Raw genomic sequence first — 72,089 nt, 5'->3', positions numbered from 1 at the left:
TTATATATATAAAAAATATATATGTATAAATATATTAATACACACTATATATATATATATATATATATATATATATATATATATATATATATATATATATATATATATATATATATATATATATATATATATATGTATGTGTGTGTGTGTGTGTATATGTATTAGTCCCCGCACATACACACATTATGTAATAATAAATATAAATATATATATATATTATATATTATATGTGTGTGTGTGTGTATATATATATATATATATATATCATTTTTTTTCTTAACCCCTACACTGTCACCTAGTGGTTAACTCCTTCACTGCCAGTGTCATTTACACAGGAATCGGCGCATTTGTATAGCACGGATTGCTGTATAAATGATAATGGTCACAAAAATGTGTCAAAAATGTCCGATGTGTCTGCTATAATGTCGCAGTAATGATAAAAAACACTGATCGCCACCATTTAAAAAAATTTATAAAAATGCCATAAAACTATCCCCTATTTTGTAACTAATTTTTAGCAAACTGACTATTACTGTCGGATTTGGCTCCCCCTCCCAATAAAGCTTCCACTGCATTTCTAGGGTTAAAAACACTTGTATATGGCCTCTCTGACTGCTCTACTCTTTGTATAAAGCATCCTCACTCTTCTTTCTTAATCCAGGCCCTTTCTGTCCAGGGGAAGCGGAATTTGATAGCAAACCGACTATTGCTATCGAATCTGGTTTCCCCTCTGCTCCACTCTTCGCATAAATCATTGTTCAACTACCATCACTCCAAGTCAGCGCATACAGCCATTTAACATAACATGTGCATGTATGTGTGATGCTATAATGCAGCCGTCATTAAGTGGCGGCCCGCGGTCCGAGTCTGGACCGAACGGAGCTTCTGCCCGGACCGCCGTGCCGCCAGCATACTACTAAATTGAAGCAATCACTGGTTTGCTGGGACCGCAGGTTTCCCCAGCAACCAGTGACGCTGCGCGCATGCGCCCGCCCCCTGCTCCTGGCCGCGTCTCTCGAAGCTGAAGAGAGACACGCACACGGGCAGTTGGGGTGTGACGTCACGTGTGCCCCGCCCCCCTGCTGCCTGCGGTTCCCTATTCCCGGGTCCTGGCTCTCCTTGCCAGGCAGTTTCAGTTGTGCCCTCGCTCCTGCAGTAAAGGTATGTGGGCACATTATGGATAATTCATTCGTTTTTATTGTGCACACTGTTGGGCATATTTTAAGGGGCACACTGATATTGATATATTATTAATATGCACAATGCTGTTTTTTTTTTTTTTGTAAGGAGCACATGGGTATATTTTTTATGTGCACACTGATGGGCATGTTTTGTTAAGGTGCCCCTGAACAAAATATGCCCATCGGTGTGCACAATAAAAATATACCTATCAGCGTAACCCTTAACATAAAATAAGGGTCACGCTGATGGGCACCTTTTATGTTAAAGGGTACTCCGATGGACAAATTTTATTTTGCGGGGCACGCTCATGGGTATATTTTTAATGTGCACATCAGTGCCACGTGTCATTGTCCTGGTGCTCCAGGGCCTTCAAAAGTTTAATAGTCAATAAGTTTGATGTGTAATTTATGCTCCTAGAACACATGATGGCACTCCCTGCATGTTGGGTTTCTCTATGTGGCCAGGCTGTGAAAAAGTCCCACACATGTGGTATTGTAATACTCAGGAGGAGTAGCCAAATTTTTTTGGGGGTGTCATTTGTGGTATACACATGCCACGTGAGAAGAATAACCTATTACAATGACAATTTTGTGGAAAAAAATAAAAAAAATAAAAAATCTTAATTTTGCAAAGAATTGTGGGAAAAAAATAACATCAAAAACCTCACCATGCCTCTTACTAAATATCTTAGAATGTCTACTTTCCAAAAAGGGGTCATTTGGGGGGTATTTGTACTTTCCTGACTTGTTCGGGTCGCAAGAAATGAGATAGTCCACCAGTACATCAGATGTGATCAATTTTGTGTGATTCGCACCACAGCTTTTAGACTCTCTAACTTTCACAAAGACCAAATAATATCCACTAATTTGGGTTATTTTTTACCAAAGATATGTAGCAGTATAAATTGTGGCCAAAATTTATGAAGAAAAAATAATAATTTGCATAATTTTGTCACAGAAATATGTGTTTTTTTTTCAAAATTTTCGGTCTTTTTTCATTTATAGCGCAAAAAATAAAAACCCAGAGGTGATCAAATGCCACCAAAGGAAAGCTCTATTTGTTGGAAAAAGAGGACAAAAAATTAATTTGGGTACAGTGTTGCATGACTGAGTAATTGTCATTCAAAGTGTGAGAGCACCGAAAGCTGAAAATTGGTCTGGGCAGGAAGGGTGTTTAAGTGCCCAGTAAGCAAGTGGTTAAACAGTGCAATCCATTACCTCATCACTTAGCCACTCCATACCACGCAGCCTATGGAAAAAGGACACATACAGCCTGTATGGTCCCACAACTGCTTGCACCGAGTCATCTTCAGCAGCCCATAACATTTTAACTGTTTAAAAAAAAAAAAAAAAACGGTTGATACAAGTTTAAGCAGGCCATACACGGTGCAATTTTGAACGATTTTCTTTTCAAAATCAGAAAGTTTGCTTTTTTGTGATCCGATGATGCCACGATTGATTTTTGATATTCGGCCGACCAAGCCTTCATGTTGCTACAGAAAATAATTTTCGTGGCCTGGAGTTTTATTTTCTCTCCGGGAATTTTATTTTCTTGCACATGCGGATTTTTTTTCTAATTACATTTCTCACACGATTCCCCCATCATTGATTAGAAAATCTTTTTTTTTTTTTTTTTTAAATTCCAACATGTCATATTCCTCAAATTTCAAATCACGAAAATAGTCTGTTGCAGCCCACTAACAGTGCGAAATTCATACGAAAAGTCTTAGATACGATTTTCAAAAAGAAAATTATTTTGAAATTCTAACTGTGTATGGCCAGGATTGACTGAAGAAATGTTATTGTTTTTGCCTGCCACACTCACATACCTGCCAAATGGCATCAAATAGTAGCTCTTCCCTCTGCATACAACCCCCTCCCTCCACTGCCCTCATTTTCTCCCCCCTCCTTAAAAGCTCCACCATCTGTCATACATTTGTTGCAATATTAAGCTTAAACACCTTTCCGGCTGTAATACCTCCCAGCATACTATACTATACTACAGTGACTTGCAAGGGAGATTATGCATTAGGAGCATCAACAACATGTCACCAGGGAAAAAATGGATACCACAGAGGGTGCAACCTACCACACACCCTCTCCTGCCCATGACTGCACTAAACCCTGGACACCTGTTCTGTACCTCCCTTGTCCCTGTCTGGCACTCAGTGGGATCTGCATAGGAGATCTGTCCTGTGGGAGCTACTGGGAAATAACCTATCACTTGTAAATGCAGAAGCTGGACTTCAGTGTTACCAAGTGATAGTGGTGAGCACGGAGCAGAAGACCTGAGCCAGAGGTGGTGGAACTGAGTTCCCCCTAGTTCCTGCTGAAAAAAAGCCCTGGTTTGCATACTTTGGAACTAAAACAAATACAGGTTGAGTATGCCTTATCTCCAAATTTATAGTAATTCTAAATTTTTAATCACAATATGCCCTAATAGATGCCCACATGAGAGTTAGACTTAAGTTGGCATGTTTTAAATTAGGTATACCATGACCTTTTAATTTAGATTTTTTTTAATTTCAGACTTGTGTGTTACATATACATACCTAGACACACACTCTCAATATGTCTATATCGGAATCATACCTATTGCTGGTAAGGCCTCAATCTGTAGAGTTTAGTCATTATAATATTGAAAACAAGAGCTGGCAAGTGCAGCCACCATATTAAAATGGCCATACCAACAGGGCATGGCCAAATAAGAAAACTGGGTAACAAAGAAAAAAAAAGGAAGCCATACCAACAGGGCATGGCCAAACACTTTAAGCAAGGCCAAACTGACCAACAGGGTCATCATAGCCAAATAAGAACCCAGTGACTGCTACAGTACCTCTGCCATCTATGGTTTGCAGGACATTTAGGCATGGTTCTGGTGAAAGATTCCAAATGAAAGTTATTTACGGTTATTCCATTTGTAAAGAATATAAGTCATTTAGTACATGAAGGAAGAACAGACTCGGGGGGGAAAAAAAACAGAACAAGGCAAATCATATGCAAAGCAGCTGTATGGCAGATTTTAGAATAGTCAATTTGCTTGTACCTCAATAGGGATATCCTTGGACAAGACACTGCAGAAGTTCTCTTCGGGAGACATGCCAACAGCTCTTCGATATGGCTTTAAATGGTTTAGATTAGTCATCTTATTTAAAGCTACCCCCTGTAAATTTGATAATCCAACCACCTTGCCACACATCTCCCGAATAATGAAAGAGCCTGAAAAGTCAAATTCCATTCTTCCTCCTTTTCTTCCACGTTTCCTCGCATTATACAACAGGACCTCATCGCCAAGTGTATAAGATAACCCCTTGTTTTTCTTCAAAACTTTCTTTTCATAAGCCAACTTCTGCTTATCCTGCATCTTTTCAATATTTTTATTTTATGTTAAAATAAATTACATGTACAAAATATAAGACAAATTATTTGATACCAGAAATAAAAAGACATATTGAAGAACGGATGATATAAAACAAAGAAGAATTTCAGGATATTCTCGTGGGAATGACAATAAATGGCCTTATATATTTTAGAATTTGAAAACATTCTTATAGCTGAGTTTTAAACATTTTAATCCCAAGAAAATATAAATATGTCTAAAAGAAAATATATGATTTTAAAGTTTTGACCATAACTTCTAAAGTATGTTTATAGTAGGTATTATATAGTAAGGGAGGAACATAAAAGGTGTATATAGGTGGGGAAAGGGAGGGAATAATTCTCTGGAGGAGGTTTTATATATCAGCTAATGTTGTAATTCTATAAAAAAAATCTTAATCACCATAACAATAAAACTCGGTTATCAATATCTGACGTATAATATTTAATCCAGGGTTTCCATATATCAAACTTTGTCATCTGGTTTTTATCTATAGCGTCCATTTTAGCATGGATGAAAGATTGATTCATTCTACGTTTTGGTTTCTGCAATATTCACCACGTCTGTTTTCCACGCATTGGCTATCGTCTGCTTTGCGGCTATCAGGAGTGTAAGAACTAATTTGAATTGTTTCTGATTCAGAAAAGCTGGTTTTAAATTAAGGAGAGCTATAATTGGGTCTGGAAAAATTGGATGATCAAAACATTTTGCAATTATCAGAAAGATCTTTTTCCAAAATGATTGTACAATTGGGCAATGACACCAGGTATGTATATAGGTAACTTTTTCTGGACAGCCACGAAAGCAGAGGCCAGTGTTGTCTGTTGAGAATTTGGCGATTCTCGCAGGAACCAAATACCAGCGTGTGAGAACTTTATATGATGATTTAGACGCCAATATATTTATAGAGGAATATTTTGTGAAAGACCATATGTTGGACCAAGACCTAGAATCAATCGTACAATCCAAATCTTTTTCCCACTTGGCCACATATTTAGGTAGAACAGTATTAGAATTAGATATCAGTAGTGTATACAATGATGTAATACAACCTTTAGCATGTGGTTCCTTGAGACAAAATCTTTCAAATTGAGAAATATTATTTAAGTTTACATTTAAATTGAGAAGAGGAGTATAAAAAATTTTGATTTGGAGATATCTGAATATTTCTGATTGCTGAAGCTTATATAATTCACATAGATCTGTAAAAGATTTTATTGATGTAGTTGAAGTTAAATTATATAGACAAGCGATACCAGCCTTAGACCAAGCTTTAAAGGTTTTGGGATATTTCCAGGCTGGGTAAAAAGTCGGATTCTTGTGGAAAGATAATAGCGGATTTTGTGGAGATTGCAGACCATGTGAATTTCTATACCTATCCCATATAGATAGAGTGCTTAGAAATGGGGTTATTTATAGACTTACGATCCGCTGGTTGTAACCATAATATATTGTTTATAGGAAGAGGATCACAGTCTACAGCTTCAATGAGGACCCATAAAGGAATCTCTGTAGAAGAGTGATATTTTGTTAATTGAGATAAACGAGCTGCCTTATAATACAGTGGTGTGAAAAAGTGTTTGCCCCCTTCCTCATTTCCTGTTCCTTTGCATGTTTGTCACACTTAAGTGTTTCGGAACATCAAACCAATTTAAACAATAGTCAAGGACAACACAAGTAAACACAAAATGCAATTTGTAAATGAAGGTGTTTATTATTAAAGGTGAAAAAAAATCCAAACCATCATGGCCCTGTGTGAAAAAGTGATTGCCCCCTAAACCTAATAACTGGTTGGGCCACCCTTAGCAGCAACAACTGCAACCAAGCGTTTGCGATAATGTGCAATGAGGCTTTTACAGCGTCCTGGAGGAATTTTGGCCCACTTATCTTTGCAGAATTGTCCTAATTCAGTTACATTAGAGGGTTTTCGAGCATGAAAGGCCTTTTTAAGGTCATACCACAACATCTCAATAGGATTCAGGTCAGGACTTTGGCTAGACCACTCCAAAGTCTTCATTTTGTTTTTCTTCAGCCATTCGGTGGTGGACTTGCTGGTGTGTTTAGGATCATTGTCCTGCTGCAGAACCCAAGTTCGTTTCAGCTTGAGTACACAAACAGATGGTCGGACATTCTCCTTCAGGATCTCTTGGTAGACAGCAGAATTCATAGTTCCTTTTATCACGGCAATTCTTCCAGGTCCTGAAGCAGCAAAACAGCCCCAGACCATCACACTACCACCACCATATTTTACTGTTGGTATAATGTTCTTTTTATGAAATGCAGTGTTCCTTCTACGCCAGATATACTTGGACACACACCTTCCAAAGAGTTCCACTTTTGTCTCATCGCTCCACAGAATGTTGTCCCAAAAGTCTTGGGGATCATCAAGATGTGTTGTGGAGAAATTGAGACGAGCCTTGATGTTCTTTTTGCTCAGCAGTGGTTTTCTCCTTGGAACTCTGCCATGCAGGCCATTTTTGCCCAGTCTTTTCCTGATGGTGGAGGCATGAACGCTGACCTTAACTGAGGCAAGTGAGGCCTGCAGTTCCTTGGACGTTGTTGTGGGGTCTTTTGTGACCTCTTGGATGAGTCGTCGCTGCGCTCTTGGGGTAATTTTGGGCGGCCGGCCACTCCTGGGAAGGTTCACCACTGTTCCATGTCTTCGCCATTTGTGGATAATGGCTCTCACTGTGGTTCGCTGGATTCCCAAAGCTTTGGAAATGGCTTTATAACCCTTTCCAGACTGATAGATCTCAATTACTTTCTTTCTCAATTGTTCCTGAATTTCTTTGGGTCTCGGCATGATGTGTAGCTTTTAAGGATCTTCTGGTGGACCTTACTGTGTCAAGCAGCTCCTATTTAAGTGATGCCTTGATTGTGAACAGGTGTGGCAATAATCAGGCCTGGGTGTGGCTAGAGAAATTGAACTCAGGTGTGGACAACCACAGTTATAGTATGTTTTAACAAGGGGGGGCAATCACTTTTTCACACAGGGCCATGATGGTTTGGATTTTTTTCACCTTTAATAATAAACACCTTCATTTACAAATTGCATTTTGTGTTTACTTGTGTGGTCCTTGACTATTGTTTAAATTGGTTTGATGTTCCGAAACACTTAAGTGTGACAAACATGCAAAGGAACAGGAAATGAGGAAGGGGGCAAACACTTTTTCACACCACTGTATATGTTAAAGTCTGGAAATCCCAAACCACCCAAAGCTTTGGGGAGAACAAGTGTTTTTTTGTGAAGTCTGGGTTTTATTTTCCCCCAAGTAAATTTCGTTACTTTTTGTTGAATCAGCCTAAGAAAATATGCAGGAATATGAATCGGGAGAGTTCTGAATAAATATAAAAATTTTGGAAGAACAGACATTTTTATGATATTAATTTTCCCAAACCATGATATCGGCATTGATGACCAATTTGATAACGACCTTGTAATATTTTTTAATAGAGCTGGGTAATTAGCTGCAAATAAATCGGAGGGGTTAGGAGTAAACTGCACACCCAGATATGGGAGGCTATGATCTACCCACTTAAAGGGTAGTGAATTTAGTAAAGATTGTTTATATTTCTCGACAAGTGAAATGTTTAATGCTGAAGATTTTTGAATATTGACATTTAAGGCCCGAAATAAATGAGAATTCTTGTAGTACAACCATAAGATTTGGGGCCGAAACGTGGAGAAGTTAGAAAAAGGAGAATATCGTCTGCGAATGAACAGCTTATGATGAAAGACACCAATTTCAATACCTGTTATAGTGGGTTCCATCCTAATTCTTTGTGCTAAAGGTTCAATGAGTAAAGCAAATAATAATGGCGAAAGTGGACATCCTTGATGAGTCCCCCTCAGTATATTAAACTCGTCCGATTTGTACCCTGCATATCTGATATAAGCTTTGGGATCTTGATACAAATTAGAGATCCATCGTAAAAAATTAGGGCCGAATCCCCATTTGGAAAGGGTATAGTTCATATATGACCATGATACTGTGTCAAAAGCTTTCATAATGTCTAAAAAAAGAAAACAAGTGGGAATATGTCTTTTTTTTTTTTTTTTTTTTTTTTTTTTTAGCGGCATGCGACAGGAGTGTTGCACGTCTAATATTATGTCCTGCTTGAAGTAATGGAATGAAGCCCACTTGATCACGATGTATAAGATTGCCTATAGTATTTAATCTGTTAGCTAGAATTTTGGCTAAAATGTTTATGTCCAAATTTAGTAACGAAATAGGGCGATAATTAGACCATATTGAATCGTCTGTGTGAGGTTTAGGGAGCATACAGATAATTGCAGTCAGGGTTTCTCTTCTAAAAGAATGACCTTCCAAAAGGTAATTAAAAGTGTTTGTCAAGATTGAAGATAAGGTGTCTACAAACATTTTGTAATACAGCGCAGAAAAACCATCAGGACCTGGCCTTTTATTTAGTTTCAGATTTTTGATAACTTCAGATACCTCTATAATTGACCCTGGTTCCTCCACCATTTCCATTTGTGTTTTAGATAGTGTCGGTAGAGATATATGAGAAAAAAATCATTCGCTCTAGAAGGGTCCAACTCATTATTAGAAGAGTATACATTTTTTAATTGTGTTTTGAATTTTTGTAATATTTTTCAAAGATTATTTGTGTATACCCTGCCTAGAGATTTTCAGACGTATCGGTTTAGTTGGGTTCTGGCAGGATTTTAATGCCCAGGCTAATAGTGTGTGAGGTTTATTCGCATTGATATAGAAATTGTGTTGTGATCTCTTGATGGTTTTATCTGCTGCTTCAGTAAGGAATAGATCACATTTCAAATTCGCTTTGTCACGATTTATTTTAGATAAAGAAGGGTTATTTTGGAATGCTGTGTGACATTTATTGAAATTTGTTTCTAAAGTCTGACAAAGGATTTTCCGCACTCTGTTGAATATGTTTGCTTGCTGTAGACATATGCCACGGAGAACAGATTTGTGTGCTTCCCATAATGTAGTCGGAGAGATGTCAGGTGTGGTTATATTTTATATAATCTTTGAGCGCAATTTCAATATTATTTTTATGAGCTGGATTTTTAAGTAGGAAATCTCTTAATATCCATGTTGGATCTTCTTCTTTTTTTTTTTTTTTTGAATTATAGAGGCAACAGTAATGTATGAGTGCACTATGGTCAGACCATGGGATGGGAATAATTTTTGTAGATATTTCTGGAATTAGCCCTATGGACATAAATATATGGTCTATCCTAGAGAATGAGCGATGAGGGAACGAGTAATGTGTGTATTGTCTCTTGGTTGGTTTCAATTCTCTCCAAGTATCTACTAGGTTATGTTTTGTAATTAGTTTTGATAAGAGTTGTTTGTCTGCTGTATGTGACTGTGGGATTGGTGATTTATCCAAAAATGGAAATATGGTCTGATTAGAATCTCCACATAGAATTGTAGTACCTATTTTGTGGCGTTCTATAGTTTGAAATAAATGAGAAAAGAAATAGGATTTTTGTTAGGAGCGTAGTATGATGTAATGGTGATAGCGGTATCAAGTAGGTGTCCTTTAAGAATCAAGTAACGACCTTCTGGATCCTTGATCTCCTTCATTAGTGAAAATGGTGTATTGCGATGGAAAGCTATAAGCACGCCTCGTTTTTTAGAGGAGGCCGAAGCTGTGTATACTTGGGGGTAGTCTTTACTGAAAAATTTGGGAGTGGATTGTGACGCAAAATGAGTCTCTTGGAGGCAAACTATATGTGCTTTTTTGGATGAAAATGTGTGGAAGGCTTTATTTAGTACGTTTGTGTGGAACGTTTAGTCCCTGAGTATTTAATGATATGATGTTTAATGGGGCCATGGAGTTGGGAAAAGTAAATATATGTTGGTGTTTATGTTAGAGTGTGTGTCATATAAGAAATTATTTGTCTCCAGAGTATAGGGGTGGAGGGAGGAAGGGGAAAGGAGATAATGACTGAAAAAGAAAATACAATTAATATACAATATTGAAATATATCTTAACATACCAATGTTCTTAATGTGTCTTTTGGGAGGAGAAAAACTCTCCCTCCAAGGGTACATGAGCCACTGTCAACTGCCCGGTGTGCACCGAGCTGCTGAGGGTAGCAAGAAGAGGGTGCAAGGAACTTCCCTGCAGAACACCAAGAGCCAATCATATAATTACATTTTTCAAGCTAAAAATAAAAATGTAAGATTAAGGCAACCTCAGAGACAAAGAAGAGAAGAGAGAGAAAAAAAACTGTTAGAATAAGGTGCCTAAATTATTAGGAACTTTACTTATAAGATTATGGTAAAAATATTGATTGGAGAAAAAACTCGGCAGTAGCCATTCTGTTGAAAAGGCAAGATAGTAGCCTCAGTACAGGTGTTTATCAGTCCATAGTGTCAGCCAGATCTGGATCCGGAGGTGGAGATTGTATGCGACTTCTTTTCTGTGGATTGTAGTCTTCTTCTCTTCTGGAAGCAGAGGAGGGAGTATCGGCATAGGAGGATGATTTTTGGCGAGTGTCCGCAGCATCTCTTGATGTGTTTAACATCCTAAGTTTCTGTAAAGTAGTTTGCAGGTCCTTAGCTGTTCGGCACATATATTTGCGACTTTGGAAAGTAAAACGCACTGAGAAAGGAAAGCCCCATTGGTAGATTGTCATTTCGCTGTAATATTTGCAGTAGTGGTTTCAGGGTTCTTTTGTTGATTGTGATTTGTGAGAGGTCTGTGAATAATTGATATTTATGACCCTGGAAAATTAGGGTCTCTTTATTTCTAGCTGTATTTAGCAGTAGTTCCTTTAGTGCGGTAGAAATGCAATTTTGCGATAATGTCACGGGGAGGACCATCTGTTTTCTTTGGTGCTAGGGCCCTATGAACCCGGTCCATTTCAAGACGCTCTAGTGGGATAGCTGGTTGTAATTCTTGAAAAAGTGCAGTAATAGCACCGTTTAAATCAGTCACAGATTCGGGTATTCCTCTAATACGTATATTGGAGCGTCTTGCACGATTTTCAAAATCCTCCAATTTGGATTGTAATATGTCATTTTCCTCTTTAAGAAAATCAATTTCTGAGGTAATGTTAGATGTATAATTTTCCAGATAGTCTGCTCTTATTTCCAGTGCTGATGTACGCTGACCAAGTATTCTAATTTCTTTAGTGAGATTTGTGGTGATGGTATCTGCAGTGGATTTTAGTGATTTTTGAAGCAGATTTTCTATTTGTTTCAGCGTTACAGGAGGGGATAAGTCTTTTTGTGTGGAAAGTTCTAAATTCTCCAGAACTGACATATTTTTCTCAGGTATTTGGTTAGAGAGACTATGTGCCTTTAATGAGAGAACATATTTATGTAAAGCAGCAGAAGGGGCTGACAGTCTGTTCTCCTCACTGTGTCTCCCTTCAGAGGGGGGGGGGGGGGGGGGCTTCAGTGCCATACTGCTGTATGTGTGAGACGGCGCTTTCTTGTTTAATTTTCTGCCTCATGAGTCTCCTCTGACCCGCCCGAATGTTACTTATGTAAGGTAGGGATATTTATCTACCGTTTGGTATGATATATGTGCGGAGGGACAAGTTACCTCCGCCGTTATATGGCTCCGTTGTCCTGCTGAGAATAGAGCTCTAAGCCAGCATTACCTCTTGGCTCGGCTCCGCCTCCTCCTCTTTTTTTCGATATTTTTCATTACAACATCTTTCACCTTGTCAGATGCTGTCTTTTCTACAACAAATGCGTCATAGCTCCCTTCCTCAGGCATAATAATATTTGAAAGCTGAAAGGACAGACAAGTTATAATTAGACGTGTGCATTCGTTTTTGTCCGAATGCATTTTCGTCCGAATTTCAGGTATTTTCGTTTTGACAAACGATAAAGAGAGTGCAGAATCCGAAAAACGAAAGAACCAACATAAATGCTTTTTTTCCGTTTTCGTTGTTACAACAGTTCGATATAGAATAGGAGATTCAACGTGACCATTCGCTATATATAGGAGATTCGAAGTGACTCTGACAAAATCAATCTGTCTATTGAACCTGTGGTCGAATGTGCCTAAGTTTCGTTTACCTCTTAGTCCAAGATTATATAGAAAAGCTTTGACAGAGTAAATATTCGACAGAGAGAAACAATTCTGGAATTGGGTGGGGGAAGTAAAAAAAAAAAAAAAAGATGATGATGAATGTTATTGGCTTACGATTTGTTAGCAGAGAGACACACTGAAATATTTAAGAGGAAAGTCAATCTTAGCTAGTCCGTTTGTGTTCCTGAATCATTTAGCAATCAAGCATAAGCACAGCAGCAGAACAATAGTGAAGCAAGCTACAACTTAGCTTTTTCCTAAAAATCTGATGCTATAGTGTTAGAACCTTAGTGATTCTAGTGTTGCTGCTAGTATTGCTGTGATAGCCTCAGAGGCTGCCTGTGTTGTGTGGGGATTTATTAGACTTGTTACCTGTCTGATCAGTGATCGCTATCACCAGTCCACCAGTTTCTGTTTGAACAAGTATATAATATATATACAGAAACAGCAATGTACCGTTCCACTGGAAACGGGAAGGCAGGTAGAGGTAGTGGTCGTAGTCGCAGTGGACGCCTTGCTAAAAAAAGTGGCAAGGTCTCTGCCAACTAGTGTCTCTGACACTTCTGCCACCACAAACATGCTGTCCACAACAGTGGGTGCCACCACCACTGCCACCAGCAAAGCTAGTTCCACCACCAATTCTACTAGGAGTTTTCCTGCCAGACCACCATCTGCTGCCGCTTCTACAGGTGTCACGGCTTCTTATTTAAATGGGATAGGCAAGAAACCTAGTATAAAACAAGTGGAGTGGCCTGCACACGCACAACCACCAATCACACAGCCAGTGCCACTGCCCAGCTCCCCAAAGAAGCAATTGAGGGAGACAGCAGCAGAGACGGAGTGTGAGACTTTTTTGTCATTGGCCCAAGAGAATGATTCTGAATGTGATGCTCCTCTTTCCCCAACCACTGCAGAAGTTTTATACACTCTTACCCCACAAGAGTTGCAGCATGACGTAGAGAACGTGAAAGATCCTGTGATGATAACACTGACCTGCAATTAGCACTAGTTCACCAAGTGTAACTGTAGTGGCAACAGCTTCCACCACTGGTGTGCTACCTGCTGCAGCTATATCAGCCCATACTACTACTACTACTACTACTACTACTACTACTACTAGCATCCCGCCGCACCAATGTGTGAAAATACTTCCAAACAGTGGAAGGCGGGTTCTTTGCAAAGTGCAAGTTGCGTGGGAAGCAAGTCAGCAGGGGTAAAAAGTTGGGACATTTAACCAACGCTGGCATGAACCTTCATCTCAGAAATCACCACAATTCTAGTGTACTGTGGGCATATTCAGAAAAAGATGGTAGCGCAGGAAGCAGCATAACAGAGTCTGACTGTACTGGTGGTACCTCCTCAACCACACCACAGACTCAGAGCACAGCCCATAGAGAGGGTTCAATTAGGACAAACCGTCCACGTGCAGTAGTTCCACTGCAGGCCCAATTAGGCTCCTCATCCTCCAAAGGACATTATCAGCCTACCCTAGACAGTTTTGTTGGCTTAAGTTCCATGGGCATGTCAAAACATGCCAACAAGATCACGCGCCTCATTGGCCAATTCATTGCTGTTGGAGGAGCCTCTTTTCGCATGATTGAAGGGGAGCCATTTAAACAGCTGATGCATGCCCTTGCTCCATGATACGTTGTTCCTGTACCAACAACTTTCAGCAGAAAGATTGTTCCAGCACTATACCATTCATGTGTTGCAATATTAAAGGAAAAAATGGCCAAAGCTGAGGGTCAGACAATTCATTTGACCACTGATTTGTGGACAGCTCCCAGCGGTCAACATGCTTTCCTGTCTTTGACTGCACACTGGTGGCAGGCCACTGTGCCTGTTGGTGGTGGCACTACTGCAAGAGCTCAAACTTCATCAGGAAGCAGGTCTGCAGCTCAAGACCAGCAGGGTTATCAAGCTTTCCTGCTCCACACAGAAGTACGTGATGATAGACACAGCTCTGCCAACATATTGCGGGCAATTAGAGCGATGTTGGCCAATTGGTTTGGAGAGCAGGCAGTCACCAATGTTTCTGTTGGGTTCATAGTAACAGACGGAGGTTCAAACATGGTCAAAGTGCTCCAAGATGGATCTTTTGTCGGTGTGCGATGTTCTGCACACATACTGCATTTAGTGGTCAAGGCTGCAATCCCAGTGGAGAAAAACAACAAGATTGCTCAAATCTTGGACCTTTGCAGGAAAATTGCAGGGCATTTCCACCGCAGTGTAGTTGCTAGTCAACTGTTGAGGGAGGCGCAAGAACAATCAGGGCTCCCCATACATCGCCTGAAACAAGATGTCAGCACCCGGTGGAACTATACCCTGGAAATGCTGGAACGCATTTTGGAGCAAGAGACAGCCATCCACAATCTATCATCTCACCACAGCATTGGGATTGATTCCACACTGGGACATGATGACTGGTGTATAATTGGGCAGCTTGTTTCTGTCTTAAAACCCTTTCGTAATGTGACGGAAAACTTGAGTCAGAGCAATGCCAGCCTAGGACAGGTCATACCCTTGTTTACCTCTCTCATAGATAAACTGGGATCATTCCTAGAAAACAGTGAGCCTGTTTGTGGCAGCCCACTTCATGCCGATGTATTGTCTTTCATCAGAAAGCTACAAGACAATTTAAAAGATCGGCTAAATGACCATGTCCACAAAAGCCCTGAGCTCATGCTGGCTACCCTGTGTAATCCCAGGATCAAAGGTAAACTGGCACTCAGAGACAACAGCCTTTCCTACTGGAAAGAAAAACTCATTGAAAGAGTCCATAATTTGCAGCAACAATAGGGTATGCTGAATGAGGCCGATTAGGAACATTCACCTGCAATGTCTGCTATTCCAAGGCCTGGCACCATCACTCAAAAAAAACTGAGTGGAGCATGTGCATGTTGGGTAGAGGCACTTGACAATCTGGTGGATGCAGGTCAAGCAGCAGGTAATCGAGAGGAGAGCAGTGCCTCTGAATTGGTCAGGGCCTACCTATATTAAGCCCCTTTGCTTCCTACAGAGGACCCTTTGACCTATTGGGATGGTAAGAAAAGTGTGTGGCCTGGTCTTTGCCTGGTTGCCCAGAAACTACTATCCTGTCCTCCAACCAGTGTGCAAAGTGAGAGAGTTTTCTCTATTTCTTGGAACATCCTTAATCCACACCGTGCACAACTAACACCCCATTTGATGGAACAAATAACTTTCCTCAAATTTAACCTCCCCAAGCTGGGTTACCCTACCCTTAACTTGTGAGACCCAAATCATTGCCACCATGTGAAGAAGATACATGGGACCCAGAGGAACCATCCAAATGTTGAGGAAAATCATTTTTTTTTCTTACCACTTGAAGTTGACATTGACAATAGCAGTTCTCTTCGGTGTGACCCCAAGTTTTAAATAGAATTAGATTTTTTCAAACAATCCTAATTACTCCCTTTATTCTTTCCATCACCCTTTTTTGTAATTAATGTGTATGTGTAGAGTGACTAGAGTGTGTGTGATTGCATGAATGAATGTTGTGTGAATGGACAGTAGCAATGGTTGAAGCCTTGACGTGGCGCTACTGCTCACATGTTGCTGTCTTTGTACATACAAATAGCAACGTGTGCTAATTTAACCATTTTTTGTTTGATGGTCTGGAAATAAGAGACAATGATTATTATTGATGGAGTGACTGTCAACTCAAGGATCAGAATATGTTATCAACACAACATAGAACAAAGAAACATACAGCTGGAAACGTGATTCTATGCAAGATAGATTAGTTGGTCACTGCTGAGCTGCACCCAGATGCCCATGACCCCTCCTATTTGCCTTCTCTGACCCTGGGGACACCAGGGCCCTCTCTGATCCTCCGCCTGTCAGGTCACCTGAGACCAGGTGACAGATGCACTCCGTAGAAGTCAGAAGTGCACCGCTAGGTACAGGTAGCGGACCTTAGGACTGACTGCTGCGGATTGTACCCAGGACACAGGTCTACAGGATCACTAACAGATCCAAATGGGAGCTGGAGCATAGATTCCCCCTGGGTGCGGAGTCTAAGAGCCAGCAGGTGTTCACCAGAGCCTCCAGTGGTGAGGATGGACTTCGCTGTAGTCTGGCTCCAGGTCGCGGCCCCTAGGGTCTCACAGTTCACGCTCTCTAAAGACTACAGGAGAAGGAAGCAGCAGGCTGGGATGACAATGATAGTAAGGGGATAAGGCAGAGTTCAGGGCAACTAGCAGACAGGAACAACAGAGTACACACTAAAGTTTCTGGGTCACAGGCAGACAGGGATGGTTGTGGACATGCCAAAAAGTCAAGGTCACAAGCAGACAGGAATCGCTGAGAACACACCAATGTCAGTAACAGAGACAAACGTAGAGCACACAGCAAACAGGAACCAGGAAGCCAAACACACCTTGGATAGTGGTTGATAATCACCGCTAGCTTGCAGTGCACAGGTTAATATAAGGTTCCCTGATAGGGCCTAGGGTGGAGCCATGCTTAAAGGAGAGGTTATAAAAACCACCAGGTGGAAGTGGCTGGCCTCAGTCTGAACACATGAGGAGAGGTAAGCAGACAGAGGAAGATTACTGCATAACAATGACACCGCCTGTTTCATGACCGTCTGCAATTGTCTGAAGTCACCGGTGTGAGTAATCTACCCTGCTGCCATGTTACTCAAGCCCTGTATATGATGCCTGCCCTTTGAGCTGTTGTGCCTTGTGATTATGCTAGCCTCAGCCTGTGAACTGCTGTCCAGTTAACTGTTGCCCTCATGATTGCAAGCCTTCAACCTATGCCCTGTAAACTGTTGAGGACTGTATGGTTAACTCCTGCTGTAACTATCTGCTGTGTATTCTGGTGGGGGGAAAGCTGAAAGGCATGACTGGACACCAGAGGTGTAACTAGAAGCCTCAGGGCCCCGGTGCAAGAAATCAGGAAGGGCCCCCCCAAAAAGCATTATTTTGATACTATGTTTAAGAAATCAGGAAGGGCCCCCCCAAAAAGCATTATTTTGATACTGTTTTTTTTACAATGTATAACAAAGTAAAACATTTCTGTTTCTGATTTAAACTTACCATAACTGTCAAGAGGAAGCTTCTATGAACAACAACTTTATCCATGCCCAAAAAATGCAGCCTGCCCGTGTCCACCATTGCAGCCTGTGTCCCCAGTGCAGCCTGTGTCCCCAGTGCAGCCTGTGTCCCCAGTGCAGCCTGTGTCCCCAGTGCAGCCTGACACCAGTGCAGCCTGTGTCCACCAGTGCAGCCTGTGTCCCCAATGCTGCGTTTGACACCAGTGCAGCCTGTGTCCCCAATGCTGCATGACACCAGTGCAGGCTGTGTCCCCCAGTGCAGCCTGTGTCCCCAATGCAGTGGTGGTACTGGAGGGGGACCTCTTACTGATCCCATCGCCCCACCAGAGATCTCATCCTTAAACACTGCGCAGTCGCAGAGGGGAGAGCTCACTGAATTGGTCTGCCCAGTTTTTTACATGTCTGCTCCACCTCCCTTTCAGTCTCTCTGCCTGTGAATAGGCGGGGGCGGAGCGCTTCTCTCACGGTCTCTCCCCTCGCAGTGGGGGAAAGCCCCCCTCCCAGCGGCATGAACCCGACAGACACAAACCCCGGACAGGCAGGTGTGCCCTTCACGCGTCGGGCGGGCGGCCAGTGGGCCCCCTGAAGTGGTGGAGAACTACAGGGCCCAGTCACGCTTGCGACTGTTGCGACCCTGATAATTCCCCCACTGCTGGACACATACATGGGATTACCTTCTGCACAGTGAAATAGTGTACAGAGAAATCTCTTACATTTTCTAAGTTCAGCCTGATGGTTAAATGTAGGAAAACCACAATTATAAGGCCTCTACTAATTGCAGCCTGTGCCCCCAGTGCAGCCTGTGTCCCCAATGCTGCGTGTGACACCAGTGCAGCCTGTGTCCCCAATGCTGCGTGTGACACCAGTGCAGCCTATGTCCCCAATGCTGTACATGGGGCCCCCTGAAGTGGTGGAGAACTACAGGGCCCAGTCACGCTTGCGACCCTGATAATTCCCCCACTGCTGGACACATTATACATGGGATTACCTTCTGCACAGTGAAATAGTGTACAGAGAAATCTCTTACATTTTCTAAGTTCAGCCTGATGGTTAAATGTAGGAAAACCACAATTATAAGGCCTCTACTAATTGCAGCCTGTGTCCACCAGTGCAGCCTGTGTCCACCAGTGCAGCCTGTGTCCACCAGTGCAGCCTGTGTCCACCAGTGCAGCCTGTGTCCACCAGTGCAGCCTGTGTCACCAATGCAGCCTGTGTCACCAATGCAGCCTGTGTCACCAATGCTGTGTGTGACACTAGTGTAGCGTGTGACCACCAGTGCTGCGTGTGTCCACCAGTGCTGCGTGTGTCCACCAGTGCTGCGTGTGTCCACCAGTGCTGCGTGTGTCCCCAGTGCTGCGTGTGTCCCAATGCTGCGTGTGACACCAGTGCAGCCTGTGTCCACCAGTGCAGCGTGTGTCCCCAGTGCAGCCTGTGTCCACCAGTGCAGCGCGACATGTGCAGCCTGTGTCCCCAGTGCTGCGTGTGTCCCCAGTGCTGCGTGTGTCCCCAGTGCAGCGCGACATGTGCAGCCTGTGTCCCCAGTGCTGCGTGTGTCCCCAGTGCTGCGTGTGTCCCCAGTGCAGCCTGTGTCCACCAGTGCAGCCTGTGTCCCCAATGCTGCGCGACACCAGTGCAGCGTGTGTCCCCAGTGCAGCGTGTGTCCCCAGTGCAGCGTGTGTCCCCAGTGCAGCGTGTGTCCCCAGTGCTGCGTGTGTCCACCAATGCAGCCTGTGTCCCCAATGCTGCGTGTGACACCACTGCAGCCTGTGTCCACCAATGCAGCGTGTGACACCAGTGCAGCCTGTGTCCACCACTGCAGCCTGTGTCCACCAATGCAGCGTGTGACACCAGTGCAGCCTGTGTCCCCAATACTGTGTGTGACACCAGTGCAGCCTGTGTCCCCCAGTGCAGCGGTGTTACTGGAGGGGGGCAATGGTGGTACTGGAGGGGGACCTCTTACTGATCCCATCGCCCCACCACCGATCTCATCCTTGATCACTGCGCAGTCGCAGAGGGGAGAGCTCCTCCGCCACCTTCACTGAATTGGTCTGCCCAGTTTTTTACATGTCTGCTCCACCTCCCTTACAGTCTCTCTGCCTGTGGATAGGCGGGGCGGAGCGCTTCTCTCTCACTGTCTCTCCCCTCGCAGTGGGTGAAAGCCCCCCTCCCCGCGGCATGAACCCGACAGACACAAATCCCGGACAGGCAGGTGGGCCCTTCATGCGTCGGGCGGGCGGCCAGTGGGCCCCCTGAAGTGGTGGAGAACTACAGGGCCCAGTCACGCTTGCGACTGTTGCGACCCTGATAATTCCCCCACTGCTGGACACATTATACATGGGATTACCTTCTGCACAGTGAAATAGTGTACAGAGAAATCTCTTACGTTTTCTAAGTTCAGCCTGATGGTTAAATGTAGGAAAACCACAATTATAAGGCCTCTAAGTTTGTAACAATAAATGGAGTAGTTAATTTAGATAAACATCACATACATAATGAATCTAACAAGGAAAGCAAAACTCAAGAAAACAAGTAGTTCTAAACAACAAATTTTTAATTTTAATCAATAGTTTTTATTAAAGTTTCAGTTGATATCAAGACAAATGACAGAAATTATGACTAAATAACAGATCAGTTACAGTAGTTAGATACATAGAATATATTTTATTTTTTATTTTGAATACTATTAAGAAAACCATATTATCTCAATTATAATCAGGATAATAAAGATAACGATCGGGAGGTTATTAATACATCCATTGTGGAGACAATACACAAAAGTAATATCAATATTATCTTCGTATATTTATATACTGCCAATTTAAGTAATTCAAAGATGATGAACCTAAATATATTCCCGAACACCCCTATGGGTGCTAAACTGTGTTCGGAACAGTAATAGTAACCTGTCATTTAATAGATACAAAATAAAGATTAAAATATTAGAGCGGGGTAAGTAATTTTTTAATTCAAGTTATCTAGGAACAAAGAACTCGTGCAATGTTTTGGGGACTAGCCCATTTTAACCATGGCTGCCATATTTTATGAGTATGTTCTTTTTTGTGAGGCCGAAGAGCTAGAATTGATTCATAAATGTAATGAGTTTGAGTCGATTCTATCACTTCTTTTATGGAAGGAGGATTTTTCCAGTTCCTCATTATACTGATCCTGGCTGACAGCAAAATATGTGTAAACACATTTCTAAACTGGATAGAATATCGATCAAGATCAATGGATAATAGAGCCAGTGAGGGATTTGGAGGAATGACATAACTTGAAAGATTTGTTCCCAATACTTCCCAAGTTTAGGGCATGTCCAAAATGTATACAACATATTACCTTTTTTGCCGCACAATCTCCAACATTTGTCGTCAAATGTGCCGTTGAATTTAGATATTTTCTCAGGAGTAAGATACCAGCGTTGAGTCAATTTAATGGATACTTCCCATAATGTAGAGCAGCATGTGGCTTTATATGTGGTGTTACAAGCTTTTTCCCATTGGTCAACTGTATAGGTGTATCCTAAGTTTTCTTCCCATCTAATTAAAGGGACAGTCTTTGTAAACACACTTTTTTGTTGAAGTTTATAGAAAAGAGAGATCCCTTTTTGTTGATGTATGGGGATCTTAAGGAAGGACCAAGCCGATTGGGGAACATTATAGGTCCATGATGGGAGGTTGGAAATGCAATTCTTAGTTCGGATGTAGAGGAATAAATCTGAATTTGGCAATTGAAATTTCTTTTGAAGTGTAGGAAATGGTTTGATTATCCCATTATCAAGTAGATCAGATAGATATTTAATTCCCTTCTCTATCCATGGTGTAAATGTATTATGTAGAGTATTTAGCAGAATTTGGACTTTGGTAGGAAGAGGGTGTGAGGAAGTTAGATGCAGAAATCGAACCCAGGATTTAAGTGTCGCTAATATTGTTGGGGAGATGCGAGAAGGTATCTTGGCTCCAAGTGCCATGGAAGGAATCCATATTGATAGATTATTTCCTGGGATCTTAGCAGTTTCCATCTTCCCCCAAATTGTAGATGGAGGCGATAAAAACCATTCCCTAGACTGTGTAAGAACCGAGGCTAAAAATGTAATCTTGGAAATCCACATACCCTGTTCCCCCAGCTTGACGTTTCTTCACTAAGTTTGAGCACATCTAGATTTTTTACCTTGCCAGATGAATCTAGAAAACAGAGTCTGAAGGGATTGGAAATATTTTAACGGAATTGGAATCGGGAGAGTTCTAAAAAAGTATAAAATTTGTGGAAGGTGAAGCATTTTAAATGCTGCCAAACGTCCCATCCATGAAAATTCATGGGATGCTAGTTTTGTGAGATTTTCTTGTAATGCATTATGAAGTGGAATATAATTATCTTGGAACAGTGTTTTACATGAATTTCCCCAAGTTCAATATACAAGATTTATTCGCGTTAAGCCTGTAATAAGAAACTTTGCTGAACATATTTAGTGTTTCCTGAATTTCCGGTAAGGATTTCACAGGATCAGTAATCATAAGAACAACATCATCTGCAAAAAGGTTGATTTTATGTTCTTGTTCAGCAATGGTAACTCCTAGAATTTTTTTGTTGGGGCCCAATACCCTCAGCTCGGGGTTCAATAACAAGGTTAAAAATTAGGGGGGATAAGGGGCATCCTTGTCGTATACCATTTGTTATTGGGAATGGAGGTGATAAAGAATCCGTAGTATACACTCGAGCCGAGGGGACAGAGTACAGGGCTAATATTGCTTTGTTGATTTGACCTGTTAAGCCAAATTTAGTCAGAACGGATGACAGGTATCCCCAATGAACTCTATCAAACACTTTTTCAGCGTCAAGCGACAGAAACAGGGATGGCGATTTGGTGAGTTCTACATGGTGTATTATATTTATCATTCTTCTAGTAGCATCCGATGCTTGTCTTCCTTTGGTGAAACCCGATTGATCTCTATGTATAAGAGAGGGTAACAAACTATCTAGTCTTTTGGCTATAAGTTTCGCATAAATGTTAACATTTAAATTGAGTAAGGAAATTGGCCTAACATTTTTAGGTGAAGATGGTTCCTTATCTGGTTTTGGAAGAGTTACAACAAGAGCATTCAGCATTTCATTGGGAAATGATGAAGAATTGGCTGCTAAATTATAAATGTCACATAGTATAGGTGCTAGAGTACTTTGACATTTTTTTAAATATTCCCCTGTAAAGCCATCTGGACCAGGTGATTTCAAGTTAGGAAGCATATGGATAGTTTGTAGAATTTCAGGGATAGTAAAGGGAGAATTGAGAAATTCTAATTGTTATGGGGAAATAGATGGAAGTTTTACACTCTCCAAAAAGGTGTCAATCTCCTCCTGAGAAGGTTGATGGGTATCGCCATTGTCTTAATGTTATATAAATCATTATAATATGAGCTAAATGCTTCAGCTATTGAAGAAGGCTTAAGCAATTTTTCATTAGTGTGAGGATGGTAGAGGAATGGAATTTTAGTCTTAGATCGATAACCTTTAATGCGTAATGCCATTGTTTTCCCTGCTTTGTTCCCTGTTGCATAAGTGGTAGCTCTGAATTTTTCATAGGATTTCTCATGTGTCTCTAGAAGTAGGGTTCTTAATTCATTACGTAACTGGAAAATTTGTGTTTTAATGAAAGGAGAAGGATCATTTTTATTGTTTTCCTCAGCTTTGGCTATCTCCTTAGTAAGTTCATCCATTCTCTGAGTTCTCTTTTTTTTAGCTTTAGAACCCAATTGCATAAACACCCCTCTCATAACAGCTTTATGAGCATTCCATAATATCATTGGGTCAGATATAGACGTCAAATTAATTGAAAAGAATTCAGTAAGGTGTTGTGGAGTAATTTTCATTTTGGAGAATATAGTTATTAGCTCTCCATATAAATGAATTTGGTTGGGATGATGTGGTTGTTATAGACATGCTAATGGGAGCGTGATCTGACCACGTGGCCGTATGTATATGGGAGGATGAAATCTTGTCAAGCAGCCATTTATCTGTCAAGAGTAAGTTAAGTCTGGAGTAGGTATTGTGCCGTGGTGACAAATATGTGTAATCCCTTTCATTAACATGTCCACATCTCCACACATCAAATAAGTAATTCGAAGTTATGAACTTATCAAGGGGAGAAGCATAGCGTTTGGAGGTGTCCTTTTTTAACTTTCTTCGCCTCCTCTATAGTTTTTTTTTTATGAAATGCATTTGCCTCATATTCGGAGCATAAATAGATACAAGGGTGTATTGAATATTGTTAATGGTACAAATCAAAAAAATATAGCGACTTTCAGGGTCAGTGATACAATTATCTAATTGAAATGTAATAGTATCTCTAATAGCTATTAACACCCCTCTTTGTTTTTTGGAGAATTTTGTTTGAAAAATATGAGGAAAATGTTTATGTTGACATTTTGGAGATGCATCTTTAGCAAAATGTGTCTCTTGAACACATAATATGTCACAATTAAAGGATAAGGCAGACCTCCACATAGAGGTTCGTTTTGCTAGGTGATTCAGTCCCCTTGCATTTAGGGACAATATTTTGAAAGACATATTAATATATATCAAAATTAGATGTTACTATAATTCTATATATTCCTAAAAGAATATTCTCTGGTTTCTATAACGCTTAAACGAAATATTTTCAAACCTATGAAAAAACAAGTTATTACTCTATTAGTAGTTATTTGGCAATATATATATTGCAAGAGGAAAAAATAAAATTAAAAAAATAAATAAAAAATTTATAAAAATAAAAAAAAGAGAGAAGAAAAATAAAAAATAAAAGAGTAAAGAAAAAAATATTTTCCAAGAGTCAGCAGTAAATCCACTCAAAGGAATGCTGACCAAGATATGGGGTGAAGTTCAAGTAGTAAGGTATTGAGCATCAAACCAGACCGTATATGTCAGTAATGCATTTAACAGGCAGGAGTAGTTCATTTGTATTTAATTCTATTTTGTTCACGTTTTTGTCCAAAGTGGAACAAATTAGGTTTTTCCTTCAAGGCAGGGGTGTTATGTGGAAGATCAACTATAATACCCCATGTTTGGAGTAATTGCATGCCATCTTAAATGGTAGATATAGCAAAATGTTTCCCGTTGTAAGTGGTCAAGATAGTGGCTGGATGTCTCCATTTGTATGTGATCTTATGATTATATAATGCCTTTGTTACAGTTATGAGCTGTCTTCTCATTTGTAGTGTAAATTGCGAGAGATCGGCGAATAATTGTATATCTGAGTATGGTGGTGGCAGAGTAGTTAGCTCCCTCGGTTTGGTGAGAATTTGCTCTTTAGCTTGATAAAAATGAATTGCAGAATAACATCTCTGGGAATTGATTGTTCTAGATGTTTTGGTTTGGGATTTCTATAAATACGATCGATTGTAAGTTCAATCGGCGATAATTCTGGCAATAATGTAGAAAATAGTGTATTTGCAAAGTTACGTAAGTCCATAGGTAGAACTGACTCTGGTATTCCTCTCATTTTAATGTTGTTTCGACGTGAGTGGTCCTCAAGATTTGCCAGTTTCATCTTGACCCACATGGAATCATCTTTTTGTTCTGTACATTCATCCACTAGCTCATTCACTGTTTCAGTGCATTCCTTTATTTTGTTTTCAACTTATTGCAGTCTACCATCCATATGTTTCATATCAAGAGAAAATTTATGAATCATGGAGGATAGATTAGATATAATAGATGATTGTAATGACACAAGCATTTCTTTCATTGTGGTATCTAGTGCTGGCTGACCTGATGTTGGGAAAGCAGCTATAGATGTCTGTAATGAGGACATAGCATTATCACTATGCAGAGCTGTGTTCACAGTATCAGCTGCCTGACAAGATGAATCCAGCTTCATCCGCGATTTTGCGGGTCCCTGAGATGTTGGGGATAGTTGAGAGGAGCTATTAGAATATGAGGATGATAATTCCTCATCCATTTCAGGTGGATGGCTAGCAGAAAGATTTGTGTGAGTTTTATTATTTTTCCTCACAGCTCCGGCGGCGCCATCTTGGACTTTAGTCAGCTCACTGCTCTGTTTAAATGTAAAAATGACAGCTTTTTTGGTCCCCTTTCTTGTCCTCTTTTGCGAGACATTATTGCCCCTACTGTCCCAGGAGTACTGCAGAGTATTTAGGTATGTTTTTAGAGGAAAACACCTGCCTGTTTTTTGCTGTTAAACGGCCGGCTGTGGAGAGCTCTAGGCTTAAGCAGCCATCTTCTTCAGTGCGCAAGCCACGCCCCTCCTCTTCCCCAACAAATTTTTAATTTTGAAAAATAAAACCAACATACAAAAATTATAGAAAACTAAACCGATAAAAACTATTTACATGTCCTCCCCCAACCTGGTGAGCAGACGCTGTAGGGACATATTGATTCCAGACATCTGCTCACCAAGGTGCTGAGTAGCCTCCAGTTGCCTCTGAAGGCTCCTTCGGCACCTCTCCAGAGCCACATATTGAAGGCGATTGTGGAGGTCCAAGGAGCGACATAGCCTCCTGGTTAAGGCATAATGTCTCTCTTGGACCTCCACAATGCGCCGCAGGTAATCCAAATGTGGCTCTAAAGGGGGGGAGGGGTGGAGAAACCTCGACTTGAGGCACTGAGGAGGAGGAGGGCGGCACCCATGGCTGTGTCCAGGTGGGGGGAGTATAGTGGAGGGTGAAAGGGAACATGCCCTGGAGAAGCTGCTGGGGAGGAAGGACGGTCAGGCCAACCAGACGCGGGCAGGTTGGACTCCTCATCCACTGTGTGGAGTTCAAGGATGTAGACTTCTCCTGTGAGGAAAAGCAAATACATTAGATAGATAATACAGTACATACATTACACATGGCTTCTTCACCCTAATCTTACATAAAGGCAATTATTTATCTCCCAGCCTTTGTAGACAATCATGTAACATCTTGAGATGTTTTTACTTCTACATATACCAGTTTTCCATTTTTGATATTCACTTCAGTGAGATGCACCTAATAAATTTGTGTGTAGAAGAGTGGTGTCTGTGTCAATTTGCTGCGCCATCCCTAATTTGCAGAGCTGTGCAGGAAGACGTAGTACTTTACTGTACTCTGACCGGGGTGGAGCTGTGTGTCCTCCGCAGCCAGAGTACAAAGGGATTCCCCTCTACACACCGAGCAGTGTAACTGTAAAGGGGAATCTCCCAAAGATTTTATCCGCTTGTTCGCACGGCCGGCTGGAGAAAATTTTAAAGTGTAATGGAGGCCAAAGTGCTGACCAGTGACCATGACCACTGACCACCACGTAACTAATCTACCTCATCCAGACTAACTGACTGTCGCAAACATGGAAGATCAGTTACACTTGCAGAAAAACATATAAGCTATACCAGCTATTAATATCAAGTACCATTACACTCACTCACCAAAGAGAAGCCATTGCATTAGGGATGACCTACTAAAAAAAGTTTCATAAAATATAGCAGGCTACTTTTTAAAGGTTATAAATTTCGTGTGGCCACTGATTGAATAAGCCCCACTTCTGTTCTAGGCTAGGTAGATTATTACTCCTGGTCTAGGCTAGGCTGTATAAAAGATATTACATGAATTACAATTACTGAACCTTCGATATCCAGGTGCTTCATCTGCTCCCCTCTGCTACTGCAGTGGTCTGGTCTCTCCCTGAGCCTTCAAGACCTATGCAGGTCATAATAACTGAGGGTGCATGGAAAATGTGTCTGACCACTGGGGAATGGGGATCCAAGGATCAGTATGTCTAAAACTTCTAAAACAAAAAATCACTAGACAAAAATGACCATCAGTTAAAGAAAAACTCCAGGGTACTTGTAAAATATGTCAGTAAACAAAACAAACAGCCTGTTGCCAATGTGCAACACAATACGCTCTGGAGTCTGAACTATAGCCTAAAGACTCATTTTTTAGAGACATTTGCCTGCACAAAGATCTACGAGGTCAAAAGGTAATTTACAATTTTTTGCTTTAGATGATGACAAAGAGGAGGCACCAGACAATCAGACCTCATGAGGAAAGTGTTAATGCATGCATTAGGGGCATGCCAGAGATTGTACATGTCCAGGGACAATAGCTGCAGATTCTTGTCTGACATCCCCTCCAGCCTGCTTTTTTATTCACGCTGATTGACGACTGATTAATAGTGATTGGCTCAGACTGTGAATCTGAACTGCAGCAAGAAGGTGGTGTGATCAGGGAAGTGACAAGCACAGGTCACGTTAACCGGAAGACTGGAATCGGCTGCAGAGGGGGACTAATGTAATAATTCCAGCTAAACCAAAGCCTTGCAGAATAAAGCAGAACCATTTCTAGACAAGGTATGCCACCAGCATTTCATATTTAAAATACTATTTGCCTGGAAAATACTAAAAAAGTTGTACTTACTCCCTGGATCTGCCACGTCTGGCTGGTCACCTTCCGGCGCATCCCCAGCAGCCTCTACAGGGCAGGTCTCCTCCACCTCCTGCTCAGCCTCAGCAGCTGTTGATCAATTTAATATAGAAAAGACGATTACAATCTGCAGTGTACAACAGTCTCACACACTAGTACAAAAACATTGAAACATGTATGATCACTCAGCAGCAGATACCAGCAAGATTATACTAACTTACATGTGGGTGTTGCCGCCTCAGCCTCCTCCTCCTCCTCAGTCTCCCCCTGTGACTGGATGATGAGACCTATTTAATAATAAAGGAGAAATGATGAACGTTACAATGTTCAAGCTTCAAAGAAATTGTTACTATAAATAAATACTGTATATAGATAAAATTAATTATCCATTAGCATGGCAATCCAAAAATAAAATAAAAAAAACTGTAAAAAAAAAAAAAAAAAAAAAAAAAACAGGCACTTACCTGTCCTGGTCCCAGCGGCGAGTGCTAGGGTCACGACACTGATCAGGTGCCTCCGTTCAGAGCGGCGACGTTCTGTCAGATTGCGTAAGTTACACAAGCGATTGCGTTACCTGACAGAATGTCATAGAGGTTCTACCTGTCACTGCTTGAGCGAGAAGCAATGACATTGGAATCGACAATGGAAGGCTGGACAAATGTAAAAGGAATCACTGTATAAGTGTCACTACTACAGTACTTACTGGATGTTGATGCTGAGGACTCCTGAATATGATCTTTAAATAAAATCAAACACAACATGGTAAATGTCCGATGCTTGACAAAAAAAAAAAACCGTCCTGCACAATGTAATGCTGACACCAACCTTGATGAGCCAGGAGCTGGTTGATCTCCTCCTCCCCTATGCCCGCTAATAGCTCCGCCTCATGGGGGAAGAGAGGCACCTGCTTCCCTCTGCACCCCGACTGCCTGCGTTTGCGTGCAATTGAGCTGCAAAACAAAAAGAGAAGAGAAACGGTTTCCATAATTAAACTACAATTGTAGTCTGAAAATGACATCAACACATAAAACAATTGTAGAATGAACCCGTATGAAATGCAAATGGAATTTTTGGATTAGGCACTTTTTTTCATTTAGCCCAAGATTTTCACATTTTTTTTATTAACCAAATTCATTTTAAGAAAAAGGTATGCTTTTTTTGTGCATAATAAAATATAAAAGACAGGATTGGGATTGTGCTGAGTAAATAAATATTAATATAGATGTCCACTGTCCAGTCCACCTTTCTAATTAGGCGCTTGTGTGAACTGTGTATGGTGTAAATTTCCTTTCTTGTTTCTTTTGCATTAACCACTTGTGGATTTGGACCCCTCCACATATGGTGGCGGGTCCGCAAGCTGGTTAAGTCCAGCCACCATAACAAAATTTTTTCTTTAATAATTTTTTTTATATTTAACTTTTGTTTCAATTACAAAATATGTAAAACCCAGTGTGGTGATCTAATGCCACCAATAAAAGCTCTATATGTGGCGGGAAAAGGGCATACATTTAATTTGGATAGTACATCGCAGGAGCGGGCAATTGTCAGTTAACCACTTCCCGACCGGCGCACGACAATGTACATCGGCAGAATGGCACGGGCCATTGGGATTGGGATTTTTTTTTTTTTTACCAAAAATATGTAGAAGAATACGCATCAGCCTAAACTGAGGAAACACATTTTTTTAAATATTTTTTTTATATAGCAAAAAGACAAAAAAAAGAGCTTTATTTGAGGGGGAAAAAAAGGGCAATTTTATTTGGGAGCCACGTGGGACGACCGCGCAATTTTCAGTTAAAGCGACGCAGTGCCGAATCGCAAAAATTGGCACTGTAATTTAGCAGCCAAATCCTCCGGGGCTGAAGTGGTTAAAATGTATAAAATATTTTTTTTAAATAAATCAGACACGTTACCGTTTTAGGTCGCTGAATTTTTTACGACAGGCAGTCGGGTCACGCTGGTGGTGGTTCATCTCCTCCACCTTCCGGACGATTTCCTCCCACTTCCGTCTCTTCCACTCAGGCGTGGTCTCCCTGGAGCGGGGGCCACACAGCTGCATCCAGCAAGGAAGGGTTTCCCTTATAAGGACCTGGGACTCAATATGAGTCCACGTAATGTTCCGCTTCCTGCTGGATGCAGCTTGTTTCCCCCTCCTGCCCTGTGGTTTTCCTGTCCCACTCCCTGCTGCCACAGTAGATGGCCCTGCTTCCTCCTCCTGTGATGCCTCTGAGCACATAGTGTCATCTGTCGCCACCATTTTCGATCTCCGTCCTCAGTCTGTCAATTCGACACTGACCACCTGGACGCTGGGGCGGAGACGCACGTAGAGTATTCATTCGAAATGAACGACGCAGATTAGACAAAGCAACTTAAAACATACACGTTTAGAATAATAATCAACGGGATCGTTGCAACTATACTACACTGCAATCATACATTTCAGGAATCAAATGCTCCGCCTATAGGCGATATAGAGTTTAGCAGCTCCATTGAATCTTCTTTATCCATTCGACAGACACCGTAAGCCTTCAAAGACAAATTCGACTAATTCATGTGGATTTTCAGACGAATGCAATTTTTGAACGAAAAACGAAATAAATAAAAACGAATTTTGGGAGTAACTAAATAAATTTAGTTTTCGGACGAAAACGAAACAAAATATTTCACTCTGCACATGTCTAGTTATAATAAGACAAAGAATGTTTGATATAGTATCAAAATAAGTAAAACAGACATTGGCAGTCAAAATGTTTTGCAAGTACAAATATTCAATAGTAGAAGACTGAAATGATTATAAATACAGATTTATTTCGAGAAGCGCTATGCAAACTATTTGCGCTATATAAAACATGTATAATAATAATAAAAACTCACAGGCAGGTCAACTGGAACTTCAGAGGGGAAAACCGCCTCCCTCCCATACATTAGAGGAAAGGGTGACTGCTTTGTCGTGCATTGGACTTTAGATCTTAGAGAAAAAAGCGTGGCGTCCAAATATACATCCCAATTGGTTTGCTGGTCATTTACAAGTTTCCTGAGAGCTCTTGAATGATCAAACAATCGAAACAAGTTAAACACATTTTTTTTTTTTTTTAAGATATTTTTATTGAGTTTCAACACAAACCAATAGATAGACATACAGAGAAAAAAAATAAAAAAAACACATTAGCCACAGACAATCTGGGCACACTCAGGTATAACACATACATCAATTTGCACAGATACAAAGTAGCATACAAATAATTTTATATATATATATATATATATATATATATATATATATATATATAATATATATATATAAAATCGTGCAATAATTGAACACAAGGCACAAAGGAGGAAAAGTGCAGGCACATTATCACTGATCAACAAGAAAAAAATAAAAAAGACTCAGACAAATGAAATCTCCAGGGCACGGCCCAGTAAAGGCTGATAAGAATAAATTATCTGTGCTGTGGGAGAGTCAACGGTCTAGCCAGCCATTCATTTACCCCAGATCTTATGGAGCATTTTATTCCGTTTCTGGAGCTCAAAAGTAAGTTTCTAGAGTGGGATAGCATCGTCAATGAGTTTCAACCAGAGGGACTTTAGAGAATACTGTGCACCCTTCCAGGATAATAGAATGGCTTTCTTAACATAGAAATAAAGTATGCGGAACAGACTCTTGGCATGAGTGGAAATATGTAAGTCCCCAAAAATGAATAATGTTTGGGAGGCCTAGCTGAGGAGACAAAGGCACCCGCTTCCTCCCAGAAATCGTCCCATTTTATATAGTCTAGCCGGAGTGAGGAGAGTCTGATGGAATACTTTAATCTGTATAATTCGGTCCCGGGAGGCAATGACAGAGGTTTTAAACGCATCCCTAAACTCTGATCAGTCCTCATTGTCTAGTGAAATATCTAGGGAAGTCCATTTCACCTGAGTCTTGTGAAACCTAGGGTTAATGTCAGTCATCGGGGCAGCGTAGTAAGTAGAGATCAAGTTTATTGGGGTCAAGGGCCTATAAGGTCAATGCTGACCACCTCCCAGACAGCAGACACCTGTGATGAAAGACTTATGATTAAATGTGTTTTATACATACATACATAGATCAGTTTATTGGGGTCTGGCTGTATGAGCAGCTTTTCCAGAGGGGGCAGGTCTGTGTGATCATCCAAAGAGCCAAACTGGGCTTGAATAGCATGTCTAAATTGATAATAGTAAAATAGGTAGGACCTCGGCAGGTCAAAGCCTAAACGGAATGAAACTTACCCCTTGATGTTATCATTGCTTTTTTTCATCCAGGCCGTTAGTCTGTGGCTACCATCACACTCCTTTTAATTCCAAGAAGGCAGCACATCCTGTCGTTGAGCCGAAAAAACCCCCAAAAAAAAACCCACAAAAAAAAATAAAAAAAATTCATAAAGTAGCAATAAAAAAAAAAAAAAGCTAAGATAATACAATTGAAATTACACATACTTGATTAACAAATTCTTTGCCCTGGTCAGAAAGAATTAGTTGGGGACAGCCATGTTGATATATCTTATGGAGCAAAGACGCTGGCCCACCTCAACAGCTGATTTCGATTTTAGAAATAAGCCTCCATCCACTTTGAATAGTAATCTGTGGCAGACAGGATATATTGATAACCATCTGCTGTTTTGGGTAAAGGGCCTATAAGGTCAATGCCAACCAGCTCCCAGACAGCAGACACCTGTGATGAAAGACTTATGATTAAATGTGTTTTATACATACATAAATACATAACACAGAATACATTTACCTTAATACACTCCAATGCCTTTGGAGCTGCCAAAGGCTTTCCAATCCTCTGACACTGGTCACATTCCTGGATCTGTTTAAAAAAAAAATTAATAGAGCAGTTGGTAAACACGTGTAAAGCGCTCATAAAAAAATGATAGAAGAAAAAACATTAAACAAATTTGTGTGTATCCAGCACTCAATATCCTTGCTCATGCCTTTCCAGATGAATCTTGACGACATGGCCATCCTGGTCTTCAAAAGTGACCGCCCATAGGAGTAGAATGGAATTCTTCAAAGATTCTCCTAGCTTCTTCCCTGGATCGAACAACCATTTTCCCCTCAAAGTAGACCTCGTCTCCTGTAATGAAAGGGAACAATTAACAGCTCATTCATAAAAAAAAGCTATATTCCAGAATTAAGTTGATGGTATTTTGTGATAATAACCTTATATTGTACATTGGGAGGCGTACTTCTTAAGACGGTACTTCTGCGATTTAGTATACCCAGATGGATATTCTCCTGCTGACAGAAAGTTGAAAAGGTCTTGCGACTTCTTCATACCTATAAATGTAGAAGAGTGTGAGCTCAAATACAACAAAATATAGACAATACTTACCGTCTGGGAGTTCAGATAAATCAGGCACTGCTAAGCAAAAGATGGTATCAATGCGAAGCCTGTGAGGGAACAATATAATGTTAAGACTGTGAGACTCTACCAAGATATGCTAAATACTCCCTGTCTGGGTATCTGTAAAGACTGGAAACTGCTAGGCAATAGAGGTTATTAAATGCAAATCCTGTGAGGGAACAATATAAGGTTATGGCATTGAGCTAAGAAAAAGACTTTGCCACGCTGTGGAAATATAAGCGTTATTGGGTTACTCAAATCATAAAAACAATTACTGTACAGTATGTTCTATTCAGTGTAGTCTATTATATATAACCCAGTGTTATAAGAAAATACACATTCCTGTACAAGACACACTGCACAGTCTATTACACAAAGTGCATTGTATAAAAAGCAGAGGATATGTAAAGCTCTTGTATTTCTTTGGATATTTATTTGTAAAGAAACAGGTCATGTTTACCACCTGTGAAGTTTATTTTGGCCCCTATCCTCCTCTTCATGGATCCCTCAATGATGTTATTTGCTCCTCCCTGTACTACGGTCCCTCAGCAGCGCTCCTGGCTCCTTCTGTTTTCTCCATTGGAGGGCATTCTCCCTTGGGGCACTGGCGCGCACCCATGTTCTGCTGCTGCAAGCTCTGTGTCCGCGGGGCGCTCTGTCCCTGTGGGACCTGATGTCTACCGGTGTCCCGGGATTGGGTCACAGAGCTGCCTGTGTATATAATGGGGATGCATTCTGTCTCATCATAGGCGTGGGGTTAGGAGGAGGCGGGTCTGTGTGAGAGTGAGCCAAGCGGAGACAGTCTCAATGTCAGCTGTTACAGCGTGTTTTACCGCTCAGTGATCCCGTGGCTCACCTCCTAACTCGTCATGATCTGTCCGCCCTGGAAAGGCTGCAATTGGGGGCAGGGTTATATTGAATTTAATTTAAAAAAAAAAATTACTTACTATGAACATCAGAATCATGTTCTCCCTGTACACCACTGACAACGTCGGGCCTGAGGCACCCCTTTAACTCTTCTTCGTAGCAGGAGAAGTTGATATTTGCTGGAGGTCCTCCACCAGTGCCACATTGATGCCTTGCAATATAGGCAAGTTTTTTTTTGACCTGTTGTCTTATGTCATTTAATCTACGCCTGCATGTATCAATGTTGCGGGCAATGTCCCCTGTGGCATTGACCTCCTGGACAATCGAATGCCATATGTCTGCTTTCCTTGAAAATGATAGTTTTTTATACTGGGAACCAAATAATTGGTCCCAGTTGCTTACCACCCTCGACACCAAAACGCAATTCTGCCCATGGCTGAACTTTGCAGTTCTTTTTTTCTTCAAACACTCCATACTCCTTACTCTCCAATCACTAACCCCTCAAACGATTAAAATATTATTTTAGTGAAGTTTGGGGATACTAGCTCAGCGGGATTAAGTGCATAAACCGTTGTCAGGTGAAACCAAAATATATTTATTTATCAATAAATCAAAAATAAAGCTTTTCTCCAGCATGTAAAACCATAAATTAAAGTCCGCTTGTCTTCAGCACAAAATAATACAAAAAGAAAAAGCACCTACAGTTCTGTAGAAAAGGTCTTCACCAAAAAGAGTCCTTGTATAGATCTTTATGCAGCCTCCAAAACAGCAAACAGCAAATATTACAACACAGCCAGACAGGTGTTCAACTCCTTCTCCTCCTCACCACAACTCTCTGACTACTTCCTGTCTTTATAGGCTGTGTGTCCTCCTGGAGGCCGTTAACCCCCTGTGGTCAGGGAGGGAAGCTCTTTCCCACCCAAATGCCACTTTAGAGCCTCCCAAATTCCGGGTCCCAACTACCTCTCTTAAAATACAGAGAGGACCGCGAATCAGTCAACTCCCGCAAACTACACCCGGAATCTGTCACCCATTTTGGGTGACCCCCTGAGCCTACCATGAATCCCTTAAAGGGACCACATCCCGAATACAGGCGATACATAGTACCCGTCCAGGACCCAACCTTGGCACCCTGTACATATCCCCCCCTCTGCCTCAACACGGAGGTGTTGGAGGCACCATTTGACACCATACAGTGGACCCGGGAGAGGGCATCAGCATTCTGGTGTAGTCTCCCAGGTCTGTGCTCCACCACAAAATTGAACTCCTGGAGAGACAAGAACCACCTCGTTACTCTAGCATTCATGTGTTTATTTTGCCTCATCCAGGTCAGCGGAGTGTGGTCGGATACCAGGCAAAACCTTCTGCCTAGGAGGAAATACCGTAAGGAGTCCAAGGCCCACTTAATGGCAAGACACTCCCGCTCTACCACCGCGTAGTTTTTCTCCGCTGCCGTCAATTTTCTACTCAGGAAAACAACGGGGTGCTCTTCCCCGTTGATTACCTGCGACAGGACTGCTCCTAACCCCTCATTTAAAGAGTCTGTCTGTACTACAAAATCCTTATTAAAGTCTGGAGCAACAAGCACCGGATCCTGGCACAATGCCGTCTTAAGCTTCTGAAAAGCTTTTTCGGCATCGTTATTCCATTTTATCATCACTGACTTTCCGCCTTTGGTCAGGTCAGTCAAGGGAGCAGCAATGGTGGCAAAGTTGGGTATAAACCTCCGGTAGTAGCCAACTATGCCCAAAAACGCTCTGACCTGCTTCTTAGGGTACGGGGCCAGTCCTGTATGGCTTTCACCTTGCTCATTTGGGGCTTTACCAACCCTCTACCCACAATGTACCCAAGGTACTTGGCTTCCTCCACCCCAACTGCACATTTTTCTGGGTTTATGGTGAATCCTGCTCTTCTCAGGGAGTCTACGACTGCCTGAACTCGGGGAAGATGTGACTCCCAATCAGGGCTGAAGATGACGATGTCATCCAAATACACCGAAGCGTACCGATGATGTGGACGCAAAGTTTTGTCCATGGCCCTTTGGAACGTAGCGGGGGCAGAGTGTAACCCAAACGGCATTCGTTTGTACTGGATGTGGCCTTCTGGGGTAGAGAAGGCCATTTTCTCCCTAGCTTCCTTGGTCAGGGGAATCTGCCAGTACCCTTTCGTGAGGTCCAGCGTGGTAATATACCTGGCAGGCCCCAACCTCTCAATGAGCTCATCTACCCGTGGCATGGGATAAGCATCAAACTTGGAGATTTCATTCAGTTTTCTAAAATCATTACAGAAGCGAAGAGTGCCGTTGGGTTTGGGTACCAACACGATTGGACTCGACCACTCGCTCTGTGATTCCTCAATGACATCAAGCTCGAGCATTCTTTTCACCTCTTCAGACACTGCCACTCTGAGCTTCTGGGATACGGTAAGGCTTTAACCGCACTTTTACCTTGGGGTCAGTTACAATGTCGTGCTCGACGACATTGGTGAGTCCTGGCAACCCTGAAAACATGTCCCTATTTCTTTGAAGAAATTCCTTTGCTTGCTGGGTTTGGGGTTTAGTTAAGGTAGCAGCCACCTGCACCAGGTCGATCCCTGCATGGTCTCCTGACTGTACCGCTACCAGCGCGGATACCTGGTCTCTGTCTCTCCAGGGTTTCAACAAATTCGCGTGGTAGGTCTGGTATGGTTTCCTTTTCCCTGGCTGGTGTACCTTGTAGTTTACCTCCCCCACTTTTTCCACTATCTCAAATGGACCTTGCCACTTGGCCAAGAACTTGCTCTCCACTGTGGGTATTAGGACAGCCACCCGGTCTCCTACTTGAAACTGTCTGACTTTCGCAGACCGGTTGTACACCCTTCTTTGGGCTTCCTGAGCCCTCTGCATGTGCTCCCTCACCAGCGGCATCACCTTAGCCACCCTCTCTCGCATTTGAGAGATATGCTCTACTATGGTTGTGTGGTGAGGACTCACTTTCCCACGTTTCCTTTACCAGATCCAGCAACCCCCGAGGCCGTCGCCCATACACTAGCTCAAATGGGGGAGAAGCCTGTAGATGCTTGTGGAACCTCCCGGATGGCAAACAAAAGGGCAGGGAGTAACATATCCCAATCCTTCCCGTCCTTCTGGACGACTCTTTTGAGCATGGTCTTCAAAGTTTTATTAAACCTCTCCACTAGGCCATCAGTCTGCGGGTTATAGACGGACGTCCGCAACTGCTTAATTTGGAACAGTTTGCACAGGTCCGCCATCACCTTTGACATAAAAGGGGTGCCCTGGTCCGTTAATATCTCTTTAGGAAAACCAGTCCGCGAAAACATCTGAAATAGTTTTCGGGCAATGGCTTTAGAGGAAGTTTTCCTCAAAGGAACTGCTTCTGGGTACCTGGTTGCATAGTCTAGGATGACTAATATATACTGGTGCCCTCTTGCCGATTTTACCAGGGGTCCCACGAGATCCATAGCGATCCGCTCGAATTGAACCTCAATAATTGGCAAGGGTACCAGAGGGCTTCTATAGTGGGACACTGGGGCAGTTAACTGGCAAACGGGACAAGATGCACAATATCTTTTAACCTCAACTTTCACCCCTGGCCAGTAAAACCGGTCAGTTATCCTGGCCTCTGTTTTCTCTGCCCCCAAGTCTCCTCCCAGTGCGTCATTGTGGGCTAGATCGAGTAGCATCCGCCTATACGGTTGGGGAACCAGCAACTGCTCTATAGTTTCCCCACGGCTTTCAGCCACTCGATAAAGCAAGTCCCCCTTTAAAGGCAAAATGAGGAAACCTCTGGTCTGCTCCTGGCATTTGTGAGACCCCATCCACAACAGAAACCTGCTCTCGGGCATTGACCAAGGTAGGGTCCCGCAGCTGGGCGGTGCCAAACGCACCCCTGGGTACATCTAGATCTGGGTGTACTGGCCTTGAGGATGTTTCCCCTTCACTTTCCTCAACCGGGGACTGCAATGGGGAGAGGTCCTCGTCATCCTCCCCCAGCATAACCTGTAACAGGAAGACTTCCCCCGCCTCAGAGTTTAACTCGGTTTTGCAACCTGAAACAGACACATCCTTTAACTTAATATTCTCTACAGTATCTTTTTCAACAATGGGTATCTCTGTATCAGTGGGGTGGGTTGTGGGGGTTTCAGGCCCATGTTCCTTAGACTCTCCTGGCTGTTCTGGCAGCCCCATCTGTACCTGGCTCCACAGTTCGAAAAATAGTGGACAGTCCCGCCCCACTATAATGTCATGTATTAGACTTCTCACTACCCCGACCTCTTGGGTCACTGAGATATGGCCATATGACACAGTCACTGAAACCACGGGGTATTCCTTGGTGTCCACATGGATGCACACTACCCGTTGGGCTTTCCTTACAGGGCCAAGTCTCCCAATCACCCTGGCATGTACCAATGTTACCATGCTACCAGAGTCCAGTAGCGCCCTGGCAGGAAGGTGGTTCACCCACACTTCACACTCGAACTGTCCTGCGATTGGATTCAGGTGAGTGGTGCAGACTCTTTGCACGTAGAAGGAGCTTCTCCGACCAATTCCGCAGTCCATAGGCTCCTCCTGAAGTGGGCATTGCACCCGGGTATGTCCCCAGGACCGACATCGCCAACACTGTAGGTCTCCTGTTCTTGGGACAGGAACCACCCTTCGAGGTTCTGTAGCAGATGATGCGGTTCTGCGGATCCCAGCGTCTGGCAGGGCTTCTCTCCTAGGCGCTATGGCTGGTCTGGTTGCCCTTGGTGTGGGTTCCCTACGCCTGGCAGGCCCAAGCAGGTCCTCCACCACGGTGTACCTTTCCACCAACTCCACCAGCTGGTCAGTGGTTGCGGGGTCTCCATGGCTTACCCAGCGCTGTAAGTCATCTGGCAGGGACCGCAGGTTCCAGTCCATTACTATTCGTTCCACCATCTGTGGGCCTGACAGTTTTTCTGGCTGCAGCCATTTTTAACCAGCTGAACCAGTTTATGCATTTGCAACCTGGGTGGTCGGTCAGGCTTGTACCTCCAGCGATGCACCCTCTGAGCCCGGACGGCTGTGGTCACTCCTAGGCGGGCCAGGATCTCTGCCTTCAGACGTTCATAGTCGCTGATATGTTCTGCTGGGCGGTTAAAATAGGCCTTTTGCGGGTCACCGGTGAGGAAAGGGGAGATAATACCGGCCCATTGGTCACGGGGCCACCCCTCTCTCTCCGCTATCCTCTCAAAGGTGGTGAGAAAGGCCTCTACATCATCGCTGGGTGTTAATTTTTGTAAAAAATGGCTGGCCCTCACAGACACCTGGTTGCCAGTGGCAACAGCCACTTGTTCACGTCCCTGAGCCAGCCGCTGTACTGCCTCCTGCAAGGCAGCCACCTGTGCTTGAGTGGACTCCTGCTGAGCAGTAAACTGGGCGGCTAGCAGCCGTGTGCTTTCCTGTTGCTGAGCCATCGCTTCCTCATGGCGACGGTTTGCGTCTGCTAAAGCTTGCTGCTGTGTCACGGTAGCTTGCTGCTGGGCCACAGTGGCTTGTGCCAAAGCCCTGATGACCTCCTCCATGTCTTTACCTGTTGCTTGCAGCGTCTGGGCTGGCTTCACCCAAGACATGCAATTTGTACACAGTCTCTTTTAAATGTCAGTTTTTAAACGGTTTTTGCGGCTGCAAATGCACTTTTGCCAGCATCCAAAACACCAGTTGTGAAGTTTGGGGATACTAGCTCCGCGGAATTAAGTGCATAAACCGTTGTCAGGTGAAACCAATATATATTTATTTATCAATAAATCAAAAATAAAGCTTTTCTCCAGCATGTAAAACCATAAATTAAAGTCCGCTTGTCTTCAGCACAAAATAATACAAAAAGAAAAAGCACCTACAGTTCTGTAGAAAAGGTCTTCACCAAAAAGAGTCCTTGTAGAGATCTTTATGCAGCCTCCAAAACAGCAAACAGCAAATATTACAACACAGCCAGACAGCTCCTCAGACAGGTGTTCAACTCCTTCTCCTCCTCATCACACCTCTCTGACTACTTCCTGTCTTCATAGGCTGTGTGTCCTCCTGGAGGCCGTTAACCCCCTGTGGGACACTTTAGAGCCTCCCAAATTCCGGGTCCCAACTACCTCTCTTAAAATACAGAGGACCGCAAATCAGTCAACTCCCGCAAACTACACCCTGAGCCTACCATGAATCCCTTAAAGGGACCACATCCCGAATACAGGCGATATATATATATATAGTACAGGACGCCAAGGTTGGGTCCTGGACGGGTACTATATGTGTGTGTGTGTGTATATATGTATATATATATATATATATATATATATATATACATACACACACACACACACACACACACACACACACACACACACACAATTTGGCACCCAAAGAGACAGGTCAATTTTATTATAGGGGGGAATCTCATTTCACTTTTTTAATTTTCAAGTTTTTTTTAGTCATTATTTGTATTTACATGTACAGATGGTTGACAGATACAGGATCAACCATTTAATATATACACTGTTCATGAGAATAAAAGCACATGTGTAATTATTATGTAAAATGTTAATATTAGTTACCTTTTATAATAAAGGGGGGTGTATATTTGTGATTGGTGGACTTTAAAGTTTATTTTTTTTATTTTATGAATGAAGTGTTGTGCTTGAAGCTTTTTACTTTCACTTTGTTCTACTTTACCGTAGTCTTGGAATTTCTCCCAAGATTTCAGCCTCACATTCACAGCGAGTGTTCCGAACCGCTTCTCTTCACCTGAAGAGAAGTGATCTAGACAGGATAATAAACCGGCACACTCATGTGAACCATTTACACAGAGAATGCCGGCGATCTCTGCAGTGATGATTCATCACGGTTTCATAAACGGACACCATAGCAATGAATTATCCAAATATCACAGCAAAAATTACTTCAAAAAGGAAAAGTTCACTTAAAAGAAAAAGATGTTATCTGGGAAAAAAAATGCATTTATTATTTTTTTGGAGCCTGTATGGCATTGCACCAAGTATCAGCAGATTGCCAATGACAATTATGTCCACTGTACACTCAGTGTATCTGTGTTGTTGTACATCCTGTACGGGTAAGCCGATAGTCCCTGATATGTAACGTTTCCAAAGGTAAACATCCTTTAACCACTTCCCACCCGGCCAATGCATATATATACGGCCGGGTGGGAGCCATCTACTCCTGATAGGACGTTCAGGAACGTCCTTCAGAAGTAGCGGGATCGCGCGCCCGCGCAGCGGCGCGATCCCGATGTGCTCGTGTCACCCGGACACGGCACATCTCAGATCGGCAGGAGGGCTCTGTGATTGGCCCTCCTGATCACATGACGGCCGTGTCCAATCACGGCCGTCATGTGATGTAAACAAACAGCCGGTTGCTAGGCAATCGGCTCTCCTCTCCTCACACGGAAGTCACCGCTGAGGAGAGGAGAGCAGAACGCTGCAGCCGGCTGATGATCAGTGAGTATGGGCTGCTTTTTACAGCTTTTTACTCACTGATCATCAGTGTAGTGTAAACACACAACACACCACACAGTACAAACACAGTCCCCACATATGTCCCCAAAACACACATGTCCCCAAAACATACATGTCCCCAAATAATAAAAACACATGTCCCTAATAATAAAAACATGTCCCCCACATATGTCCCACTAAAATCACATGTCCCAATGATTATCTGCACACATATGTACGTGATCACCTGCACACATATGTACATGATCATTTGCGTACATATGTCCGTGATCACACAAACCAATTATTATACACTTAACGGAATTTTTTTTACCAAAAACATGTAGCAGAATACATTTTGGCTTAAATTTATGACAAAATTTGATTTTATTGGATTTCTTTTCAAATAGAAAAAAGAAAATGTTTTTTTTCCCAAATTTCCGCTATTTTTGCGCTTATATCGCAAAAAAAAAAAAGTCGTGAATAAATAACACCAAAATAAAGCTCTATTTGTGCGAACAAAATGATAACAATTTCATTTGGGTACAGTGTAGCATGACCGCGCAATTGTCACTGAAAGCGCTAGAGTGCTGAAAGCTGAAAATTGGGCTGGGAAGGAAGGGGGTGAAAGTGCCCTGTATTGTAGTGGTTAAAGTGTAACTAAAAACAAAACAAAACTTTTTTAAATGGAATAACGGAGGCTTAGAACCTGCATCAGTTTTTCTTTTTGCCATCTGCGTCCCAATGCGGAGGTTCTCCTCTGTTAGTGTTCCGATGTCAACCCAAATTATTGGATTTTCTTTTTCTTTCACTTTCAATAAGTAAACAGTACAAATAGAGAGGGTGTATCTCTCTAACCGAGGCACAGACAGCAATAAAAACTAACAGGTTCTACTCCATCTCCACTCTATCCTTCTCACTGGATAAGATGTCATGTGATAAAATACAGATTGGTTTCATGAGATAAATACTGAATATTTCAATGGAATAACGCAGGCCATGTTTTACAAGCGTTTTTTGCTAAATTGCAAATTTTCTTTTGAAAAATGCTATACATTTTTCCCAAAACCGTCTTTCAGGACAGCCACCACAGAGAGACCCTGGCTTCTCCCTTCCTAGGAAACACCACCTTCAATTTGATATTTAAGCCCCATCCTCCCTTCAGCCCCTCTGTTTTGGTGTTTCCTCCAGTGGGGAGACACCGCTAAGGAACCGAATCCGGTCGGCTGGGGAGGAGACAGGGGTCTCTCTCTGGTTTTCCTGGGCGGTTGGTCGGCTAAGGGATCCTGGTTTGGCCGAGGTTTGATTGCGCACTCCAGCTACCCTTAGGGAAGGCAGAGGTCTGGGGAGGTCTGACTTTTTTTGCACCTAGCGTGGCGCGGCGGGAGGAGGCACTTAGTTCCCCCTGTGTTACAGGTGGCGTCGGAGCGGAAGGTCGGACCGGATGACTGGCGACGTCACTTCTGGTGGGGGCGGACTTCCTCCCGGCGGCCACGTCTTCCGGTTCTGGCACGTTTGGCTGGTGAGCCCTCTCTGTATTGCGCTGTACAAACAGCATCCGGAAGGCGAGCTGTGACCATCAGTTCTCGGTGATGTCGGAAGCAGAGGCTTCAAGGACAGCCCCGGGAGACAACAGCACCAGCCACTCTAAGGTAAGGTGAACCCTTGTTGGTAGCTCCACCGGTATAATCCCTCCCTGGTGGTCGGGGGGGGGCATCTGGGGCCCTAGTTCCCATGGTTCCAAGAAAAAATGTCCTTCATGCAGGGCTTCTATGGGGGAGTCTTGGGCTAAAAGCACTTTGTAGGGAGTGCATTGATGTGCTGGTGAGGGAGCAGGCAGCAGAACAAGGTATGGACCTGGCGGCATCGATGAGGGAGCTCTCTTGCACCTTTCAGTCATTTAAGGCGCTACTTTCCAGTTTTCAGTTACCTCAGTCCCAGAGTAACCTTCCACCAGCATAACAGAGTGGTTCACCTAGCCCTGTGGATATTGTCCCTGCTGGTGGGGATAAGCCGGAGGGCTCCAGGGAAGAAGTTGAGGAAGATACGGACAGTGCTGCCTCAGATTCCCAGGGGGAGTTGGATGAGGAAGGTTTGGATGGGGAATCCAAAAGGTCCTCACAGTATAAGCTTTCTCTTGAAGTGGAGGATCTCTTAGAAACTATTCACACCTCTTTAGGTATTCAGAGGAGGAAGACCTTGTCACTTCACGATCAGATGTACAGGGACTTGGGGGAACAGAAGAAGAGGGTGTTCCCGGTTCACAAGGTCCTGATAGATACCATCAAGAAGGAATGGCAGAATCCTGAGAGGAAACCCTTTTTTCTCAAGAGCATTGAAACAAAGGTTTCCTTTTGCAGAAGAGGAGACTCTTGTATGGAACAAGTCTCCTAGGCTAGATGCAGCCTTCTCTCAGGTGTCTAGGCATACTGATCTGCCCTTTGAGGACATGGGGGTACTGTCAGACCCCATGGTTCGAAGGATGGATTCACTTTTGAAAAGGTTTGGGACTCGTCTCAGGGAAACCTGAAGCCAGCCATGGCAGCCACTGTGGTAGCCCGTAATATGGAATATTAGCTCACACAGATTAAGGCCCATATCGAAGCAGGAACAGCAAAGGAAACTATTCTGTCTTTTCCCATGTTACTTAAGGGAGTAGCTTATATTGCAGATGCTTCGGTGGAATCTGTCGGTGTGTCTGCAAGATCCACGGCGCTTACCAATTCAGCAAGGAGAGCCTTATGGCTGAAAACATGGCAGGGAGATAGTGTGTCCAAAATCAAACTCTGTGTGATTCCTCTCACAGGTGATTTGTTATTTGGACCAGGATACTGCCGATAAGAAGGCCTTTCCTATTAAAAGAAAATTGGGGCAACAGGTCAAAAGAAGGGCTCGCAAAAAAAGTCTGAAGTCCCAAAAACTGAAAGACAGAAGAAGTCTTGGGGGCTAAAGGGCGTTGGGGGATTATTCGCCCTCCTGAACAGCCCAAAAAGATCCAATGACAGAGTCACGGTGGGAGAAAGGTTGGGGGCTTTCCTTCTACAATGGCAAATGATCACCTTCAATCAGTTTGTGCTGGGGATTATAAGAGGTTATCGGTTGGAGTTTTCGGATCCTCCCCCCGCTCAGACATCTTGTCACCGAGATGCCAAGGTGCGCAGAGAAATCTTGTGCTCTTCTGTCCTCCTTTAAAAGAGTTGGAAGAACAGGAGATGGTGGTATGGGTTCCAGTAGGCGAAAACACACCTAGCAAAGTTACGTTTGGTCTTGCCAATGTAGAATCCACCACATATACATGTCGCAATATAGATCACCCCTATTGTCTGGCAGTCTATATAAGTCCTCGTCCTATAATATCCACCTCTAGATAGCATAATCGAGGATCCTTCCTTCATCCATTGCCATTGATCACATCCCCCACATCTAAATGTACTGAATCCCCCCACAGCTCCTTCTAGAGGTTCAGGGGGCTTGTAGTGGCCACACTATCCCTAATTGAATGTGATCTACAAAATGCTACCTCTGGACAATGTTTTACATATTTGCAAATGACTGTCCTCTACCAGGAAGTGCCAATTTCGAGCTAAAATATCTCAGAATTTTTCCTGCTGGGCACTTTAGGTACTGATGACCTTTGGTGGTATTTGAGTTTCCACGTGTCTTAGATTTGTAGAATAGATGCTCTCGATTTCTTGTATTCTGATATGCATGTTTAAGGACCTTCTTACTATAACTATGAGTCCTGGGGCTATAGTAGCCTTCAGATGAAAAATCCATGTGGAGTTCAGTCTGCAGCAATAGTTTATTGTAATCGCCTCCCTGTGATATGGGGCCAATATGGTCAAGTGCCAGAAATTTGATTTTAAAGGTAGAGCTAGATCTTGTTTTTGAACACTTACTGCATGTCGGTAGAAAAATCTAACTTGGTCTCACTGACATAGAATCTGCCGCATTCACAGGGGAGTAAATATACCACACCACACCTGCGGCAGTTGGTGTAATGTTTAGGTTTAAAATTAACCTAAACATTAAAATTGCAATAAGATGCCGAATACTCCACAGGTGCTTTTATACCGTCCCCTAGGTTTCTCTTAGATGCTGTAGGAGCGGTCGGTCATGAGGGAGCACATTACATCCTCCAGGTTGGTTTACTCAATTTTACTGGTATTGGCACATTTTGTCCTGCATCAATACTTTTTGGGATGCAAGGGCAATTGAATGCTTCAATCTTTTTGTTTTTGGACACAATTCCACAGAAATTGATTCTGATACAGATTTTCTATACCATTCATAGCAGTTTTGGTACAATTTGCAGTGAAGCCCCAGTTCTTCCATGTGGTTTGGTTGCCTGGTGGATTTGGAGGATGCATGCCTTTATGATCAATGAATATTTCTGACCAAGTCATTCCCTTCAGAGAGATGTCTAATGTGAATTGTTTGCCATGTTGGTAAACTAGTTCATGTTCTATATCACATGTCATGTTAACACACTGCGTGATTTGCTGTTTAGCTTAAAAATTATGGATATTATTACCTCTTACTAATGTAAAATCTATCCGTATACCATTTTCTTTGTAGAAACTGTATACCCATCTGAATTAATAACATAAAATCTCTGAAGGACTTTTAGTCCATGACATATAAGGTGTTTTATACACTGTGTCAATTGACGCCAGTCCTTTCTGCAACAGGATGGTGACTAATCTATACAATTATATCAATCAGGGTATTTGATATGGCTTTTATTTTTTTATGTATTGTTCTCACATGTATGTTATTAGCATTTTGTAATAAAATGTATACCTTTTTACTCTTGGTTTGATCTGTCTATTAACGAACCTAAGGGGTCCTTCACCGCACCCTTGGTACTAGGTGTTTCTTCACATTATAAAGAAGAACCTCATCGCCAACATTATAGTTTAAAGCATTATACTTTTTTTTTTTTTTTAAATACTTTTGTCTCAAATGCCGTCTTCTGCTTCTCCTGTGACTTCTCAATATTTTGCATTGTTGACTGGCTCTCTTTTTCCATTGAAGTCGTCTTTTCCTTCATGAATGTATTATAATCCTTCTGCAGTAGATTAATTGTTGAAAGGAAAAAAAAAAAAGTTTTAATAAACAGTTAAACAAAGCGTGACTGAAATTTTAGATAAATAAGTGAATACATTTTGCAATATGAGATGTATCTCAATGTCTATAGAACATAAAAAAGCAACTTTTAAAAACACTGAACATTCAGCACTGGAAGCAGTGTCAGATGGTGATAAAGGAGTGAAAGTCCAGATACACAATTGCTCCAAACGTGTGTCACACTCCCCTCGGGGTTCAAACTGACCACAATTCCTGAAATCATTGGGCCTCAATTATAAATCCCACGACTCTGCGTCCTTGTTCCTTCCTTTAGAGCTTTCAAACAGTTCATCCAGACTCACCATATAGGAAGAGATAAACTTCACATAGTCCAGTTCCATTTATAAACTTTAATTGAAAACTCCACAAAATACACAAACTTGTCCTCATAAAATCATCACAGTCCTTGTTCCAATTTGGCCGAATAACAATTGTCATAAGCTATTTTTGTGGCCACTTACTGAGGAGATAGGGGATGGCTACGTGAGATGTCAGCACACCGCTCCACACGCCGCTCACTGCCCTTTCCGGTGTCTTTCCTGTGTTTGGAAGGCAAGGGAACCATGCATCACTTCCGGTCGTCGATAGTCACGATGATGAAACACGTCAAGGCGTGACCTTTCTCAAAGGGCGTGGCCTACCGACACGACATCCCGGATTATATCTGATTGTCAACTCTCAAGGATTAACTCTCTGTATACCACTCCACCGCTGCCGATATACACAGACGGCGGACGGCAACCGGTATCTCAATAAAACAGTTTACACATGATAACATGTTATAGGTCATTACAATCTGAAGTTTGCATCAGTCAATTATTAAACAGCATAATAATAACATATAATATCAACTGAATTACAGAACTAAGCAGGTCAATAAATTTACTTTTAAAATATCATGACAGTCATTATACAATTCCTGTTTGTACCGAGAAGAAAAAAAAATTAAATAATGAGTAATGGCCATAACACCTCAAAGACCCAGAAAAAGAAATTCACATTTAATATATGATCAGCATATATATACATCAATGGAAATAAAAACCTCCCTCATATAAAGCTCAATAATCGCTGATAAAACAGTTTATATCTAGCTCTATATTTAACCCCTTGGTGCCAGTGTGTCCAGCATAAAAATCCATTGAGTTTCAAATTCGAGCCTCTCCAGGATGGTTTAATATGGTCACTGCCCCAAAATAACAAACCAGAGGGATCTTGTTTATTAAATAACTTGAAATGCAAAGATACATTATGATCCTTATATCAAATCGATCTATTATGCACATGTTCTGCTATTCTGACCCGCAATAATCTTAGTTCTGCCTACATACATTAATCCACAAGGGCATTTCAAAACGTATACTACTTGCGTTAATATTTAGTGACATTTGAAGTCTATGAATTGTATTTATCATATTGAAAATATTGTGTATTTTAAAGATTAAGTGGCTAACTGAACTATATGGACCGTTTGTCTGTTGGTTTTTATTTTTGAAAAGCCATTGCGCTGAGTTAAGGAGATAGTGATATTGGTTGCGCTTTCTTTTCTCTCTCTCCTTGTTTATATGCATTTTGTAATATAGTCATACAATTTGAAGAAAAATAAAATTGATCATTATCAAGACTACAATACCTACGAATACAGAATTTTTTTTTGATAAATGTGCACTCTTTAAATACAGTTATAGCAGATAACTTTACAATTTAACAGTTGACTAACAAATAACTGTCACATCTTATGTGCCACTTATGTTGGATAAAGCAAGTATTTAGAACCAGGTGAGATCTGTATATACTAAACAATCATACTATAGGCAAATATTTTATTGTAGAAAAGACAAAAAACAAAACAAAACAACCTCACTGGCAGGTCAGTAGGAACTTCTGCTGGGAAGAGTGCCTCCCTCCCGTACATCAATAGAATAGGTGGTTGTTGTTTGGACCTTCGACCTTATACAAAATAAGGTAGCTTCTAAATACACGTCCCAATTATTTTGTTTATCGTTCCCCAATTTAGCGAGAGCTCTATAATAAAAGATAAAACAAGATAAACAAATTAACAACGCACTCTCGGAAATAATGTAGAATTTAAAGCGCAAACCATACATGAACAGAAACAAAAGTGGAATGCAAGAACATTATTTAAAAGTGAAGCCTGTGGAAGAAAGTATTAATAAAAGTCTGAATAGAAACAAGACTTAATTAAATTTGCTACTTGATATTGTCATTAGTCCAGTTTGTTTGTCTGAGGGTGATACTCCGCTGTCACGCTTCTTTTGATTCCCAGAATACTGCACATCCAATCGTTGAGCTTAAAAAAAAAAAACACAGTAATATAAAATTCTAAAAAAAACAGATTACTAAATAATTTTTACAAAGATGGTAAATGGAAATTACACACATAGTATGCATTTGGGAAAACCATGTTGATAGATCAATCGAGCATACATGGCGTCCCACCTCTGCTGCAGATTTAGTTTTCAGTGGCCTCTACCCACTTTGAAAAATAATCCATGGCCATCAAGATGTATTGAAAGCCATCCTTTGTCTTTGGGAAAGGGCTGTTAGGTAAATCCCAACACGCTCCCAAACAGAAGACACCTAATGGGATGAAACAAATATATTTTTAATATACTAATGTAATAATGTCTGTTGTACTGTAATAGATATTTATCTTAATACATTGTAACGGCTGGGGAGCTGCTAAAGGCTTTCCAAATTTCTAGCACCTCTCGCAGTCCTGGATTGGTATAAAGTAATTTGTTAATCTGTGCACTACTTTCATAAATATTGCAAGATACAAAAGTAATAAGTGTGTAGCCAGTTCTCAATATCCTAATTCCTTGCCAGAAGAATCTTGAAGAGACTGCTGACTGCATTCGGTTGATTCCTGAGTGGTCTCCAATTGGCGATGAGTAGAATTCTGCAAAGATCCTCTTTGCTTCTTCCTCTGCTTTAATTACTCTTCTTTTTCCAACCAAGAGCTTGCCTTCTGTAATGAAAGGGACCATACAAAAGCTACATTCATTACAAAGCTATTTTCCTAAACCACTGACATTAATTGTGTAAGGTGTTCGTCTTCTAGATTCCCCTGGATAGCCTAGGCTGGAGTGGCTCAATGGAGGTCCCATACGCCGGCGGTTAACCAAATACACATACTCGTGGGTACGTGGTAACTGGTTACAAAGTTTAATGGAAAGAGGACAGTCTTTTATGTGGTAATTTACAAAGCCCTGCCCTGTGGGAGGGCCCATAGGGTAATTTTACACATACATCAACAATTTAACTCAAACTCATGACATTATGTAAGTCAAAGGTTAAATACAATCTTCTGACTGTTATTTTGTCTTTTCAGCATCTGCTGACTGACCATATTCTTGCGTAACCAGTCCTTATCTTAGCTTTGTGCCTCTCACCGCAGACAGATGTTTCCTGATGTGTCAATATCTTGCATAGACCCTTCTGGAGAGACATGCAGATATCTATCATCTAGTCACGTAGGCCAGTATGCTGGTGTCTCAATTCTGAAGCTATTGAGAAATGCAAACCCAAGAATATTGGTACTAGATTTTTGACTTAGTATATCTTTTGGTAATTTCAATAAGTATTCCCTTATAATCCTCCCTTTGATCATTCTGTGATTTACATAATGATCATTCCTTTTCTAATTTAATAGCACAGGCTTCATACTCCGAACCCTCGTGCTCTTGGTTTTTATACCATACCGTTGGACCTTTAACAATGGAAGTGAGTTTCAGATCCTCCGGAGCGGCCGTGTTTCCCTTTTTACATAAACATTTGATTATCTTATAACAGGCATATAAAAATAGAATGAAGAGAATCACAGTGGCAATTGTCATGGCAGCATTTCGGAGCCAAGATATTAATCCCCCAAAACTAAAACTGCTCGAGAAGGGATCCCAGTTTTTTCCTATGTTCCTTGCCTCTTTCTGTAGTTTATTTACCTCTTCCCTGTGTTGGGCAATAACGTCATAGTAGTCTGGGACTTCGATGCTGGTATTATGAATCCAGGTACAGCACTCATAATCCTCAGTAGTCTCACAGAGGCCAGTAAGGGCTGCACTCATACTTTCTATGGCCAACTCATGTAGTTCTAGTTGCTTCCTAATTGCCCTAGTTTCTAGATTTAGTTTGGTTATATCATCAGAATTTTCCTCCAGAATCTCATCAATTATGCCAGTGTAATTATTTAATCTTTTCATTAGGTCAATTCCCCATCCTGTCCAGGAAGGGAACCATGCCCAGGCCATATCTTTTTCTAAAAACAATTCTCGTTTATTACGGTGTCTAAGGGGATATCTAGGATGCATGCTAGCTTCAAGGAAGTGACTTCCCTTGTTATCCCCTAATACCCCCATGATAGGAACCAGGGCTGCAAGGTAACACCACCCCTGGGGTTTGGTTGGGATCCAGGGGTGACAGAGTTTGCCGCAGCATATATATGTGGTATTTCCTAGAGCTAGGGGCCGTTTATGGAACACGTTCCTAAGAGTATCAGAAAGGCCAGAGATCATCAGAATTGACATTAATTGGTGTATTGTAGACTTAGTACTGGAGCTAAGAAAGTCTAAAAAGGTGGCATTTAGGGTGGGATCTGAAGTATGGAAGAAAGAAGGACTGTTAAGCGATGTCATTGAAATGTTAAGTTTTGTTTGTTTGCAAACCTCGGCTCCATCTGTGGTGTTTCCCAGTCGGAAACACCAGTCTGGGAAGTGGCTTCTACCTATAATTTGGAAAGTGAGGGTTTTATTTGAAAGGGTCCTAGTAACATTCGTTAGGACAATAGGGGGTGTTCCATTAAGGAGGGGGGTAAAATTCAAGGGGACTGCCATGAGAGGGATTCTAGCTGTACTGGGATGTAGCTTGCTGCAAATCCAGCATTTCTCAAAACCGGATTTTTGAGCATAGCTATATTTGAATTTTAGTAGTAACATCTTGTCAGTCAGTCCCTTAGGTGACTCATTAACGGGTACAATACTTCTACTATGTCTTTGGCCGGGGGTATTATTCATCTTAGGTGGTCCACATATCCCTTTTAATAGACCTAAGTCTTCTGGATGATATATACAGTTGGCTATAAACCATGTGGGCAGGAATACAAGTAGTACCAGACTACCCCAGAGGCATACAGCCTTCCCTGACACTGAAGGTAAAAACATTTCTACAAGTTCTTATGCTTGTCCTTCTTCTTCGCTATCATGTAGGGTTTCAAGGGTTAATTGTCCAATGCCTTCCTGAATCTCTTGCAGTTCCGGTAGCTGTTCGGGTGGGTCGGGTTCTCCTTCAATAGGTGGGGGGTCGGGGGTTGTGGGAAGCGGTGGGCACTTTTTCAGCCTGCTGGCGTGGATCCAGGTGTTTCCTTGGTCAGTCAGGACCGCAGTTCTGGACACCTTTTCAACCTTCCAAGGTCCAGAGTAGATTGGTCCGATCCTCTTTTTGTGGGCCAGTTGCTTGACTAGCACTTGATCTCCTGGGATGAAGGGGTGTGTTGGCTCTGTGGAAATAGGAGAAAAGGTGACAGAAACTTGTTCGTTCATTTCATGAAGCATACTTACCAGGTTTTTCACGTACATTTCCTGTTGGGAATAAATGTCAATATCAGTGTCTTGGTCTAATGGGGGTAGTTCTATGTTTGCGGGGACTCCCATCAAAATTTCAAAAGGTGAAAGTTTCGTTCTGGCGTGGGGTGCCGTCCTAATCTGGAATAGCACAGAAGGGAGGTGATCAAGCCATCCCTTCATTGTGCCCCCTGTGGCCTTTTTCAATTTATCCTTTATATTTCTATTCATTCTTTCCACTACCCCTGCACTTTGAGGGTGATAGGGGATGTGTAGTTTCCATTGCAGCCCTAACAATTTAGCCACAGCCTGGGTAACAGAGGAGCTGAATGCAGGTCCCCTATCTGACCAAATAGATGTTGGTATGCCAAACCTACAAATCCAGTTATTCAGCAAGCATTTTGCTGCTATATTGGCTGTCTCACCTGCACAGGGAGTGGCTTCAACCCAGCCTGAAAATTTATCTACGACAACGCACAGGTATCTTAGGTTCCCCTTTTGTTTTGGCATGTGTGTGAAGTCTACTTGTAAATCTGTAAGGGGACCTATTGGTGGGGGTAGATGACCATGTAGGCCATGCCGTTTGCCCTGCACATTGTTTTGAGCACAGGTAAGGCAACTTGTGGTCAGGAGTTTGACTTGTTTGTTCAAGGCGTTTGTGCAGAAAGATTTGGTGTACATAGTGGCTAAAGGGACGGCACCTATGTGTCCTGGACCATGAAGGTAGGAGAGAATTAGAATACTGCTTGCCTCAGGTATTCCCAATATCTTCCCCTCTTTTGACCACAGACCCTCTGGGTCTTTGGTCAAGCCAGCCTTCACCCAATACAAGACATCTTCCTCAGTGGCTAATGATTGCATTTGTGCCACTACAGATTTAAAGTTAGGACAGGTGAAATGATCCTTAAAGTACATGGACGTGAGGGTGGGCTCCTGGGTGGAGGACTGGGCTGCCTTTTTCGCTTCTCGGTCAGCTAAAGTATTTCCCTTGGAAAGTTTGCTATTATCTGAAGAATGTGCTTTTACTTTAATTATTGCCACCTCTTTTGGGAGCAAAATAGCCCGAAGAAGTGCCTGAATCTAAGTAGCATTGGAAATAGGTTTATTATCTGCTGTTTTAAAACCTCTTTTAGCCCATATTACTCCGAAGTCATGCACCACCCCAAATGCATATCTACTGTCTGTGTAAATGTTCACCTTCTTATCTGTAAATAAAATGCAGGCCCTGGTGAGGGCTTCTAGTTCAGCCACCTGAGCCGAAGAGGGGGGCAGTGGTTTGGCTTCTAATACCTTGTTTGGCAACTGGCCTATTGCATATCCTGTTTGGAAGGTGGAATCAGAGGGACGGGAGCAACTACCGTCCACAAAAACATCGTCTGCATTGGTAATCGGTACGTCGGTGAGGTCTGGTCTTGGTGATGTGATAGACTCCACTCGTGTTATACAGTCATGAAACTGGTCTGGGTCTTGTGGTAGACGCAGCATGGAGTGCCGGAGGCGGACAGCAGGGTTGCTAGCGGGAACATATTTAAGAGATAGATTGTCAGTGTTCATAAGGGTAATCTCATAACCGCTGAGCCTTTGTGAGGTCATGTGTTGGGTGTTCATGTTCTGTATGAGGTGGATGACAGAATGGGTGGTGAAAAGTGTCATTGGGTGGCCCAAGATCATTTTGTTAGCGTCCTGTACTGCCATAGCACAGGCTGCTAAATTCTGGATACATGACGGCATGCCTTGAACCTGGACAGGGAGTTTCTTGGATAGGTAAGAAACCGGGCGGTATCCTGTTCCATGTTGTTGTGTGAGAACCGCGGCAAAAGATTTCCCTGAAACTACACAGTACAGCTGAAAAGCTTTACCATAGTCTACCAATCCCAGGGCGGGTGCACATGACAGACTGTTTAATAGAGCTTGAAAAGCTTGTAGTCTGTCTTCAGTCCAATCTATTAATTTAGGGGCTGTCGAGCCAGTAGCCTCTCTTAGGATACTATCATAATGAGAACAGTCAGGAATCCATTGGCGGCAATATACCATTGCACCCAAGAACGAGAGTAGGGCGGCTTTGTCTTTTGGGGGACTGAGAGCTCGAAGGGCTGCGGCACGTTTGGGGGACACTAGCCTTGTCCCTTCCTTTAGAATGCACCCTAGGTATTCTACCTGTGGCTGGCACCATTGTATTTTCTTCCTTGAGGCTAGATGCCCGGCGTGAGCTAGGTGTTGTAACAGTGATGTTGAATCGACCGCACAATCTTCAGCAGTTCGACTGCACAGGAGCAGGTCGTCCACATACTGTATTAGTACCGACCCACGCTCAGAAGTCCAAGACTTGACAGTCTCGTTGAGTACCATAGAGAAGGCGGCTGGACTGTCTACATACCCTTGCCAGGTTAGTTGGCCCCCGGCCCAGGAGAAAGCAAACATAGGTTGGGCTTCCTCTGCAATGGGAATGCTAAAGAAAGCATTCGCTAAATCAATTACTGTGTAGCATAGAGAGTCTGCCGGTATGCATGAGAAAATAAAAGTGATGTCTGAGACTAGGGGTGGGAGGGGAATCACTTGTTTGTTTACTGCTCTGAAGTCTTGGACGAGTCTCCACTCGCCACTGGCCTTCTTTAAAGGGTAAATGGGTGTGTTCCAGGGGCTAATGATTGGTTTTAGGATACCTTTAGATATGTAGTCATCGATCTGGGGGGCAATGCCTTGGGTCTTTTCGGGGGGCAGGGGGTATTGTTTGTGATATTGTGCTTCTGCGTCAGGGCGCATCTGAGGCGAGTAAGGCGTACAGTTAATAAAACCTACGCTACCTTTGTTTTCCTCCCAGATAGCATGTGTTTCGAGAGAGGCGGGGAGTAGCATAAAGAAGCCTCTGTGTGCATGTCGCTTAGGGCCATGTAAGTCACATAATGGTGAACTAGCTGTAAGGGAACCTTCTGTATTAAACTTAATGGTAATACACAGTTGTGCCAAGAGGTCCCGTCCCATAAGGGGCACAGGGCATGAGGACAAGACGGCAAAAGTTTGGGTACATAATTTCTGTCCTTCTGGAGTGGCTACAGTCAGTGGTGGAGTGATGGGATGGGTGACAGGTGTCCCATTAATACCAATAGAGTTTCCCTCGGTGCATTGTGGTGTGTTAAAAATCTCATCGTTCACTGAACTAGAGGTGGCGCCAGTGTCTATCAAAAAGCAGACACGTTGTCCATCTACATGTAATACAACTTGAGGAAGACTTCTCCATGAGGGATTGTAACACACTAGGCTGAGGGAAGGGACATACTCTAGGCATCCCTATTGGGGTGGTGGCTGCCGATTGGATGGCCACTGCATAGGAATTCTGGGTGGTGGTCTATTGGGGGCCTGAGGGTGCATTATTTGTGGCTGTGTAGGATATTGGGGTAGTGGTTGACGAGGGTTCTGGTATGGCGGATAACGGGGATACTGTGGGCGGGTCTGGGGGTTAAATTCCCTGCCTCTTGCTCTAATCTGTCCAGTCCTATAAGGGCACTGGGATTTCCAGTGTCCTTGCTGTCCACAATTGAAACAACCTTGGTCCGGGGGATAAACAACAGCTGGACCAGGATATGTTTGCATGGCCATTAGGGTCATGGATTCCCAATTGGTGACACCTTTCCCGGACTTGTGCCCAGAAAGGTTCCACCTTGGGACCCGGCAAGTTATGTTGAACATACTCATACGGGGTGGGAGTTCCCGGACTCTGGGGCTGGGTGCCTGCAGAATTCCCCATCTAGTAATTTGGGTAGTGTGTGTCTAGTGGCAGGACACAGGTGATAACACCCGGTTTGTCCAACAATCCGGTCTCTGGTCTGGGAGTAGGATCCCTGATCTTTTTTGGGGCAGATGGACTTATATAAAACTATGAAGATTTACCCTTAATATATGATGAAGGGTAAATCTTTCCTGGTGGCGGGATATACCCCCTCTTACACCAAGTCTGCAAGAGAAGCCTGTAGGTCTAGTGGTCAAAAGAATCTACCTTTCATAAATGCTAAGAAAAAAAATAAACCTAGCGTGCAGTGTGAACAGGCGGGTGCTACCTCACTACAATCTGGTTCTTAATACTCTGTATTCATTTAACAACATTTAGGTTTATTCAAACAGATATCCACTCTATATTATAATTATATCTTATACAACGTTAATACTCTATATTCTTACGCTTGCACCTAAAGAGAAACAGACATATTGTTATGGTTTAAGATTTCAGCTTTAAAACTTTACATGTACATTTATCAAGTAATCACATCATGATGCATTTCATTATTTATAGTGCACTTTTAAAAGTTCTCAAGTGGGCGTCCATTTAGCCAATCCTTATGTCACGGGCGTATATGATACCTCCCGTGTTAGAATATAATCATGAATCTCTCTCTTAGTTTATAGTCGGACCAACCTAGTCAGACTCCTCAATACCTGCGAACCCTTTTCACCCCCCAAGGGACCAGCCTAGTCCGTTGCGAAGGCACAGCTTTATATATATATATATACATACAATTAAATTCCTTATAATGGTTGTCTGGACAGGTCAAGCATAAACGCCAATTACCATAAAAAGAGGCAAAAGGTGTAAATGACTTACCTGTGCAAACCCCACTTCCTGGTACCAAAACTGTAAGGTGTTCGTCTTCTAGATTCCCCTGGATAGCCTAGGCTGGAGTGGCTCAATGGAGGTCCCATACGCCGGCGGTTAACCAAATACACATACTCGTGGGTACGTGGTAACTGGTTACAAAGTTTAATGGAAAGAGGACAGTCTTTTATGTGGTAATTTAACTGCCCTGTGGGAGGGCCCATAGGGTAATTTTACACATACATCAACAATTTAACTCAAACTCATGACATTATGTAAGTCAAAGGTTAAATACAATCTTCTGACTGTTATTTTGTCTTTTCAGCATCTGCTGACTGACCATATTCTTGCGTAACCAGTCCTTATCTTAGCTTTGTGCCTCTCACCGCAGACAGATGTTTCCTGATGTGTCAATATCTTGCATAGACCCTTCTGGAGAGACATGCAGATATCTATCATCTAGTCACGTAGGCCAGTATGCTGGTGTCTCAATTCTGAAGCTATTGAGAAATGCAAACCCAAGAATATTGGTACTAGATTTTTGACTTAGTATATCTTTTGGTAATTTCAATAAGTATTCCCTTATAAATTGTATTTCTGATACTCACGCTTTAGGGTAAATTTAGCAGTGTGTCTGCTTAAAATGATATATTTTTAATTTGTCATATCCGGGTGGGTATTCTCCCACAGAAAGGAATTTGAAAATGTCCTCGTACCTCTTCATGCCTATAAACGTGCAACACCGTTCGCAGCTAAAATTTTACAATCGCATGAAATTTTAAAGACAGCATTTGGTAATCATGTGTCGTGTGATATCCCAGTGAGCACTGTGTCTTACTGTATGGAGCAACATAGCAGCATTCAATAACAGCAAATGGTTACTCAGAGCTTCTGCACAGCCACTTTTTAGCTGTTACTGTTGTCATACAACATTGAATGATAAGAACATTTGTTTCCCAATGGGTCCATTACAACAATGGACTGCTCCGACATCACATTGATCTAAAAAATATAGAGATGAGGTCCACCCCTCCCATATTTTGGTTATATTCGTGGACAAAGAGGGGTTTCTCCACAACACCAGTCGCCTTAGTAATTTGGACTTTCACCAGAGCTATCCGTCATGGAGCCGCTGTCGTCTTCAGGATCGTATTCTGAGCCTAAATCTGACAGATGAGTAACCTCTTCACTATCTGTCATGCTCAGAAACATGTAGGCCTCTTCACTAGTGTACCTTTGATTTGCCATTTTGGGCTCTAAATTTACTGGTACAACTAGTGAGGTTCACAGGTAAAAAAAAGCACCTAGGCTGTCAGCAACTGTATAAAACGCTACCAAAAAAAACTGTTAGCGATCTCAGGTATCAGGGCTGACTCTGCGAATGCTGTAGTTATGTGTGTTGTGTTTTGTAAGTGACAGTGATCAATCAATACTGAACTTGGCTGGGCGGAGGGGCAAAACACAGGTGCTAGTGGGTATCTGGACTGATCCCACTAACAATACGTTTTTTGGAACCCTAAACTGCTGTGGACGCTAGTATAGATCTGATGAGGTCAGATATCGATCCGTTCAGATTCTATAATACTAAGGGAGGTGTATGCTTTGCGCGTGGGTGTTAGCAGTACGGGCACTAACCTGGCTCTGCCTGGGGCGACGTAGACCCTATCTGATCCTAAAACCTAATTGATATCACCTGACGGGCGATCAGGGGTTAAACCTTTATTGGTTAATAAATGGCGGTTTCTCTGACAATATAAAAAGCTAACTAACTAACCAGTGTCACCTGTAACACTTATACAGTGATCACTGGTGAAAGGGTTAACTAGGGGCAATCATGGGGTTAAAACCTTTATTAGGTAATATATGGGGGTACCTGTCGCTATATAAAAACCTGACGGGGAACCTAAATAACTAACTGGCTAACCAACGTCAACAGTGACACTTATACGGTGATCGCTGGTGAAAGAGTTAACTCTAGGGGCAATCAGGAGGTTAAAACCTTTATTAGGTTGTATATATGAGGGTACTTGATGCTATAAAAACCTGGCGGTGAACCTAAAAAAATAACTGGCTACCTAGCGGCACTAATGCATCGATCATAAAAACGATCACTTAGTGACACTGGCAAAAGGGGGTGAAAGGGTTACCTGGAGGCAATCAAGGGGTTAAACCTTTATTAGTGGGAGGGTAGGGGGCTACCCTGGACCTAAAGGGGCCTAAACCTAACTGCCCTGACACTTTTTACAGTCACAAATGACACTAAATGCAGTGATCAGTAAATAAATGACCACTGCATTCAGTGACACTGTTGCAGGGGATGATCTGAGGTGGTGACTGGGGGGTGAAAAGTGTGCCTATGTGTACCTGGTGTCCAGTGTAGTGTTGTGCACTTACTATGATGTCTTCTCTCCTCTGCGTTTCGGTCAAAAAGACTACCACGAGGAGAGTGACATCACTTCCTCCTGCCTGTGTTTACAGTTCACAGGCAGGGGAAGCTTCTAATTCACCAGGAGCGATCGTGAGGGGGTGGCAAGAAATCAATGGCCGCCCCCCTCATCAAGGATTGCTCCTGAAGCGAAAATGGACCGCCGCCTGGGAGGGTGGGGGGTCCTATCGGACCTCCCACCCACTGGAAGGCAGATACGTTGATGTGCCTGGCCATGCCATTGTGCCGACGTTTATGTACAGGCGGCGGTCCTTAAGTGGTTAACCCCCTAAAAGTACACCACTCTAACTGTCGCAGTGACAAAATGCATTCATTGTATGCCACCTGCCTGGTAAATGCTGTTAGATTTATGTTCAAAAACACAAAATGCAGCAAACTTTGTCGCATTCAGCACAGAATTCACCAAAAACATTGAAATCCTAGACATACTATGTTCCTAAAAATAATTAGTCTCCCTGTACTGTACTTGAAATTGGCCAGATGTACGTCGGCAGAATGGCACAGGCAGGCAAATAGGCGTACCTGTACGTCCCTTTTGAATTTGCCGCATATCGCGCGCTGCGGGGTCCTGTGAGCTCGATTTTCGCCAACGGCCTGCGATTGCCATGAGGAGAGGCAGAACAGGGAGATGCCTCTGTAAACATGGCATTTCCCTGTTCTGCCTAGCAACAGGAGAGATCAACTGCTCCCTGTCATCGGGAGCAGTGATCTCATGTTGTAATGAGCCCATCCCCCTACAGTTAGAACACCCCCAGGACACGTTTAACCCCTTCCCTGCCAGTGTCATTTATACAGTAATCAGTGGCTATTTGTAGCTCTGATCACTGTATAACTGACAATGGTCCCAAAATGGCATCAAAAGTGTCCGATGTGTCCGCCATAATGTCTCAGTCCCAATTAAAAATCACAGATCACTGTCATTACTAGTAAAAAAAATGAATAAAAATGCCATAAATCTATCCCATTTTGTAGACTCTAACTTTTGCGCAAACCAATCAATATACACTTATTGGGATTTTTTTTTTTTTTTAACACCTGCGAGCCCTGTCGTGGGAGCCAGCGCCCGTAGCTCTGTCGCACATTCATTGTTTTTTTTTTTCCTCTGGATTCCTGCCTAAATCAATCACTTTCACCACTAGGTGTCGTGCGCACTTTGGATCAACGCACTACTACTGTGGCTAAAGAAGGGCGTGTGAATCCATAAAACTACTGTGCAGTTGGTCCAGCGGCTGCGTGTCAGCCTTTAACACCCAGTGTCCAGAGTTCGATTCCCCAGTTAATTTTTTTTTTATTGTCTTTTTTGAATAGAGTATATTCAAGTACAGTATACGCGATTAATACATTTAAAATTTAAATAAAGTGTTTGGGGAGCCAGGATCCGGGTCCTGCCCCAGGGGACATGTATCAATGCAAATTTTTTTTTTTTTAACTGACGTTTTTTCTGGAGCAGTGATTTTAATGATGCTTAAAGTGAAACAATAGAAGTGAAATATTCCTTTAAATTTCGCACCTGTCAAGCGTGTTTATTTTTAATTTTTTTGGGGTGGTGGTGTCACTTAATTTTTTTGATTTAGACAGATTTCATTATAGACTTATTATTTGTATAGTCATTTTATTATTTTGTATTCAGATTTTATAGACAGGTTTTATTTAGTTATTCTTTTTCTAAAAAAATAAATAAAAGTAAAAGCTACATTTTAAAGATACCTGTACTATAGAGTATTTGTGTTTGTGTTTTTTTATTTATGTTTAATGTGTACAGTATTTGGTTTTTACGGTTTTCCACCTGACAACAGGTTCAGTACAGTACTCTGCCACTCGAAAGGTTTGCCTGTGCCCCAAGGTCTGGCTCATGTCATAAGGTACTGTAAGCTGAAGGTTAGCCAATTTCAAATAGTAAGGTTGGCAAAGTGAAAAAATACAGTACATGTTCTCTCATACTGTTCATAAACTATTTTTATTAAACGGAGTCCAGCAAAAATAAACTGTACATAATGTATTGGGATGTTTAAAAAAAAGTAGTACACTTGCACAGTATACTGTAGGTACAGTACAGTCATGTAGCTTACAGTAGTACCACACTGTCTCGATGGGGATCATATCTGGCGATCTGTGAAAAAAAAAAAAATCTTACTCTGGGTGTTCTGCAACCAGTTAACCCCATTGCTGGCCATAAATGGTGCAGCACATGAATGTTTCGGATCATTGTCCATTATCACACGACATCGGTATACTTTCTTTACGTACTGTACGGTATGGAACCAGCACATTGGTGACTATATGCACTTTGTTTTTTTGTTTGTGGAAATCCAATAAAAAATGTTTAGGAATACTTAACAGTATTTGTGTTTATTCTGTTAAATGTGTATTTTGTATAATGTTTTGCTCCTGCCAGGAGGTTCTGCCGTCTAAGCAGCACCAGCAATAGATACATACTGTATGGTAGAATGACTACATTAAAAGTACCATAGACATACAGTACAGTAGGAAACATACTTAACTCCCACCCCCCCCCCCCCCCCCAACAACTCAGCCAGTTGGGGTGTTGGGCCAGTATACAGGCACCGCCCATAGCGCTCATTCTCTTCCCTCCTCGGCTCTCAAGGTTGCAATGTGAACAGAGCGGGGGGAAGGGATCTGTAATTTAAGCTTGCTGAGCCAGAGCTGTGAGAAAAAAAAAAAAAAAAAAAAAGATTCAGCCCTAGGCAGTCTGTTACTATAGGCCATGGATCTTCAAACTACGGCCCTCCAGCTGTTCTGGAACTACACATCCCATGAGGCATTGTAAAACTCTGACATTTACTGACATGACTAGGCATGATGGGAACTGTAGTTCCTGAACACCTGGAGGGCCATAGTTTGAAGATCCCTGCTATAGGCAGACCACAAGGTTGTCCAGCACTGAAAGGTGTCCCTCCTCCCACCCACACCAATTAACAGCACAGCAAAATGGTACAGTACAGTTTCTGCAGTGTCTACAGCACATTAACTACTGTACCAGTACATGATATCATTTTAACACTGTAACTCTAGTGTCTTTATTCCAACTTTGACCAAGGGCATTCTCTTGACATTCTGAGGAATTTGTTAACATCGTCCCCTTGGAATCTTTTGTGGACAAAGTCGAGAATGGTCGCTTTCAGATTTGCAGGGATTCTCGGTTTGTGATTATCACCATCAAAATAAACCCTCTTGGTCCACTGCTGGTATTGCTCCCATGAGATTAAATGTTTCAAAACAAGCCGGGCCATATTCCCCAATTTGTTGACAGAATGCAGGACTATAAGGGCTGTATCCTTTTCGGTTATGACTGGGAGGGCACAGTCTGGTAATGGATACATGGTCTTTCCACTCCTTGTCACCGACGATACCCTGCTGCCTGTAGCGCTTGTCGTTGGGTATGTCAAGGACATTGAGCTTGGATTTAACAAAGTGAGGGAGGAAAGAGGGAAAAAGGGGCTGGAGGGTTACCAACCCCCGGGACTTTTAAACGGTACCCAAATAGAAATAGTCAAAAATTAATACCCACAGAAATAAAGACACTCTTTTTTTTATTAAATATTCAATAAGAATTAAAAATGAAGTCCATAAATGTAGTCTTCAAGAGAATAAACTCATGGAATGTATACAAGAAAGGTACGGATCAGAACACCACAAAATGTTACCAATCCGACACATACTAATGCTGCGATTTTTCTACATGTTTCTCTCTCGTGAGCTTCTTCAGGATAATGCAGCAAATGTTAAAAAGTAAGAAAAATAAGAAAATAGAACAAAACATTGAATAAGAAATTGGTCTGATTAAAACAAACAAATATAACAAGATACAGGGGTATTATACATCTTAAGTATATGCATTAGTTGTTTCGAGAAATTTTAAATCAAGACGATTAAACATATATGTGATTATATCAAAATGATAAAAGGTGGGTAGAAAATTGTCTCACCATGTGCATATAAACTCGGAAGTCTATAGTTCAGAAATCACATCACACAGACATGCAATAAAAGAAGGTTTTGATGAAAAAACTTTGATAGGCCGCATTTTGGAAATACTGGACCCCAAAAATCTGCAGAGAGGGACAATTTTGCATTGTAATATATCAGCTATACCAATTAAAAAATAAAGTAAAAGAGTATGGTAACAAATATTACCTGGAAATGATTATATTGATCAAAATTGAATCAATCAGGAAAACCTACATTGGCTTCCAAATATAACGTTGTTGGTATAGTGCTGCCAGACGGTGTAAAGAAAAAAGATATATAACTGAGTATTTCCTCCGGTCACATGAGAGAAAAGTGAAGCGAAGGAAGCATAAATATCTAAACCCCAAATGATACAAAATAAGCTAGGAACAGAGAAGGACAGCTAACGCTGTCTGCCAATTGTTCCAATGGTGACTGAAATATATAGTTAAGTGACCAGACCGTTCAGGTGAAATGAATAGAGGTTGTTACCTGTAGTAAAGAACAAAGCAGCCGCTGGGTTAGGCAATCATCCCAAATGTCCAGCGGGTTTAAAGTGACTGCCCCTCCGAACTGACCGAGGGACAGGACCTTCCTCATCAATTGCCAGACCGGCATTGATGTAGGCTGGGTTTTTAAAAGCCCTCTCCAGCTCGGCGGGCCTGTGCAGGGAAGCTCTGCCCCGATGCAGAGATCAAGCAGCAGTTCTGCACATGCGCGAGTGATGCAATTAGTGTCATCATCGCGCCGCGGCCATATTGGAAAGACCGGCTGCCCTTAGTGTGTTACGAACGGGGGCAGAGGCCAAAAAAAAGGGGGAAGGGCGGAGAGCATCCGTCCCAAATTCACCTTAATGTATTCCAAAGGGGGCAAGAATGGAAATAGCAGCCACTGTAGGAACAATGCAGAGGGGCGGAGTATCTAGCAAGACAAATGGGCACCAAGGATAAGAACATCTGATTGATTAAAGAGGCCTATTACCTATAGTGCCCCTGGGTGCCCGTGCAGATTTCTTAAAGAGGACATGTATTCCCAAGGGAATGCGGCAATCCAATAGTCATATTTTTATGTTCACAAAATTGTTGTTTCGATAAAAGTACGAAACCATAGAATTTTAGAAAGATTAGTTCATAGCACTGAACCAATTTCTAAAAGTGAACCAGACTTTTCAGAGAAACCACATGGTGATATACATGTGAATCTAAACCACCTCAGCAAATATCTAATATTAGTAATTTACATGATGAATCATACTGTCAGTATGAACAGCAAAAAAAAACTAATAAAAATGGCTTATAACTAAAGGAGTCATTTAGGCCTGGAGGGGAAGTGGCCTTTAAATTGAAAATCCAGCGTGCTTCACGCTGAAGCAAGATACGATTGTAATCACCTCCTCGGTCTCCCGGGGGTACGTGTTCCAATGCAAAAAAAATGCATCAGAGAGTCATCAAAATTATGATAAAGGCCAAAATGGCGGCTTATGGGAGTCTTCATTTTCTTTCCATGCACCAGAGACACATGGTCTCTGATGCGATGGAAGAATGGGTGTTTTGTTTTCCCTATGTAATAGGCGTTGCATTGACAGATCATGATATAAACAATACCAATGGATGGACAAGTAACCGAAAATCTGGGTTTCAATAGATGCCCATTTGGTAACACAATGGATTCTGAAGCATAGATATACATGCATAAACTGCATTTATGACAAGGTGCAGATCCCTTACGTTTTTTAAATACAGACGGCTGGGGGACAAAATGGCTATGAACCAGAATGTCCTGCAGCGATCACAATCTCCTGAAGGTAATCTCGGGGTAATCCGAAAGATGTTTGGATATCGCCGGATCACCCTTCAGGGGATACCAATATTTCCTAAGAATATCTCGCATTTGAGAGTGTTTGCCATTAAAGTGTGTAATCAATCTAACAGCTGGGCAGGGTCTAGAAGATTTCTGACCATGAATCAGATTGGTTCGATTTTGTTTTTTAGCTTGAGAATAAGATAGTTTAAGGCACTTATTGCTATATCTTCAATGTTGTAAACGCAACTGGAGCTTTTTGGCTTCCAGTTCAAAGTCGGCATCATTACTACAATTTAGTCTCAAGCGGACATACTGTCCGTAGGGAATACTCGCTACTAAGGGGGCAGGGTGAGACCTAGAGGCATGCAGCAAGCTATTTGCTGCGGACAGTTTTCGAAACAGTGGATTGAATCTCACCTGTAGAGTTCACAAAAATGTGTATGTCAAGGAAAGTCAGTCTAGTACGGCTTCTCCATGGTAAATTTGAGATTGAAGCTGTTGACTCCTAACCGATCAAAAGTCCACTGGTCGTGCACTGGTCGAGAAAAGATAGGGACTGTGTGAAAACCCAATTCGGAGGTGACAGTGACCCGACCCCCATCGGATTGAGGAGAGGCCGCAGCCACCTGCGAATCGGGTGTGCCGAGTTGTGAAGTGAGTAAAGAAGAAGCTTTAGATGTGCCTAAAATTTTAGCCATGGAGGCTCGAGTGTTCATGGGAGTGCGATTCATTAGAGGGGATGGTTTAGACTTAGCACCCCCCCTGATTACCGTTAGTGCGCTTGTGATGAAGTTGTTTCTTTGATGATGTGATTGTCTCGGAGCCCTGTGACAAAGAAACAGAGGAGTGAGAAGAAGTATTGGAATCCGACTGTTCCATTTGACAATGTATTAACAGCGTGAGCCTCAGCGCGAATGGTCTCGGGAGCGGCAAGCGCGAGAAGCACAGCCTCGCAGCGGTGAAACACAATATTGGCGGCAGGTACTGTAGTACTCGTTGAGCCATGCTTGAGGGAAGATTACTTGAGCAGACAGGTGAACAGGGGTCAGTCTCCAAGCTGAACACAATAGAGAGGTAAGCAGACAGACGTGAACATTACTGCAGACTCATAAGTATGTTCTGGTGTGTAGTTTTCCCATTCTCTTTGTAGATTTGTAAGTCTAAGTAAGGTATGCTGTGTTTACTCCAATTTCCTGAAAAAGAATTCCCGTATATATTCGGATTTCGTCAAAGAATTCTTGTAATAATTCCTCTGTGACTTTCCACATTAATGCAATGTCGTCAATATATCTATGGTAGAATTCTAAATTTGGCCTTTCCACACGATAAAGTTGTTCTTCTTCCCACATATTCATAAATATGTTTGCCACACTTGGTGCAATTTTGGCTCCCACTTGCACATAGTAGTTTCTCTTATACCAAATATAATTGCTGCTCATGGCCAGGCCCTCCAAAATGTAATTTATTTGTTCTTTTTTCATGTTATTAACATTAATTGTCACCAAAAATTCTCCTTCCTCCTTTTCAAAATGTTTTAACTTGGATATCAGTTTCAGCTATCTTTTAGATATAACCTCTCTTTAACAAATGGTTGTAGATACTGGTCCACATATTCCCCAAGCCTGGAGAACAAGGCATCTATCCCACTAATGATAGGTATCCTGTGGGGTTTTTCTTGGCTCTTATGAATTTTGGGGTTTATAATTACAGGTGTTTTTGCTGCCTCCAGTGCTAGATAGACATCTTGCTTTTTTTATCCAGAATTCCTCTATCCTTTCCTTTCCCCAAGTATGATTTCAATTTCCTTTCATATCATTTTTTTCAGATTTATCTTACCTTTTTTTATATATATCCCTTACACCACCCTTACAGCAAGTTTTCCATTTGTGCTTCGTAATCTTTCTTGAGGATTACCAGACCCCCTCCTTTGTCTTCTGGACGTATAACCTTTTTTTCCTTCTGTCTCTTTTAATTGCCGTATAAATATTACATTCTCTAGTCCTCCCCACTTAAAGTTCTTAATGTCTGCCTACACCATTTTCTTGAAGACCTCCAGGCTATCATTATTTAGGGTTTTTGGTTTAAATGTCAATTTGTTCCTTAACCTCCCTGGCGGTACGATTATTTCGGATTTTAGGTGCTAAAAGCGGTACCATTATTTTGCATGAAAATTTGGCGTTTTATATTGTAGTCCTGTAATTCTTAGGAATAACTCTCTTAAATCTGTCCAAACCAGAGTCTAGCGGACATCCCGGGTATGATAAAGTTTGAAAAATGAAATCATAAATTATAATATAATAAATAACTATAAATAATTGTACCAAATAATAATATAACAATAATAAAAATTATTCAATAATGTAAGCAAATCAAAAACACTGAAATTTGCTCAGTTGCAGAATTGTCACTGTCATTACTTTTCAGTATTTGATGACGGATCTCCCCACAAATCGCTATCGCTCAATTCTACGAGTGATTACAATTTATTATCGCTGTTTTCTAGCTGGGCTAAAATAATTTTTGATGTAAAGTGACAGTTTTGGTTGCTATGGACAATCTCCAGTTTCCAGGCAGAAAGAATAGTTTTTATTATATAAAACTGCACGCAGGGCACTGGGCAGACCACTAGGGACAAAGGGGATGTGAAATTATTACATACAGTATAATGTAATCTTACAGATTACATTGCTGTATGTATACTGTGTGTTTCACTTTTTGAATTTGGCGCTGATCTCCGTCCCCGTGCGTCGCACCGCTCGCAGGGCACGGAGATCGGGTCCGTGATAGATCGAGCAAGACACGGCTCGCTCGTACAGCGGGGAGACAACGCTGGATCCGAGGGAGAAGGTAAGTAAACATCCTCCTGGATCCAGCGATGCAGTCCCGAGTCTGGCTCGGGGATACCGCTTTTGGTATAAAAATTCCACCCCGAGCCAGACTCGGGAATACCGTCAGGGGGGTTAATGATGTATGTTTTAATTCCTTCAACGTTTGCTTGTTCCACCTTTTTCAATGTAAAAATGTTTTAATATTCCGTTTTCTGATAAACTTTTGCAGGTCTATATAGACCTCAAATGTATCCAATTCCTTGCTGGGTGCATATTTTAGTCCTAAGTCCAAAATTTTTATTTCCTCTTCACTAATATTGAAGTCACGTAGATTAAAGATTCCCGCTCCTATTGTTCTCACCTTCTTTTTCTTTATCCTCCTTCATTTTCCTCTTGTATGTTTCCTCTTTCCCATCTTTGGGGTCTCGGGGGTTTCCTTCTGTCTTCTTCCCACTGGTTTCTCGCTTATCCCCAATTGACCTTTCTGTGGTTTGGGTACGTAGGTCCTGGGGGTTGCCATGTGTTGTGCCACACTCTGTTTCTTTGGGGGCGCCAGTTCTGATTTCTTAGGGGGTCCCCAACCTCCTTGGGGTCTTGGTGGTCCATAACCTCCACAATTTCTCGGTGGTTTGCCTCTGTATTCTCTGGGAAAATCCCTTGTGTGGTGGATCTTCATAAGGTGTATCCTGATATGCATTTCTGAGGGGTGAGTATTGGTTGTGGTCTCTAGGTATTCTGGGTGTTCTTGGAGTGTGCGTGTTGTGTGGATGATTTTTAGTGGGGCTATGTTCTTGATGTGATCTGTTCCTATGTCTGGGGGAGGTTCCTCTTCATTGTGTGGTTCTTGATGTAGTATTCCTGACCTTTTCTTCCCCCTCCCATTCTTCTGAGGTCTCTCTAGATTCTCCATTCGTGAAATGTCAGTCATTTCTTCTCTATAATTTTCGTTCATCTGCCATTTATATACCTGTTGGTTTTTTTATAATCTATCACATGCCTTCAAAATTTCTTTTGTTTTTTAAAGTTGTATCTATTTATCTTTTTTTTGGATCTCCTCCTCTAGACGTTTTTCTTTCTCCTTTATATTCTCTGTTTTCAATAAATGGAATCAGCTGTGTCTTTCATTCCCAGTATATCAGCTTCTATTGTTTTTAGTTTATGTTGTCTCCTTTAGAAAATTATTTAGGGGATTTTAAATGGTATTGCACTAGAGATTGTCCTTTTCTCTTTACAAAAATATTATTAATATTATGGAGGCAGCAGCTCTTACCACAGCATACCCTTAACTTTCTGTGCAGAACACTTTTAACCACTTCAATAGCAGGCACTTATGCACCTTCCTGCCCAGACCAATTTTCAGCTTCCACCTCTCTCACAATTTGAATGAGTGCTACACTGAATCCAAACAAATTTTTTATCATTTTTTTTTTTAAATAGAGATTTCTTTTGGTGGTATTTAATCACCACTGGGTTTTTTTATTTTTTGCGATATAAAAAAAATAAAAAAATTTTTTTTCGTTTCTATTGTAAAATTTTGCAAATAAATAGTTTTTCTTCATAAATTTGGGCCAAAATTTATTCTGCTACATATCTTTGGTAAAAATATCCCAAATGAGTGGATATTATTTAGTCTATGGTGCCAATCACTGAAAATTGATCACATCTGATCACACCTGATGATGGATGGCCTTTCTTGAGACGCTTACAAGCCAAGAAAGTACAAATAATCCTCAAATGACCCCTTTTTGGAAAGCAGACAGTCCAATGCATTTAGTAAGAGGAATGGTGAATTTTTTTAAATTAGTAATTTTTTCCCCACAATATGTACATGTATACATGGCATTTCTTTTGGCGTCTTCTTCCAGATTCTGGGGGGGGGAGGGAAATGTTATAGGCAATATGTTGCTCGTGAAGATCACATACACTATAAGAGCGAATGCTTTCTGGGACAGGTCCTTGTTGGTAAATCAGGGCAGTGAAGATGTATTCAATATATTTGAGGTAGGATGATTTTTTTCGTTTTCAGTTTATTTTTGGAAACAGAAAAACTAATTAAACATGGCCATATGAAATACAGTTGCAAAAAAAAGTATGTGACCGCTTTTGGAATGATATGGATTTGTACACAAATTGGTCATAAAATGTTATCTGATCTTCATCTAAGTCACAGCAATAGACAATCACAGTCTGCTTAAACTAATAACACACAAATAATTAAATGCTACCATGTTTTTATTGAACACACCCATGTAAACATTCAGAGTGCAGGTGGACAAAGTATGTGAACCCCTAGACTAATGAGATCTCCAAGAGATAATTGCAGTGAGGTGTGAGCCAACTGGAGTCCAATCAATGAGATTATTATATTAGGTGGTGGTATATGGGGACAAACTGCCCCCCTGTGCAATTTTCTGGACAAAAATCATCCAGGCTAATGGATATTTGTTAGATCAAGTGGTTTTGATGTTTGCTTATCTAGAATTACAGGGATATTAGGGATATTTGGTAGGGATGCACAGATACCCATACTAGTATCTATATCGGAGCTGATACTGAGAATTTTCACATCTACCAGTGAGGAGTGCCATTGAACATACCGAGGTGATTTGGGCAGGCAGGGCCTATTGGCAGGTGTGGGCCTGTAGCTGGGGCTCCCCTTACCCCTATGGTAATTCTGCCTCGTCCATTCCCTTGATCCCCATCCAATTCTCCTGTTGGGTTTTCTATGTTATTTTAAAATTTTGCTAAAGATGTTTGATGTTTGCAGTAAGTACTTATTTTAATAGCAGAATTTAAAACACACAATGGACATTTAAATAAAAAAAAGAATAGTGCAAGTATTGTAAGTATTTATTTTTCTATGATTTTCTTTTCAATCAGTATAGAAGAACAATTGTCAGTATCTGTATTGTGTAGCGCAGGGGTCTCAAACTCAAATTACCTGAGGGTCACATGACAACTTTTCATATCCTATGGGGGCCGCATGCAAACTTCAAAAACAATAAACTATATACAGTTGTAGTTACTACTTGCTCCAGTCACTGCTTACTGCCAGATGCTTGGCAGTGTTTGCTCTGTGTTAGATGAGCCAAGTTTGCTTTAAGTGAGTTAGCAGTTGAGACCCTAACAACAGCCTGAAGGTGGGCATCAGTTAGCCTAGACCTAGTTCTATATTTATTAAAGCTCATAGTGGAGAATAATTTTTCACAAAGATATGTGTCACAGATCACACCCGCCCATGGCAACTAGCCAACCGCGACGTGCGTACCATTACTGGGGTATATGAGGAACTAAGGGAATAAGGGGGAACTTATACCGAGCATGTAAGACTGGCTGTGGTACTTTCACAGCATGCACTACCTTTGGCCACCACTAGAGGGAGACTCCACTCCAATCCAGGGGCTGACCACACATAGGCAGATATTACCCTTACCTACAATCTGGTGCACTCTAAGGGTTGGGGAGCAGTCTAGCAATTACTACACAGTTCTAGGGTTCCTCCAGCTATCCTGCAAGCTTAAACCCTGGTGTTAATCATTCTTCCCACTGTCCCCTAGAGGCGATTCAGTTCGCATTGTGCGCTATACAAGTATTTCATTCATTCATTCATTCTGTCTGGAAGATCTGTTAGCTTATAATCTGCATGCAATCTACCAACACACAGTGTAACTGCATACCGATCGGTGCGTAACTTAGACCGAGTACTTAGGCACTAAAATACAACAACCTCTCCAGAGATATGAGTCCTAGCTTAGTACACAGAAGTCACTTATTAATTTTATCATTTAATATCCCGAAAGTGGGCAGTGCATATAAGCTGTACAAAGAAAAAGGAGTTACTAAAAAAGATACAAAAAATACAGAGACACACAATTGGCAATTTGCTATGAAAATAAAAGGGAATAAAAAACAGAAATAAACTTTACCGAAGTCTGTCCGTTAGTAGAAGCATACTGGAACATGTGGGAACTCCCCAGCTTCG

General features: G+C 42.0%; 1 long non-coding RNA gene across 1 annotated transcript; it reads right to left on the bottom strand.

Moving 5' to 3' along the window:
* Positions 1 to 50,060: 50,060 nt before the first annotated feature.
* On the bottom strand, positions 50,061 to 57,231 carry LOC143975469 (uncharacterized). Its single transcript, XR_013272379.1, has 2 exons — positions 57,071 to 57,231; positions 50,061 to 52,409 (listed from the first exon to the last, which is right to left on the bottom strand). It is a non-coding gene; the product is annotated as an uncharacterized LOC143975469 (long non-coding RNA).
* Positions 57,232 to 72,089: the final 14,858 nt, after the last annotated feature.

Source organism: Lithobates pipiens, unplaced genomic scaffold (genome assembly GCF_037356315.1).
Source record: "Lithobates pipiens isolate NorthernLeopardFrog02 unplaced genomic scaffold, aLitPip1_a1.2 Scaffold_13, whole genome shotgun sequence".
Taxonomy (NCBI): domain Eukaryota; kingdom Metazoa; phylum Chordata; class Amphibia; order Anura; family Ranidae; genus Lithobates; species Lithobates pipiens.
The sequence above is the reverse complement of the archived record's forward strand: the minus strand, read 5'-3'. Positions and strand labels throughout refer to the sequence as shown.